General features: G+C 32.4%; 6 protein-coding genes and 3 non-coding genes across 11 annotated transcripts; 4 read left to right on the top strand and 5 right to left on the bottom strand.

The window, feature by feature from the left end:
* Nucleotides 1-2,370: 2,370 nt before the first annotated feature.
* Nucleotides 2,371-8,862, top strand: LOC107870262 (probable pectate lyase 4). 2 transcript variants are annotated; one of them, XM_016716728.2, is made up of 5 exons: nt 2,371-3,058; nt 6,245-6,596; nt 6,815-7,025; nt 7,110-7,178; nt 8,295-8,862. In XM_016716728.2, exons 1-5 carry the CDS (start codon nt 2,932-2,934, stop codon nt 8,529-8,531), a joined length of 996 nt encoding a protein of 331 aa, XP_016572214.1. In that variant the 5' UTR covers nt 2,371-2,931; the 3' UTR covers nt 8,532-8,862. The 2 variants fall into 2 exon arrangements, with proteins under 2 accessions (XP_016572214.1, XP_016572215.1); XM_016716729.2 differs by having other exon boundaries at nt 2,488-3,058; nt 7,110-7,225.
* A 129-nt stretch (nt 8,863-8,991) lies between these two features.
* On the bottom strand, nt 8,992-13,034 carry LOC107870263 (60S ribosomal protein L35-2). The gene is made up of 4 exons (XM_016716731.2): nt 12,890-13,034; nt 12,619-12,754; nt 9,347-9,503; nt 8,992-9,237 (listed from the first exon to the last, which is right to left on the bottom strand). Exons 1-4 carry the CDS (start codon nt 12,891-12,893, stop codon nt 9,163-9,165), a joined length of 372 nt encoding a protein of 123 aa, XP_016572217.1. The 5' UTR covers nt 12,894-13,034; the 3' UTR covers nt 8,992-9,162.
* Nucleotides 9,715-9,804, bottom strand: LOC124899143. Its single transcript, XR_007056280.1, has one exon. It is a non-coding gene; the product is annotated as a small nucleolar RNA snoR109 (small nucleolar RNA).
* LOC124899145 lies at nt 10,193-10,282 on the bottom strand. Its single transcript, XR_007056281.1, has one exon. It is a non-coding gene; the product is annotated as a small nucleolar RNA snoR109 (small nucleolar RNA).
* Nucleotides 10,740-10,829, bottom strand: LOC124899142. The gene has a single exon (XR_007056279.1). It is a non-coding gene; the product is annotated as a small nucleolar RNA snoR109 (small nucleolar RNA).
* A 19,049-nt stretch (nt 13,035-32,083) lies between the features above and the next one.
* On the top strand, nt 32,084-37,958 carry LOC107870261 (caffeoylshikimate esterase). The gene is made up of 7 exons (XM_016716727.2): nt 32,084-32,305; nt 32,394-32,426; nt 32,519-32,645; nt 33,436-33,582; nt 34,038-34,168; nt 36,404-36,541; nt 37,361-37,958. Exons 1-7 carry the CDS (start codon nt 32,303-32,305, stop codon nt 37,733-37,735), a joined length of 954 nt encoding a protein of 317 aa, XP_016572213.1. The 5' UTR covers nt 32,084-32,302; the 3' UTR covers nt 37,736-37,958.
* Nucleotides 37,959-38,877: 919 nt separating this feature from the next.
* Nucleotides 38,878-45,343, bottom strand: LOC107870259 (spliceosome-associated protein 130 A). Of its 2 annotated transcripts, none has more exons than XM_016716725.2 (4): nt 42,154-45,343; nt 40,921-41,412; nt 40,035-40,189; nt 38,878-39,252 (listed from the first exon to the last, which is right to left on the bottom strand). In XM_016716725.2, the coding sequence occupies exons 1-3, from the start codon at nt 45,157-45,159 to the stop codon at nt 40,052-40,054; spliced, it is 3,636 nt and encodes a 1,211-aa protein (XP_016572211.1). In that variant the 5' UTR covers nt 45,160-45,343; the 3' UTR covers nt 38,878-39,252; nt 40,035-40,051. The 2 variants fall into 2 exon arrangements, with proteins under 2 accessions (XP_016572211.1, XP_016572212.1); XM_016716726.2 differs by having other exon boundaries at nt 38,878-39,228.
* Nucleotides 45,344-54,451: 9,108 nt separating this feature from the next.
* Nucleotides 54,452-56,222, top strand: LOC107872312 (dirigent protein 24-like). The gene has a single exon (XM_016719069.2). The coding sequence runs from the start codon at nt 54,892-54,894 to the stop codon at nt 56,107-56,109; it is 1,218 nt and encodes a 405-aa protein (XP_016574555.2). The 5' UTR covers nt 54,452-54,891; the 3' UTR covers nt 56,110-56,222.
* A 7,298-nt stretch (nt 56,223-63,520) lies between these two features.
* LOC107870258 lies at nt 63,521-65,620 on the top strand. Its single transcript, XM_016716724.2, has 3 exons — nt 63,521-63,675; nt 64,163-64,268; nt 65,231-65,620. Exons 1-3 carry the CDS (start codon nt 63,637-63,639, stop codon nt 65,389-65,391), a joined length of 306 nt encoding a protein of 101 aa, XP_016572210.2. The 5' UTR covers nt 63,521-63,636; the 3' UTR covers nt 65,392-65,620.
* The last annotated feature ends 6,469 nt before the right edge of the window (nt 65,621-72,089 follow it).

Raw genomic sequence — 72,089 nt, 5'->3', positions numbered from 1 at the left:
GAAACACATCTGAAGTACCTCGGGTTTTTTGAATTTCATATCTGAACTATCGTGTGCGAGTGCGAGTTTTCGACCTGAAATATCACCGACTATTTATCAAACACATTTCAACTATCAGTTGTTACCTTTTCCTACATGAACTATGGTGATGTTTTAGGTAGGAAAAGAGAACAACGGATAGCTGCTGAGGTGTGTTTTGATAAATATAGTTTGTGATATTCAAAGTAGGATACTCGCACATTTGATAGTACGGATATGAAACTCAAAAAATCGAAATACTTTAAGTGTATTTTTTACCATTAACTTTTTTAAAAAAAAAAAATAGGGTTGTGGGGGGTGTTTGTGGGTGGAAGTTGAAGGAAATGTGAGCCGAGGGTCTGTTAGAAACAACTTCTCCAACTCATATAGTAGGAGTTATAAGGTCTGTATATATTCTATTCTCTCGAGACTTTACTTGTGAAAATATATTGAATATATTATTGTCGGTATATTTTTAGCCTGAGATGAATTCAAATAAAAATATTAGCGACGACTTATACAACTAACTTCAGCTTGTTTGGTATTGAGATGCATAAATAGAAATATGATTAGTGATGATTGATATAGCCGATTTGACTTATTTGAAATCGAGACATGGTTATTATTGTCTTATGATATGTTTATGGTTTAAAATGCACAAAAATTAAATGACATTTGATTATGCCCTTATTTTAGAATGTTGTTTTGATAAAATGTTTATGTTAGTAGTGGACAAATTAATTAAGATAAGCAAATCATAAATATTAAAGTATTATTTATAATAACAACATATAATTTATTCGGTGTAGACGTTCTGAGAACGATAGAGTATATACAAATGTTATTCCTATATTTGTGAAATAAGAAAATTATTTATCATAGACTCTCGATACGACAACACATTACTAAAACAGACTTAAGAAAAGAAAAATTGTACCAACTAAAACACAATACTATATGTTAATAGTAAAAAAAAAATTATGCTACTAGTTAGTTTGATTAGTTAAATGAAAGTTGTATAGAATAATATTTTAATGTAATAATATGAAATACTTTGAGATATCATAAATAATAATAAAAATTGAATTCAAAATTGTGATGAAGGAAATGTCACTCTTGAATTTCAACTCATTTACCAACCAAATTAAACTTTAAAACTAAGTACAGAAATGTCAGCAAATGTTCTTGACAATTATATAGCAAAAAGCACCATTGATTAAACTCAATAACTTTAATTCATATTTTATATTTCTACTAAAAAATCATTAAATCGATATAAATACTATATTTCAAATCCCATAAATTAAATAGATCGTGGTAAAATTTCAAACTCATAAGAAATTATTATTAAAGTATTTATTTTATTATAGTTATTTGAGAAAATATACTATTTTCATTGTAAATTATAAACGAAATTGTTGATACATACGTGGCACACTACGTGAATTAACGTACTGAAGGTCCACGTAGGCACATGTATGTGCCACGTAGACACTTAAGTTGCCAAAAATATGATTTTAATTAGTTCATGGGGTAATAGGACCCTCTTTAAGTTAGGGTGTGTCTCTATAATTTCGTTTATAGTTTAGGATGAAAATAGTACATTTACTCAACTTATTTTATTAAGTATGTTTTGAAAATTTACCATTTAACTACTAGTACTCTAATAGGTTTGAGAATGATAAGGGTAAATATTTTTTAAAAAAAAAATCTGTTAATTCGCTAAAATAAAAATTATATTTATAATATAGTGAACAAATAAAAACGAATGAAACAAGTATTTGCTAATTTGCTAAATGCATAAAGAGACCATTAAAGACAATAAAATGTTATATCTACTTTCAGAGACCATTTATGATAATAATAAATCAACAAGTAGCATATAATTAAGAGGAATTTAATGAATATCTGTTAGCTATTAGTAAAAATTAAAATAAATCATACTGCACGTTCCAAATTAATGCAAAATTTAATGAACCATGTGAATAAAGGACGCTCAACTAATCTTTTGCTGGAAAAATATAGTGCAAAAAAATAAAAGTAAAGATTTTTTTGGTGAACATATAGAGAGTGTTTTTGGTATGAAGCAATTTATTTTTCTTAGAAAATGTTTTTTTCTAAAAAATATTTTCTTAAAAAATATTTGCAAAATATTTAAATCAACCAAATAAGGTAAAAACAAACAGAAGGAAAAAAACAGATACAAATTAATATTTTATAAAATATACTTCTAACTAATATCTTTTTAATAAATATGTTAAGTCAAAAGAGCTCAAGTAAAATAGAACAAAAAGAATATACATTAAAAGGGCAATATAATAAAATCGTTTTATCATTTACTATCCCTTAATTGGTGTACTAAATTAATAATAAACAACTATTAGCATACGGAGGAAGTACTATTTTATTTCTTTTACTTTGATTATCGTTATTTATTTATGGGAAAATACTCTGTTTTCATTCTGAACTATACACAAAATTGCTGAGACACACTTAAACTTTAAGAGAGTCGTATTATCCTGAACTAATTAGAATCATACTTTTTATAATCTTAGTACCTACGTGGCACATCAGTGAAGCAACACATTAAAGGTTTACGTAAGCACATATATGTGTGATGTACATACTAAGATTATCAAAAATACAGTTTTAATTAATCCACCTCCTAAAGTTCAGGTGTCAGCAATTTCATATATAATTTAGGATGAAAATAATACATTTTCTCTTTATTTATTGTACTTTTTTATCTTCTACGTATAAATGTCTTAAAGAGTCCAATCCAAATATAGTGCTAAAATTAATTTCTCGATTTTGCGTGCATATCGAAAGGTTTAGTTATTGAGCTATCCTTTTTTATTTTTTTTTCATAAGTCAATAATATAAGTATATTTTTTCGATTCGATTTATCTAATTATGTCGGTTTTACCATATGCTGATGTTGATTCGAGCTTAAAAGGTTTAGCCGGTCGAGCCGAAGGGTATGGTAGGTTTGCAATTGGCGGTTTAAATGGTCCGGTTTATTCAGTTACATCATTAACCGGTTTGTCTCCTCCTCTTCCTTTATTGTATTTTGGATTTTAGAATTGTGATTATTATTTATTAGTATAGTTTTATTGGCATATAATATAGAGTAGCTCGAATTATGATCAAATTTGTTACGAAATACTTCAATTTCACTGGATTTTATTACTCCCAAATTAAATTTTAGCTATTTTTGTCAATTTGTTAGCTTACGTGGCACCATTGACGTGGACCTCATTTTATATAATAAAGATGTCAAATCAGAGTGACAAAAATATAATAAAGAACTTGATAAAAATTCATTAAAATTGAGTTCGGGTAATGGGACTTTGTGAAGTTGGAGTGTATCGTGGCAACTTTGGTCATAGTTTGGGGGTATCGGATGTTTATCTCTATAATATATTAACGTGTCATTTAACTTGGATTTAGCTGATATTTACGTGCTCCAACTTTAGGTGTGCACAAATAAGTAATTTAAACTATTTGAAAAAGTATACACACGTGTCCTAAATGTCAAATCGAGTGAGTTTGTCATGTAGGATGTGTGTATACTACTATGTGAAAAAGTAAACATGCACGTCCTACATGTCAAATTGGGTGAGATAAAGTATACACACGTGTCCTACATGTCAAATTGGGTGAGATAAATTAATACACACGCGTCCTACATGTCAAATTGGGTGAGATAAAGTATACACGCGCATCCTACATGTCAAATCGAGTGAGATTTTTGCCACGTAGTATGTGTGTATATTACAATTTGAAAAAGTATACACATGCGTCCTACATGTCAAAATGTGTGAGATAAAGTATACACACACCTCCTACATGTCAAATTGGGTGAGATAAAGTATACACACACGTCCTGCATGTCAAATTGGTTGAGATTTGCCACGTAGGATATGTGTATATTTGTTTAACTTTATAAAAGTTAAGTATCATGAGCCGGGAGTCTATCGCAAACAACATCTCCACTTCATCTGATGTAGTGGCATAGACTGCGTACATTTTACCTCTCAGACCTCACTTTGTCGGAATACACTGATTATGTTGTTGTCATATGATAGTTAAGTATCTAATTGTGCACGCCTAAAGTTTGAGAGTTATATGAGGTCAAGTTAAAGGGCACGTTTATGTATCATGTGAATTTTATTTATGCGAAAATAATTGGCAACTAACCATTCCAACTCGTCACCACTATGTCTCGTGGACCCTCGACACTGACGTAGGCTCATAATTTTTGGCAGTACCTAGATGATCATTTCATAAGTGTTCAACTGACATAGTAGAGAGATAAGTTGAGGTGTGTAGATGTACATACTCTAAGTTGGAGTGTTTACTTGTCAGTTGCCGTCAAGTTTGAGTTTATGTTAATGCATTATGCATTATGCCTATAAATTGTAGTGTCTAGGCTAGTTTGTGTGTTCCTTGGCTAATTTCATCGGGTACTTGCTACCTCCCCAGTCCCCACCAACACATGTATTGGAGTGTTCAGAAAGGCTTGGACGGATGAGAAGAAATCACCTAATATATTTTGCGTCAGTTAGAAACTATACATGCTATATACACATATATAAGAATTTTTTTTGAGATACAGCCTCAGGAGTTCTGGTATTTAATGTGCTTGAAGTTGAAATTACTTATCTGAATTAGAAGATATGATTAGCACCAAAGGAGTTATATGTAGCTCTGCCTCTCTTTTGTATTGTTATAGTTATAGTCTATGTTGATTGGACTCTTCAATAATGTCGACGGGTGCGTGTCGGACCTTCCAAAAATAGCGTATGTTTGAAGGATCTGACACAAATGCGGCAACATATTTGCAGAGTTCGAGCAACTTAGGTTATAGTTAAGGTGGTTAGATTTAATGAGATCTATTCTTTTTTATATAGATTGTCTAAACAATTTGTTCATGTGCTCCAAGAAAGTTAATGTTCAAGAAAAGGTTAAAGAAGTTTGATACAGATAAAACATTCACTTCAGATAATTTTTCGCATGAATTTGGATAGTAACTATTAATCGCTCATCGTTGTCTAGTCGAGGGGTCTTTCAGAAATAGCCTCTCTGCTTTTCCAAGGTAGCGGTAAGGTATGCATAGTCCTTCCTAGACCCCACTTGTAGGATTACACTGGTTTTTTTGTTGTTGTTAGTTAGTTGTAGATTAACTTGGCTAGAATGTAGATAATATCATGTGAATAATTACTATTTCTTTCTCATCGATTAACATTAATGGTGAGAACCAATTAACACAAGATGTGGAGGACGCGGATTAGGGTAGAGGATTAGTAGGTAGGACGTTCGTAATAGTAAGGAAGAGTGCTTTGTTTGTATATGTGCCTGTAGTTTTTTGTAGCTTCTTGTTCATGGTGTTTTGGTGATGTCTATGATTTCGAATAGCTATTTTACAGTATTACTTAGTGGGTGTCTTGTTTCCATTATTATCTAGTGGTGTGATATTCCTTTTTGTTGGTTATACTGTTATCTGTCCTGAGGAGAAAAGAATCATAGATATGCCGGTCATTAGAAGGAAGAACCGCCATAAAAAGATTCCTCGTGGCTAAAGTTCCATTAAAGAGCGTTTCCACGTGCGTCACCCATCTTATCTATCTGATGTCTACTCTAACCTTTTAGAGTGTGGATTTCATAGTTTCTATTGGGAGCAGGCTTTCGAATATATAAAACTCATTTATGGTTTTCAATAATTATCTATCAGAAACAGCCTCTCTACTTCATCTAAGGTAGCAATATGGACTGCGTACACCTTACTCCCCTCCCCTCCCTCCTCCAACCCCAGTTTGTGGGAATACATTGGGTATGTTGTGGTGGTGGTGGTGAGAACGGATTAGTTTGGGTTGTTTTACCCTCTGCATTCATCTCTCAAACTGAAGTAATTGCAATAAACAAAAAACCAAAGGTCTTATACAGTATCCGCTTTGGTTGTAACATCAGTGGTTCATTTCTGTATGTATTTGCATAACAAAGAAGCATCAATCATATTTTACGTCCTAACTAATGGAACGTTGTTTTTCTATTCACTTCTTGTTTCTCCGAAGAAAGAAAAGACATCAATTTAGAGGATTCATGACATTAGAATCATATGTTACTGATCTTAATGTTTTATGTAGCTTCGAGATCTTAGTGTAGTATGTAGGTTCGAAAAGTTTAACAGCGTGTTGCTAAATACCATACATTTTCTTGTTTGTAGATGATGGTCCAGGATCACTCCGTGATGGATGTCGTAAGAAAGAACCACTGTGGATTGTTTTTGAAGTTTCAGGAACCATTCATCTTGCATCTTACCTACGTGTGTCATCTTATAAAACTATCGATGGTCGTGGCCAAAGGATAAAACTCACTGGTAAAGGCTTGCAACTGAAAGATTGTGAGCACATAATAGTATGCAATTTGGAGTTTGAAGGTGGCAGAGGTCATGACATTGATGGCATTCAAATAAAACCAAATTCTAGGCATATTTGGATAGACCGCTGTTCTCTTCGAGATTATGATGATGGACTAATCGATATAACCAGACAAAGCACAGATATAACTATTTCTAGGTACTGGATAGTTCTCGTTTTGTTATTATCTGTTGATTCTTGTACTTCCATTATTTCTTTGTACTGTTTTTCGGCTAACAGCCTATCTCTGAGGTAGGGGTGAGGTAGGGGTAAGGTCTGCATACGCTCTACCTTCTCTAGACTTCACCTTGTGGGAGTACACTCGGTATTTTGTTGTTGTTCCATTGCGGACTAATGATTCTAATGAATTTCTGCAGATGTTATTTTGCTCAGCATGATAAGACAATGCTTATTGGAGCAGATCCGTCTCATGTTGGCGATAGATGTATCAGAGTAACAATCCACCATTGCTTTTTTGATGGGACGCGGCAGAGGCATCCTCGTGTTAGATTTGGAAAAGTTCATCTGTACAACAATTACACTAGAAATTGGGGTATATATGCTATTTGTGCCAGCGTAGAATCACACGTAAGTTTCTTTTTTTCCTAGATGTAGCTTGATGCATGTTAAAATTTTATGACCAAGTGTATTGTTTGTCCTTGTTTATTCCAGATATATTCTCAATGCAACATATATGAAGCTGCACAGAAGAAAAAAGCTTTTGAATACTACACAGAGAAGGTAAATGCGCTCGTCTTTGATTCGCACAGTATCTTTGGTTTGTCAAGGTGAGGACTTTTATCATTTAACGATGGTTTTCGAAATGATTTTCATACCAAGTTGATACTATAGTGTTACGTTGAAAGTGGAAGTGTCATTGATAGTTTGATATCTTGATTTTCTCAATAAACCAGAAGCTGAAAACTTGCTGAACTCCTGTTATTGCTGTCACTAGTGAGTACCTTAGTTCATTCTGTTATGTGGCGCGTTTGGGATCGTGTGTCGTAGCTGGAAAGCTGCCCGAGGGTCGTGACAGTAGTTGTGGGTAAAATCTGTTGACTGCTTATGCCATAAAATGAAGTTTGCTTAGGAATGAGAGTATTAGAGAGAAGGTTGGAGTGACTTTGGTGGAAGACAAGATACGAGTAGTGTGGTTGAAATGGTTCGGACGTGATGAGGAGGTGCACGGATGCCCCAGCGCGGTAGTGTGAAAAGCTGGCTATGGATGGCTTCAAGAAGGGTAGAGGTAGGCCGAAAAAATATTGAAAGGAGGTTATTAGACATGACGTGGAGCAGTTACAACTTACTAAGGATATGAGCGTAGATAGGAAGGTGTGGAGGACGCAAATTGGGACAGAGGGTTAGTGGGTAGGAGTGTGTCCTTGATAGTAGGAAAGAGTGCTTTGTTTGTATTTGTGCGTATAGTCGGAGTGTTACGTGTGTGCCTTGTAGTTCCTTGTTCATGGTGCTTTTGTAATGTTTGTGACTTTCTGATATAGCATTGCTTTATAGGTGTCTTGTTTCTTTTATTATCTATTGGTGTGTCATCTCATTTCGTTTGTTGTTTCTATCTTTTCTATTATTGTTATTTGTCCTAAGTCGGGAATCTATCAGAAACAGCCTCTCTACTTCGTCTGAGGTAGTGGTATGGACTACGTACACTTGACCTTCCCTAGACCCCAACTAAAAGCTTAAGTGTGAGAATACACTGGGTATGTCTAAAAGCTTAAGCTTAAGCTTTTAGATGAGATGGTCGTACAGTCGAACAAAATATTGACATCTCTTACTGTTACTCTGTTTATTGTAACTACCTATACCTCCTCCGTCCTGGCGTTTTAATCGTTTTTGGTTATTTAGGCAGCAGATAAGGAGGAAGCAAGGACTGGTTTAATCAGATCAGAAGGGGATTTGTTTCTGAATGGAGCTCAAGGGAGTTTGTTAACTGGTGCTAATGGAGAATGTGTTTATCATCCAAGTGAATTTTACCCTGTCTGGACATTGGAACCTGCCTCAGACTCCCTTAAAGCTGTTCTCCAAATTTGCACAGGTTGGCAACCTATTCCTCGGCCATCCGAAGTGTGTGCGGGTCAGTAGGCGGATGTAGAGCTCTGGTTACTAGGTTCATCCGGAATCTAGTGAGTTTGGCTTAGACCTTGTATATGTATCAAAAATTTCATTAATTAAGTACAGTTGAATGATTCTGATCTCAAACCCATAATGTTCGAATCTTGAATCTGCCTCTGGTTTCATCGACAGACCGACCCAAGGCTGGGTTAAATATAGTAAATAGTTGGTATAGTCTTCTTTATCTATATGTGTAATGTAATATATTTGCTCTTCTGGTGTCTCATGTTTGTCAAAACTCTGGTGAAACCTAATAATATCTTATATATTGCTATATAAGAATATCAAAGTATGAATTATATTTGCAGGAGTCTTGAATGTTTTGGACAAAGTTTAATTTTGTTTCCAAGTGTTAAAGACACATTGGATGACATTCTAACACCAGCAAGACAGAAAGATGATGAAATTTCAAACATGGACATAGACACGATGACAACAAACAGGAAATCAACATTAAAGTCACATTCCAAACATATTTGGTCATGTATCAAATGTCACAAGCACAAAATTAAAACGAAGCAAAACAAAATTTGTATTGCTGGTAAGTTCGACAAATATTTTTGATCTAAAAACAAAAAGCTCATCCAAAATGGATCCTATCCTACACTTTGATTGCATATTTCCTCAATGGGAAGTACATCTCCTTCTTCTTCTCTCTCTCGGTCTTCAACGATGCCTGCAATGATGCAAGGAAACAAGGTCGTCAAACTATTTGTTTATATTTCTTGCTGGCATGACAAACGTCATGTAGAGCACGAAAGTGTAATGCTATAGACGAAAGATACCTGGTGCTTAGTCAAACGTTTGCGGATTGCTCTGGTTTTCTTGGGGCGAAGGTCAAGAGGCAAGTACTTCTTGTTCTTGTAAGCTTCCCTAAGAGCTGACTTTTGCTTTTGTGAGATCACGGTCAAAACCTGTGCAATCGACAGCCTTACCACCTTACTGCATCCAAAAAAATCCCTCAACATAAATAAAAGGAAAAGCATAATAGATATCAACAGTAACCAATCACAAGACTACTCATAATAATTGTCATAATGATATTCTAATGCCCACCCAAAAAGGAAAACCCCGTACATTTAACTCTACGTGTGTCTAGGATATTACATCAATAGCAAGCCCGACTATAAAACAAGATCATGTTCAACTTGTAAAATGTAAGAAGCTCGGTAAGCAGATATGTCAACAGATTTATAACAACCGGCCAGTAAACTTCTCAATTATATTCATATAGCTACAGCCACCATGGCAGTCAAGATGACGGGTAACGACCTTAACCCTCCTCTTGGTACATGTAGCTTCTACAGACAAAGTTGCCTTCCCTCAAAGAAAGCGATCAGCAGCCTATGTTAAAACAATTAGATCTTTGAAACTTTATACAGTAAGGCTTTTGTAAAAATGGTAACGTGTTAAACAGTGACTACGATATTCATCTAATTGTAATCCTCACTTAAGATACTCTTCTTCTCATTCAAGGCCCCAAACCACAAAAACCCACCTCAAAAAGAACACCCGTTATGATGCAAATCTTATATTCACCCAAGATTATGATCCATAGAAAGCTTGATAAACATGACAACCTTTTCTGGAAAGGAATATTTTTATTAGGACAAATCTTCAGGGGGTATAGAAAATGTAAGAAGTTCGGTAAGCAGATATGTCAACAGATTTACAACAACCGGCCAGTAAACTTCTCAATTATGTTCCTATAGCTACAGCCTTCATGGCAGTCAAGATGACGGATACCAATCTTAACCCTCCTCTTGGTACATGTAGCTTCTACAATTTAGACAGCATTCCCTAAAAAACTCATCATCAGCTCAGTTAATGTGTTTTTATGGTTTCAATTGAGCATTAGAAGGTATGCAGGACAAAGACTTGAGAAACACAACCAGGCTACGGCAGAGAATACAATGGGGTGTGCATATCTTATATTATTGATATCATAAGATTCTTATAGGACTGTAACAGAGTAAAGAATCACTACTATGATCAATTGGATGCATGTCATCACTAACAATAATTCTCACGTAATATACCCTTTTTCATCTTACTACTTACTAGCAGCCCACCCTTGCACCACCAAAAAAATCATATAAAGGAATTCTTAGATGTCTCGATGAGAATCACCAACAGCAAGCATGACCATAAAACAAGACAATCTTCAACTTGTGTGCAAAATGTAAGAAGTTCGGTAAGCAGATATGTCAACAGATTTACAACAACCGGCCAGTAAACTTCTCAATTATATTCATATAGCTACAGCCTCCATGGCAGTCAAGATGACGGGTGGCAGACTTAACCCTACTCTTGGTACATGTAGCTTCAATAAGCAAAGACAGTCTTTAAAGAAACCTATCAACATCTTATGTTTCAGATCAGTAACTATTTTGTTGTTATGGCTTCAATTTGCATTAGATGATATTAGCACCTTCCAAAGAAAGACACGAGAAACAAACAGGGACTGTAGCAGGAATAGGAAAGAGGGTAGATAATTGAAACTTTTTTGTTAAATATTAACATTCTCAACTTAGCATGATTTTTAAACAAAAATGACACCTTACTGAGCAATACCATACACTAGTGATATTATGAAGGGAAATTTAGTAGCTTATAAAAAGGAACTAAAATGCTGAAAGAAGAAAGAAAACAGCATGTGCATGAGAACATAATATATATGAAAAGTTATTAGCAACATAAAGTTGCACAAGGACCATAATTAAACTACAATGCCCTATGCTAAGACAACACTTCTGACTCCATATATGCACATAGACTTAACCAAACCGTATTAACCAACAACAACAACGTATCCAGCATAATACCACATGCAGCGTCTGGTGACAAAAGAGTGTACGCAGACCTTACTACTATCTCGAGGAAGTATAGAGACTATTCCCTACTGACACTCAGCTCAATCAAAGCATTTCAACACATTTAAAATGGAAATACACTAGTACAAATCATCATCAACAACAACATACCTGGTGTATTCCCACAAAGTGGGGTCTAGGGAGGGTAAAGTATACGCACCACTAACTCAGATGAAGTAGTGAGGCTGTTTTCAGTAGACCCCAGCTCAGGACAAATATAAGTATAACAAACAAAACACATAAAAACAAGCAACAAAGTGGAGTAATAACAGAAACAAGACACCCACAAAGTAATAATACGAACACTATCTATCCGAAATCACAAACATCACACTGAAACACCATGAACATGAAACCACAAGACACATGCATAACACTATAACTACAGGTACATCGACAAACAAAGCACACCTCTCTACCAGTAAAGACACCACTCCTACCCACTAACCCTCTACATCAGTAAAAATCATATTAACCAATAAATACAATTAACTAGTACGCAGTCGACAAGTTCTCCTACGCAATGTTAACAATGTACCACATGTAATACCACGAGTGGTGTCTAGTGAAGAGAGAGTAGACATACATTACCCCTACCTCAACGAGTTCTAGAGACTACTTCCAATAGACACTCAGCTCAATTAAAACATTTCAAATCAATTCAAAAGCAAAATACAATACTAAATATCAAAAGCGACTACCGGTACATCGACAAACAAAGCACTTCTCCTTCCCCTACTAGTAAGGACGCACTCCTACCCACTAACCCTCTACACTAGTAAAAACCATATTAACCAATAAATACAATTAACTAGTACTCAATCGACAAGTTTTCCTACACAATGTTAACAATGTGACTGTTTCTGATAGACACTCAGCTCAATTAATACATTTCAAATCAATTCAAAAGCGAAATACAACACTAAACACCACATTACCCAAACGGAAACAGCTACTTAATACTCAATCAACAACTCTACGCAACACTAACAATACAGGCCAAAAAAATGACAATACATTTTCGATACCTTGTTTCCGATAGACACGCAGCTCAATTAAAACATTTCAAATCAATTCAAAAGCGAAATACAATACTAAACATCACATTATCCAAACGAACACAGCTAATACATAATCAACAACTCTACACAACGCTAACAATACAGGGCAAAAAAATGACATACATTTTGGATAGCTTGTTAGGAGCACCACCAGTAACTTTTGCAACACGAAGAAGTGCAAGCTCTGCCTTCAGATCCTTCAACTGACCTAACAGATCCGTCTTCGACTTGCTCCTCAGCTCATGTACCTTTATTCTAGCTGCATTTTCACCACAAAAAAAAAAAATTACATTAATATCAAACAAAAAATCACAAAATTACTTTCATAAATCATTTTGAAGAAGATGAAAATTGAATTAAAATTAAGAAAAAAAAAATGTTTGAATATACTCACCCATGGCTGCTCCTTAAGCTTACTGCTTAAACGGCGAAGGAGATTAGGGTTTTTTGGGATTAGGGTTTTTGGGAGAAACTGAGTGATCCATGGATATATATAGAGTAGTGAATCTTAATTGGGCTGGACTTCCATTAGTGCAGGCCCAATATGGTTAAGTTTCGGGTTAGGTTAAAAATGACTTTAAAGTTGGTTGGTTTTCATATTTTGTCTCTCATACTAAAGGAAAAATAACATGAACATACATCTAAGCTTATCAGATGCATTAGAAGGTAGTTATGTATCTCGACAGACCCAAAATTGAAAACAACGTATCAGGAACAAATTATGTATTTTTACAAAGGAAAAAAATATATCTTCGTTTGATGTATTGAAAGCTAATTATGTATCTCGACAGACCCAAAATTGAGATTTTTTCAATAGTTATATAAAATGTCGGTATTTTCTGTAATCAAACTTCAAACTGTCGGATATGTTGTTTGGCCTAAGTTTCAAGTTACGTTCAAAATGACTTTGAAATTGGTTGGTCTTGAGCTTTTGTCCCTCATACTAAAAAGAAAAAACGTCTTACAAAAATGATCTTCATAAGGGTTGGAGTGATCTTGATTTTCTAGCCCCGCTTAATAAATTTTGCTCGTAAAGCGGGCGTTCTAACTCTTGCACATAAAGCAGATAATTATGACATTTCAAGACACAATGAACCTGCACAATTGACCACAAATTCTGCCTTATAAGTAAATATTAGAATTATTTAGAGAGACAAATTCAAAACCACACAATTTGGGGTACAAAAGTTCAAGGCGAGATTTAATTTCCTCCTATGGCTACTTCCAAAACTTTACTCTCTTTGTTCTATAATAGTGTCACTTTATAAATAACTCAAAAAAAAAAAAAAAACTAATCTCAAAATAGTGTTACTTTAGAAAACAGATCTCTTTTAGAATTCGGCCCAAGCCCATAAATCACTCTTATTTTTAGGATGAAGCCCAATAAGCCCATTTGTTTAAGATTGACTTCTCACAACGAAAAACAACATAAATGCCGATAGTTTAGAGCTTAATTATAGAAAATTCCGACACTTTACATAATTACTGAAATTTCAAACATGGGTTTGTCAAGATACATAATTAGCTCCCGATATATCCAACAAAGATACATATTTGTAACGATACATAATTAGCTCCCGGTACATTTTTTCTTAATTTGGATCTGTAGGAACACGTAATACATCAAATGAAGAAATATTTTTTTTTTCCTTGTAAAGATATAGAATTAGCTATCAATAAGTTTTTTCGATTTTGGGTTTGTCGAACCACATAATTAGCTCTAAATACATCCAACGAAGATACATAATTGGTTAAGATTTTTATAATTACTTTGTAAGGGTGAAGACTTGTGTAAATATAGTAAGTAAAGGCGTATGTTTATGCTAATTCTCCAAATAATAAAGGAAATGTATCTTCAAAATAAGGAAAAATCTTTTTCTTCGAAATAAAAATTGATGTTATGTAATCGTGTTCATCTGACCTCAGTATTTTAAAGATTGAACTCGTACGGTACTTTAAATATTGAATTTGCATGTACACATACATTACATGAAACGACGTCGTAACAAATTTTCTTTTAATATGAAATAAATATCAAATCGCATGCCTTTGTAGTTTAGTCTACTTTTAGGTAAAAGTTTGACAATAATATTAGCAAGTAATTAATAAGTAAACACTATATATATTTAATTTGTGTACATCACTTTTCTGTATTTTTTTTATTCATAAAATCACTTGAATGCCTAGTTGTTTCGCCTTTACTAGTAGGTTAGGGAGTGTTGCCTTTATTAATAGTGGTAGCGTTATTTTTTGTAGTTTCTTATTTTTAGATTTCTGTTGATAAATATTGATTCTAATAGATCGCTTATAGTATTATTTTATGTAATATTATTCTGTATTATTTATTGTTGTGTTGTTCGTTCAGGGGTGGAGCTACGTGAATTTCATGGGGTTCATTTGAACTCCCTTCGTCGAAAAATTTTATATATGATTTTTTATTATATGTATATATATTAAATTGGACCCCTTGACATAAGCAAAAAACTTGATGAAGTGACAAAAGGGTGCAAACTTTCACGCAGAGGGCCTCATGTTCTTGGGTTCGAGACCTATTCATTACAGATTTTTAATTTTTTTTTTTTTGCTTCTTGCGTTTGTCCCCCCCCCCCCCCCCCCTTAATAGAAATCCTGTCTCCGCCACTGGTTCCCTGTTTTCTTTTGTATTGTTCTTTACTATAATAACTCTTTTTCTAGACTGTATTTTGTTTTGAACCGAGTGTTTATCAAAAATAATCTTTTGTACCTCACCTTTAAAGTAGCGATATGAACTGCGTATACTCTATTTTTCCTAAGTCTCACTTTGTGAAAATACACTAATTACGTTGTTATTATTATTGTTGAAATAACTTTGAATGCCTCTAGAAAAATCATCTAAGTTTTTATTATAAGTTCTACCTATACATGAGAGGGCAAAGAAAACGTCATATAGCCTTTAATTGGTTGAATATTTCTTTTAATTAGTGGAATTCATATACCTAATTATTTGACCCAAACAAATATTTAAATTCAAAAAATGTATTGTAATAAATGTCAAGTGGCATGCCTTTACTTATAACTATTTAATATCATTGGTTTCATCACTTAGATGGAAATTCTTCAATTATATACTCCATTCGTCTCAACTTATTTGTTCTATTTCTGATAAGCGAGAGTTGTTCGAATAGTAAAGATCTCTCATTTCCAATTCGAAAGTTATGAGTTTTAGTTATCAAGAAAAGTCAGAGCTCGTAGAGAGAGATTAAAAAAAAATCTATTATATTTCTCGTATACACGCCTCTGAAAATATTAGTTATCCCATCATGTATAGTCCTTCATTTTATCTCACGACTATTTATTCCTTATACCTCACATCAATCAAACAACCCCTGAAGGTGTTTGTAATTGTCGAAAACAACTAATACTAAAAATAAAATGAAGCGAATAATTATTTTTATCTTAAACTTCTGAAATAACAAATACTTTGAGATAATTATATAAGTAAACAAAATTGTGATAGAAAATTTGAGATGGAAGGAATATCATTAATTATATTATAATTAAATATTAATAAGTTAGTTATTTTTTCGAATATGTACGTGTTTTCCTGAATCCAACAGTGCAGAAAAAAGAAAAGGATGGAACATAAACATAGTAGTATTATATCCAACAATAGATTTAAGTGGAAAAAATTTAAATCCACTCATTATCTCATGGGATAATTATGAATTTATTAGAGTTTCAATTTATCCAAACATATTGTTGTCCTCGTTAATATCCCTCTATTAAATTAAGGTAAAATATCATAAATTCTGACATTTTGAAGTTTAATTATAAAAATCTCGATATCGTACATAATTATTGAAATCCTAATTTTGACTATGTCAAGGTATATAATTAGCTTTCAATACATTCAACGAAGTTATATTTTTTCTCTGTAAAGATACATAAGTAGCCCTGATACGTTTTTTCCTATTTTATGTCCGTCGGGATACGTAATTAGCTCTGGATACATCTAACAAAGATACAAAATTAGTTGCATTGCTTTGTAACGGTGGGAATTTGTATATAAATATGGTAAGTTAAAGTGTATGCTTATGATATTTTTCCTTAAATTAATTCCAGTTGGTGAATAAAAAAAATAAAAATGATCACAAAATATAAATTGAAACTTGGCATATGTGGATTGGGGCTGCACGTAGGACGATAAAGATAATTATGTCTTCATTTACTAGTAAATGATGTATATACAGAGGCATCGAGTTTGAACTTTAAAAATGAAAAAAAATAATCTAATATACATACCTAGGGAGTGCTCTCTTTAAATGAGCCTATACATAATGTGAATCTGAATTCGTAGGGGTTAGTATATGTATATATATATATTTTCCGTCTGAATTGCATGTGTTAAGCATGCCGCCAGCGTTCATCCTAAGTCAGGATCGAACTCTCCATGAGATTCATAGTTGCACTACTTAGAGCTTTCTTGTTCGTAGACAAAGCGAATTTGGAATTGTCTTTCATTCCAATGCATAACTTATATCCATGTGCTTCATATTCGCTCGGAATTCACTCCAAGAAATATAATCATCCTTGTCCCCCTCACGTAAATTTTACGAGTCTCTTATCCATAGTCATTGAGAGACATGGGGAGGGGAGGGGGGAGCAAATCCAACTAGAAAAACTCACATTGGACTTAGGAATAATCAGGCTCAAACTGATGACTTTCACCACATCAGGATGATATTCTAACGCTGAGTTATATCTCTTTCCCGCCCCATCAACAAATAGATCTGACTATATGTGTATGTATGCATGTATAATATGTCGATCATTTTGGACTTATTAATTAAATTAATTAGTTAGTTGGAGTTATGGTGAGTGTGATGCATGTTGCAATTAAACCAACCATATGCAACTAGTAAACTCAACTTGGTAAAGACTGCTTTCTTTGTTTGAAAACGTGGAAGATTAATAGGGCTGTACTTCAACATCTAAAAGGACGTACACTTTCTGCTTAGTGTTTGATATTCGTATTGAGATTTTATTAAGTTTGAACTTGCATATAACAAGGTTTTTTTTTAAAAAAAAAAAAAACAACTCTTTCAATAAAAAAAAAATTTCTATTATCATGAGCTCAAACCCGAGACATCTGATTAAGATGAAATAATCTCAACCAACTTGTTACAACTTGTATAGTTTGGTGTAAGAGGCTCAATATTATGACATACTATAGAATAGTCTATCTAGACGGCTTTGCCTATCTATTCCTCATTTGGCGTTCAGTGTTTTGTATTAGATTCGATTAAATTTTGATCCGCATATTGGAGGAGGGTCCATCTTTGAGACCGTGCTTCTGATAAGATTTTTTCCACTCATAGAAGCTAAATCTCAAATCATTTGATTAAGAGCAGATGAGTTCAACCATTTTATCACAACTTATACTGGCTAACGAGACATATTTTAATTAAAATATACAGAGAGAGACTAGTCTATCTAGACGGCTTGCCTATCTATTCCAAAGTAGCTTTCCTCACTATATTCTCCTTTGAAAATTGTTACAAAATAAATGAATCTAGGCCAATTTATTAAATAATATATGATTGGTCGAGATGATGCACCTTCGGGTGTGGTTGAGTTGGTTTGAGAGGTGACTTTCAAAGCGGAGGTCGCGGTATCGATCCCCCTAATGCCTTCTCAATCTAACTCGTCGCACAGAGTTTACCTATTACGTCACACAGGGTTTACCTAGTGCGATTTATATCTCCTATGTGGTTTACGAGCGATTATATAGTGAGGGGTTTACCCAGTGCTCACCCGAAGGGCAGAGACTGTGGCAAAGGTTGTAACGGATGCAGATTTTTCTGGAGTTCCCAAAATAAAAACTCCAACAATGACCGAATAATTCAAGAAAAAATGGACTATAAGAGGGATCATTTTATATAAGAAATATAATTGTATAATCATGATATTCATATTTAAGTGATTCAGGTTTATAAAATAACGTTCCATAGTTATTTTCTCATCATGTATTTTACAAATAACATTATTATAAAGTTTTGTAAGTGGGATTAGAAACTTCATGGCATAATGATTATTCTTTAGTATTACAAGAACTAAAAAACAGTTAATTATATTTGAATATTACCATTTTGACTCACCTCGAATTAAAATTCCTTACAGAGAAAAAGTCAATTATCATATATTATATTCAATAAATCTTCCAAATGACCAAATAATTCAAGGAAAAACGTACACCAAGAGGATTACTTTATAACAAAGTTTTTTTTTTATTTGAATGTCTATGTCACAAAAATTAAATTCGATAGACAAGAAAAATTATGAAGTTTTTAACAGATGTACCATTTTAAATAGCTAGGTGGTCAAATTAAATTCGTTGACGATGACATGTTGGTAAATTGAAAAGAAATTAAGACAAAGTCAGTGTATGCTTTTGGTCATTTTAGTCGAAAATATGTTATATTAAATAATAAAACAATTAATAATTCTGAATGTCTATGAATATTTATAGGTAAATGGATCGATCAAAATTGCATATTTCGAATAATTAAAAGTTAAATATACTTAGTGAAATATCACATGCGGACTAAAATCAAAATTTATCAATAACGAATGGATCCAAAGTACGGGAGGAGAAATAATGAAAAGCGTGAACTTTATTGATGAGATATTTAGATTACTTTTTCCTCTCATCCTCCCTTTGTTCTGATTCAGGAAGTAGTCAACATAAGAATTTTATTTCAAAATAATCTTTAGAGTTTTATATATATATAATAATCTTTAGAGTTTTATATATATATATATATATATATATATATATATATATATTAATTCTTATAGCATGATCAATAAAATACAGAATAATTCTGTCACTATACAACTGGACTTTAACCATGAGCACAATTTGGACAACTAATAAGTAGCTATATTTAATTTGATTGTGCCATTATATGACATCAACCTCAAGCCATATGAAAAAAAAAAAATGCATACGTTGTCTAGCATTCATATTGAAGTTCGACTAATTTAAATTCAATTTAAGAAATTTCACCATGGAAGCTAAAACGCTCCCTACCAAAGGCGACGTCATATTCAGAGCTCGGACCCGAGATCTCTGGTTAACGATGAATGAATACTTACCATTTCATAACAATTTTTGATGATAAAATATTATTTTTGTTTGATAACACCACAGATAGTGCATAACATTATACTAACTTATTAGTTCAAGAGTCAAATGGTATTATTTTAGGAAGTGAATTTTGGTTTATTAACTATTTGATTTAACAAATAAAATGAACAAAATGCCGTCCACTAATTTATCTTCATGGAAACTTTATTAAAAATCTCTTTAATCCACCTACATATTATTCTATCAGAGCAGTAGCCGAACTGCCATTGTTTTTAAAACATTTGGCTGAGTGACCATATATGGTAAGAAATAGTGACCAAAAGGATACTTTTGATTAAAGAACAAAAAATGGGTTAATTCTTTTTTTTTTTGTACAAATTTAATCTAATAGATATTTTGTGTATTTTCTCATAAAAAAGTTCCTCTCAGTTGGTTTGAGCTAGTGAATTACATTCAGCATCTCATGTGAATCTTCATCTTTATAATAAGTACAAGCAGTGGCGGAGCCAAAAATTTTATTGAGGGGGTTCAGAAATATATATACGAATAAGTTGAAGGGGGTTCAACATTTATTATATATGCATAAAAAATATTTTTAACCGTAATAGTATAAAAATAGTGTAATTTTTCGTCGAAAGGATTTTGGATGAAGCCCCTGGAGCATGTAAAAATATATCTACTTTTATTTTTTAATATATGTAGAAAGTAATTAAGAGTAAGCTTGTTGGAATTTATTTAAATTTTACTAAAAATAAAATCATAGTCAATCCATAAAAAGCCTTTTACCCCCCTCTTTACGTCACGACCTAGAAATAAGCCTATCACCTATTCGTAGCACCTAAATATGAAGCCAATTTGGAAAAAAAAAAAACTTTATTTGGATTGATTTCTATTCAAAAAATATTTAAGCCTAGAAATATTGCTCCTTTTTCAAAAAATGTGATGTGAACCAATGGATAAGTTTTCTCAGTAAATAACATGATGAAAAAAAAAAAATGGAATTAAGGAAAGGGTATATTTTTTTTTTGTGACTTTTCTGTGGCTCAAATCTGATCGGACGGGTTAAATTATGGTGTACTTATTTTTTTTAAAAAAAAGACATTTAACGTTGATTTATGTTTTTCTATGGTATATTTAGCTAATTTTTTAAAATAGAGGGGTAAATTTGACTCCACAGTGAGATAAATTTGACCCCAGAGTAAGATATATTTAGCCAAATTTTTAAAGTAGAAGGATAAATTTGATCATTTTCCCTTCAAAATAATTAAAAATAAATTAAAATTAGGATATTACCTTATTGATGATTAATAAATATAATTCCAAGTTGATCCATGCATTTGACTTTTGAATTACTGCAGTAGTTTTCAAATATTTGACTTTTAAAAGTCCAAATTTAGGAAAAGAAACTTGAGTTATATAAAAAAAGTTAATCAAAATGATAATGCAGTTTCATGTTATTTTTCAAGAAGAATTTAAATTATATATAGGGTCGTGAGTTAAAGCTTTAATGCTTTGAAGTATCAAATGGACAAATTGGATTAACTTTAAACTAAATAAACTAAATGAATAATTGGATTGGTTATTAATTCGAAAAAAATTACTCGTGTTGAAATGAGCTATGTGAAAATGAGCCAGTCGAAATTTGGCATAATGATATCATTTGCATAATGTACTGTTTCATTTTTTTTTATTTTTTGTTTTTATCTGGTGTTGGATATTTAAAATCTATTTGAGATTGCTATTAGAAAACTACTTATTTGGAAATCATTTTTAAAAAATAACTTTTAAGAAAAGTACTTTTTTAAAAAATAATTTGCGTTTGAGAAATTCGTTTGAAAAGTGCGTTTGATAAACAGATTGTATTTGGATAATCTTTTTCAAAAAGTAATTTTTGAGGCAAATGACCAAAAAGGACATGTTTCAATATACTTTTACTACTAAAATTTATTTATAGAGAAAATATATGTTAAATATCTATTATAATATTTTTAATTAAAATTTTATTTTTATTTAATTAAAACGTATGTGTTTTAAAATATTCAATCAATATTTATATACATAAATATATTAAAAAATATAAAACAATGATATATTGCTTAAATAATTTAAATATTAATTAAAAACATCAAACAAAAATAAATATAAAAAGTATTTCAAAAATCAAATCATTACATATGAAAAAGTAACGACAAAAAAAATAAGTCTTTCATACATCATAAAATTTTTGAACGATTTCATTCCTAATTCTATCATGCAATATCTTCATACTAGTAGAAGATCTGTCTTGTATTTATGAAGGTATACCAGAAGGCTCATCTCCATCTGAAGATCTGACATTTGTTATCATTATTATTAATAATAAAAAAATGTTATATATTCTTCTGTTATTATCATCAAGGGATAATTCTCACGAAAATACCTGAACTTTGACTGAATTTTCAATTGAGCATACTGAACTTTGTGGGGAGTCTTATTACCCCCTAAACTTTTTCAAAGTGGAATTAATTCCTCCCCCCCAAAACGCTATACCTAGTTTTGGAGTAGAAAGTATAATACACGCACCATTGACATATTGACATGTGTATTTTTTATTTAAAATTATTTTTTATTTAATTTCTTTTCCATTCTTATTCTTTTTATCATTTTTTCTTGATTCTTAATGTTTGAAATTTGATTGCCCCATTTTTCATTTTGCTCCATTTTCTTCTTCAACAACAACAATTTCCCATTTTGCTCCACACTTTTGTAAGTCAAATTTGAGCTTGGCATTTCATCAAACGTTTGGTGGGCAGTAACAAGACATTGATTTTCTTCTTTATTTCAACGTCAATGGCTCTTTCAGGTTCCATAGTGAATTACCATGAGAAGAAAATGAAAAATTGAAAATGAGTTGTGTTGAAGATGACTCATTCGAAAATTTTTCTTAAAAAGAATTGCAACCAGATCAAATTAACAAAAAATAAACCACACCCACAAGTCATTTCACTCTAAATATCACAACACAGAACCCAAAATTCAAAATCATTACACGATTCTTATTCTTATTCAATACCATAATCAATTTTAATCTCCATTCTTAATGTCCTACATTTTATCATAATTCGTCAAAAATTGCACTCACTATCACCTTTTTTTTTTTTTTTATTTCTGAGAATTATGGTTGGAATTGTTGAGAAAACGAAAAAAAATCTTACCTTCAATAATGAATTATTCGATACCATAATCAATTTTAATCTTCATTCTTAATGTCCTCCACTTTATCATAGTTCGTCAAAATTGTACTCACCATCGCCTTAATTTATTTTTTAATTTCTAAGAATTATGAATTGGAATTGTTGAGAAAATGAAAAAAAATCTTACCTTTAACAAGGGAGATGAAAATGGGAGAAGAGTAGAAGAAAGGAGGTAAAGAATTTAATGAAAAATATATAAAATAAATTGAAGGGATTTCTAACCAAAAAGAAAAGTTTATAACAATTTTTTATCACTATCACGCACCCAATGCGCGTGAATTACACGCACTTGTTCAAGTGTGCAGATATATGCCATTAAAATACGAAAAAAAAGTCTAAGGGGTAATAGCCTCCCCCCCCCTCCCGCAAAGTTCAATATACTCAACTGAAAATTCGGTCAAACTTCAGATATTTTTTTGAGTATTATTCCTATCATAAATGATATATTTAAATTTATTTAAAGAAAATAACTGAAAATAAAATAATAATAATAATAATAATAATATATAAATCATAAAATAAAGAATTATAATGTAAATATGAAGTGTAAAATTTTAAAATCAAAGTTATAAGATGTGTTAATTAATTAATAAGAGATATGTGTATGTTTGTGAGTGTGAGTGATTGAGATATTTTAGTCATGAAAAAAGTAATTTTTACTTCTGTTTTTTTTTTAAAAGTAGAAATTTTTTGTTTCTTCACAAAAATAGAAAAACTGTTTTTGCTTTAAAGCATTTTTACAAGTTTACCAAACATCCTTCTTTTAAAAAATATATATTTTTTCTCAAAAGAAGTATTTTCTTTGGGAAATAAGCAACCTCAAACAGATATTTATTTGACATATAATATATAAATATGTTCTTTAACTTAATCTTAACCGATATATATGTTCTTCAACTTTTGAAGTGTATAAATAGATATTAAATATATAATAATATAAAATTAAATAATTAGACACTTATAATCTATAATCTATATCTATAATATATTAAAAGTGTGAAGACCCTTAAAAAAGTGATTTAAATATTTTACCCTTTATTACAAGACTTTTCTTTAAACAAAACTGTTTTTTCACTATTTTTAATTTATAATTTAATTATTTTTTAGATATCTTAAAATATATGAGACTCCTAAAATATTTTGTTGCAATTTACAAATAGTAGATGAATGTCGATCGACTTTTAAAAATATTTTTGATGAAGATTAGATTTAATAAATAAATTCTCCATCTTTATTTACTCAAAAGTTATTAAATTTAATTATTATATTTATTTTTATTATTTAAATAAATATTCTATTTAATATAATATTTAAACTCATTAAAGTGAGGTACATACGCAAGACGCGTATACCTAAACTAGTTATATAATACACGTAGAATGCAAAGTACAAATCATTAAAGTAGTAATACATGCATGTATGGTGTATATTTGTATTTATTTGACTGGAAATATAGTTATCTTGAAATGGTGACGACCTTTGACTATTTTATTTCGTAATTGGTATACATTTGAAAACTGTTAATTTTGTCCAATAGCTATTACATGTTAGTCTTACATTTTTTTAATTTTTTTTTGGAGTACATCAAATAATACACTATTATTAGTATTATTATTATAATAATATATTACAAGAGACAATTAGCTAAAATATAATGTAAAATCTCTCTTTATAACAAATTATTGAGGCTTAATACATCAATAGCCTCTTAAATTTATTAGCAAAATTTATTCACACATTTAAATTACGATTTATTTTAATTGAGCACATGAACACTCAATAAAAGTATTACTATTAGAAACTAATTTCTATTTAAATCTCAAAGAAACTTTTGTGAAGTTCTCAAGCTTTTTTTTTAAAGTACTGAAGTAAACTACATAAAAATATGTCATTTTTTTAATTATACACATCAGCCTCAGTTATAACATCTTAAATTTTATGAATTATGACTAATGTATTTAAAGAAGGTGACGTACTTTAAGATTCACTGGTCTATAACAATGGATACTTAAGAACATGCATAATTATTTATTTATTTTTATTTATAAAATTAAGTAAAAAAATATCTAATAAAAATATTTGATTCTGTATTCAGATACTTAATTATATTAACCAAAAAAAAGATAATTAAAATAAATTATAGTAATATATATTTACATGTGATGTAAACATAAGAAAAAAGTCAAGAAAGTGATGAGGAACAAGTTGATTGACCATTAATTTCTTGACAAAAGTTTCTTTTCTCTTCTGGACTAGATAAAGTACACTAATATCTTATCTTAGTCTAGTCAACAAAAATATTTGAAAGTAAATTAAAATTTGGATATAACTTTCTTCATCTATTTTTATTTATTCAATATTCATTTAACACGACAATAAATAAAATAATATTTTTTATTATATTACTTTTAAAATATACTAATAAATTTAATATTTTTAAAAAATATATTAATAAATATTTTAATATAAATATCAAATATCAAATTAAAAAGAATATCATTAAACACAGACGCCAACATGAGAAAAGTTTCAAAGTGCTGGGTGTGTCTATTAATATGATGTTACATTTATCAAATTGTCTTTGTTTGACTTGTTGCAATTTGCAAACATGTAGGATTTTTTTTATTTTTTGGTATTTGTATTAGGTTTGATTAAATTTCAAATCGTCCGTTGTAGAGTTTATTTGGAGACGGAGCTTCTAAAAAGTTTGATTTTATTCTTTTTCATTTCTAGTAGATAATGTGTAATTGTACCTCTCGTTTAGTATATAATATGTAATTATACCTAAATTTATACTCAAATTGCTAGAGGTTTCAACTTCGAGTCCTTCGGAATGAAAAAAAATCTAGTTAGAAGTGTCAACTATAAATAAATTTTGTAATGCGCAAATCAAAGATAGTTGGACTGTGACGCGTAAATTTAAATTTAATTAGACCATAGTACAAATATCATATACCAAATTTAGTTAGATCCCGATGTGTGCTATCTAATGCAGGTAGTAATGGAGTCAAATTTTCACTAATAAGCTTTAAATATGAAGAAGCTGAGTAAATACATGTAGAAGCCAAAAAAGTTCAACATACATATGTTATATACATAAAAATAATTTTAATTATATATAAACAACATAATTTTTCCGCTAAAAAAAATTCAGTTGAATCCCTCGATCCTAGTTGACTCCATGACTCGAGTAAGAAACTAAAGAAAGTAGGGATACCGACTGCGTGTATGCCGTGTTTGCCGACCAATTAAAGTGGTTGCCATTTGCCAATGTGAAAAAAAAAATTAGTAACAAAAATGACAGGTAAAATAACATAAACATGCATCTTACTTGTCATACTTACATAAATTTTTATCCTTATAAAGTAATTATAAAAATTTTAACTAATTATATATTTTCATTAAACATATCGGAAGCTAATTATGTATCTCGAAAGATTCAAAATTGAAAAATAATTATGTATTTTTACGACGGAAAAAATATATCTTCGTTGAATGTATTATGTATCTCGACAGATCTGTAATCGGACAAAATATATTAGAAGCTAATTATATATCTCTACAAAAAAAATATATCTTCATCGAATATATCGGATGCTAATTATATATTTTGATAAATTCAAAATTAAAATTTTCATTATTTATGCAAATTACAATTTTTTTATAATTAAATTTCAAAATATGGAAATTTATGTTATTTGCCAAAAATAGTAACAGGGAGCTCATAAACTGATAAACATACACTTTTGAGGCAGGCCCAATAAAAAGTGGCCGTCTTTAATAAAGTAGACACAAAAAAAATGATTTTAATGTTTCTCTTCTTCTATTTGTACTTTCCTATTTGGAAACTTACATGGCATAATAAAAGTGTGTAACCGCAATGTGGTGCGGCGGATAGGTTGCTTCTTTCTTAATCAGAGATTTTAGGTTCGAGTTTTGAGTATGAAAAAATCTTTGCTAGGAAGCGCTTCCCCCCGAATGAAGTTTTATGCAGCGCGAATTTGAATTAGCTGGACTCCAATGAGGGTACCGGACACCGAATGATAACTCAAAAAAAAAGTGTGTAAATTAATATACATTAAAAATAGCTTTCGTTTAATTTTCATACATCATATAATTTTTCGACGAATAATGTATATTAGATTATCCTTCACCTAAGGCAGCTCCGTCCATCAGTATTAACTACTCCGTCCATCAGTATTAACTAACTCAAATATGGAGAGATACTCTATACGCGGTGTTGAAATTTTACCGCATATACGTGTAATTATTTGTACTGATACATCCGTAGTCATAAAAATGATCGAGTTGATTGAGCAAGTGATCTGTCAAATAAAGAGTTTCACGTTCGACACTCTTTGCATGCTTTCTCGGCCGAGTTTATCGCATGAAAATGTTCAGTGCGGTTTATTTCTCCTATGTAATTTGTAGACTATTACATCAGAGCAAGATTTATCTTGTGCGCATCCAAACAATAGCAATATTGAGTTCTCAAGTTCTGTCAAAAGCAGTAACGAAGCTAGAATTTTAACTAATGGGGTTCAAAATCGAAAGAAGTAAGCACACAAACCATCCGAAAGGCGTTCAACGTCAACTATATATACATAAAAAATATTTTTAATTATGTATAAATAGTATAATTTTTTGTCGAAAGGGGTTCATCTGAACATGAACCCCTTAGCCATAACGTGGCTCCGCCCCTGGTCGAAAGTCTAACACAAGTGTAACTGCAAGAGCGATCGAGTTGATTGAGCGAGTGATCTGTCAGATAAGGAGTTTCACGTTCGACACTCTTTACATGATTTCTCGAACAAATTTATCCACAAAACATGTCCAGTGCGATTTTATTTCTCCTATGTGATTTGCGAACTATTATATCATAGCGAAATTTATCTCGTACACATTCAAATAATTGCAATGGTGAGTTCTCAAGTCAACAATTAGAAAAAAAGGGTCTAATACTTTCATATTTTAACACAAGTTTGCACGTCACATATATATAGGTTTAGTATTAAATATATTTAAATTTTGAATAATTTGCAACTTTGCTATAGGCTTACGACATATGACATATACGTTCATTGACTAATTACCAAAAAATATAAAATAAGATAGATAAAATGTTAAATAAAATTATGGACACAATTTTTTATTGAAAAAAATCAAGAAGTATTGCACGAAAATTTGGGATCCATCTCCAAATTTATAGTTGACTTTGTAAAACGTAATTATTGGTTAATTAATCACATAGATTAATATAAGTCATATATCAATAATAACTAGTATGTTGTGCGAACTTTTTAAAAATTATGTCGTATTTGTAAAGAATTCTCCAAAAAATATATTATTTTTGAAAATTTGACATATATATGAAAATATATTTGAACAATTCAAGCAATCTAAATAAATCAGAAGTCAGTTATAAGATCACATCAAAAATATTTTGAACATTTTTATCACATAAAGATATGTGGTATGTGTGTGGTTCTAAGGATCTGAAAAGAGCTAATTAAGGCATAATGTGGTCTGGAAATTAATATGGAATTTAATGAATTATGATATTTTTAATTAAAATATTCATCTAATTCAAAGTGACCAACGAGATAATGAGATTTTTTTTTTAAAAATTTTTCGTTCAGTGTTCGATATTGATTTTGACTTTCAAAGACAATAAATCTGAATTCACGTAACATTACGTGAAGAATTAAGCTTATTCATCTTTGTTTCTTAAATACAATTATAATTATATTTTAACTTCAAATCGTTGTTGAAATTCATAAATTTCATGAATCGAACTTTTACAATTTAGTTATCGGAAAATAATTATGGTTGCTCAAATTAAAGCTTTAATATAAATTATCAACTTATATCCCTTATTAACATATATAAATTTTTATCATAATTTTTTCTTTATATTTTACCTTTAATTTCTGTATTGGTGAAATAATAATTATTGGAGCAAGATAAAGATCATTGGCTATTTTGGTGCCTTTTTCTTTTCAAGAAAATGTCCCATCACAAACAAAATTACTATATTTAATTTTACAAATAATTCTGCCATAAAAAATAAGAAAATCAAAAGTGGTTTTTAATTTAAAATCTCCCTTATCTAAATCATTGTGATTAATTAATAAAGTGGATATGAATAGTGAAGACTACTTTTTTTTTTTTAAAAAAAAAGGTATAAGTAATTTCTTTTTGTTTTTATAAGTTTTGATGAAAGATATAAATAATATATCTTTACTTTAAGACTGTCCTTCGATGTGGTATAAAAATGACTAATCGATTGTTTGCATGATACTTTTTGAAAAAATTCGGAATTTAAAGTTTATAGGTTCACTGAATTGATAACTCATTTAAGTTATTAGATTCACATTTAAATATTTATCTATATTTAATAAATTTCCCAATATATTTAAGATTATCTTAATTTTTTACATAAATACTACTCTTCAAGAAAGAAAAAAGTTTGACCCCTTTTTCGAAATTCTTGCAAAATTTTAGCAAAAAAGTTTGACCGTTTTTTCGAATTTCTTGCAAAATTTTAGCAAAAAAAATAAAAAAGTTATGAGCCTTTTTTCGAAATTTATTGCAAAATTTTAGTACATCATTTTGTACCAAGTCAATCAAATGCAAGAAGAACCACCTAAGGTTTCTACACACATTCGTCCGTCTTAATTTAAGTATCTTAGCTTGTTCGAATATAGAGTTTAAAAGGTAAAAAAAAGATATTTGTAATTCTCGTGACTTAAATTAAAAATGTGTACAGTTATTAAATCTTGTGATTTCAAATATGTCATAATTTTGAAACTGAAAAAACTTATGAAATATAGAAATAAACGTTTTTTTTTTTTAGACAGACTTAAAAAAAAAAAGTATGATATTAAATTGAACGGAGAAAGTATCACATTTAACGAATTTCTTTTACTAAACATAGAATTAGATATTTAAAACTAAAATTAAAATAATTTGAAAATAAGACAAAGTTTATTTAAGCTATATTAAAAAGAAATTACACCATCGTTATAATACGTACTTTTAAAATCCGTCAATTTTTTTTTAATCAAATTAATTAAAAATGTACAACCCAATTGGTGCAGACTAATTGCTCCATTCTTAATCAGATATCTCAATTTTGAGTCCGTAGGAACCAAACCAAATCCTATTTCGACCGCCACCTTAAGAAATGGACCCTACAATACAAATTCGAATTTTGTTAGATGGTGAAAAGTAAAAAATTTCATTAAGGTTATTGAAGATTTAATATATAAACATGAATGTTCGACTAATCATCCTTCAACGCACTAACATATGACCCAAGTTGTTTGGACTCTTCAAGATTGTTATCGCATTTGTGTCGAATTCTCCAAAAATGCACTATTTTGGAAGGATCCAATACGCATTCAACGTCGCTTTTGAACAGTCCGAGGAACAAAACATATGATTACATCATTATTATCGGGCTTGAAACAGATACCAGATATCAAGTAGGAAATCAAAAAAGAAAAGACAAAGTATACCCTACCACTCAAATTGCTACTTTTGAAGGATCTGCTATGTAATCGATGACGTTTTTGAAGAGTCTGAACAACATAGTATATGATTGCACCTTTATTAACGGGCCTCAAAACAAATACTAGATATCGAGTAGGAAACCAAAAAGAAAAAAACAGTCTACCTTATCTTCCAAGTCAGTCTACCTTATCTTCCAAGTTACTACTTTTGAAGAATTTGATACGCACTTTATAACGTTTTGAACAGTCTGAGCAACATAACATATGATTACTCCATTGCTATCAGGCCTCGAAATGAACACCAGATATCAAGTAGGAAATCAAAAAGAAAAAGACAAGGTATACCCTACCACCCAAATTGCTACTTTTTTGAAGGATTTGATGCACACCTGATGACGTTTTTGAAGAGTCCGATCAACACAACATATGATTGTGCCATTATTATCAGGCCTCGAAATTGATACCAGATATCGAGTAAGAAACCAAAAAGGAAAAGAAAAATATACCCTACCATCCAAATTGCTATTTTGAAGGATTCAATACGCATTCAATGATGTTTTTGAAAAGTCCGAACAGCATAGCATATGATTATATTGTTATTGTCATATGTCGAAACGGATACCAAATATCGAGTAGGAAACCAAAAAGAAAAAGACAAAGTATACCCTACCACCCAAATTGCTACTTTTGAAGGATTCGATACATATCGGATAACATTTTTAAAGAGTCCGAGCAACATAACATATGATTACGCTGTTATTCTCGGGCCTCGAAACGAATACCAAATATCCAGACCCTACCACTGAAGTTGCTACTTTTGAAGGATCTAATACGCAATCAATGACATTTTTAAAGATTTCGAGCGACATAACATATGACTGTATTGTTATTATCAAGTCTCGAAATAGATATCAGATAATATCGAATAAAAAAAAAGAAGACAAAGTATACCCTACCACTTTGAAGAATCTGATACGCACCCTATAACAATTTTGAAGAGTCCGAACAATATAACATACGATTACGCTGTTATTATCAGATCTCGAAACAAATACCAGATATCGAGTCGGAAACCAAAAAGGAAAAGACAAAGTATACCCTACCGGCCACCAAAATTGCTACTTTTGAAGGATCTGACACGCACTCGATGACCTTTTTTAAGAGTCCAAAAAATATAACTCACGATTATGCCGTTATTATCTGGTCTCGAAATGAATACCAGATATCGAGTAGGAAACAAAAAAAGGAAAAGACAAAGTATACCCTACCTCCCAAAATACTACTTTTTGTAGGATCTTATACACACCCGATGACGTTTTTTAAGAGTCCAAAAAATATAACTTACGATTATGTCGTTATTATCAGGCCTCAAAACGGATACCAAATATCGAATAGAAAATCAAAAATGAAAAAAAAAGTATATCCTACCTCCCAAAATATAGTTTTTTGAAGGATCTTATACGCACTCGATGATGTTTTTGAAGGGTCCAAAAAATATAACTTACGATTATATCATTATTATCAGATCTCGAAATGAATACCAGATATCGAGTAGGAAACAAAAAAAAAAAAAAAGGAAAAGACAAAGTATACCCTAACACCCAAATTGCCGTCGTAGATAATATGTGCTGATTGCTGACAATGCATTTCCATAAAAACCACATATAATTATTTTACTATAAATACCCCTCCAAATCTCTTCACAATTTTTCTCATACTGCTTCTTCTTCTTCTTCTGCTTTTTATTACTACTACTAAATAATAAAACTCCAATTTCCTTTATCCTTTTTCCATTTAACATTCTTCATATTCCTTATATATATATATATATACTCTTATTAGAGGAGTATATATATATAAATAATAATTATAATTCTTCCTTTTGCTTCTTTCTAGCTCCTTTTTTGATTTTTTCTGATATACTCTTCTCCATGGTGAGTTTTTTTTTCTTTAAATATTTTTTAGTTAAATTTTGTTATTGATTTTTGATTTTTATGTTTTGTTTGTTTTATTTTATAACAGGCTAATGAATATGGAACTGTTAGATATGAAGAGGTAAGCCAAGATTTTTTTTTTTTTTGAAAAAAAGAATTATTGTTATTCAGTAGGATTTTTCTGATTTAAGTTATATATTTTTGAATTTACAGGAATATATATTGAATTCAAGAGGAATGAAATTGTTCACATGTAATTGGTTACCAAAAGATTGTGAACCAAAAGCTTTGATTTTCCTCTGTCATGGATATGCCTTGGAGTGTAGTATATCAATGAAAGGTAAAGCATTTTTTTCAAATATAAAATAAAATAAAATCCTCTTTATAATTGATTTTATATATATGGATAACTGGTTGAGGGTCTATCAGAAACAACAACAACCTCTTTATCATACAAAGATAATAATAGTCGTGTATATACTGAATATGTTGTTATTGTTGTTTTTATATGGATAACTGGTTGAGGGTCTATAAGAAATAACAACCTCTTTACCTTGTAAAAATAGGAGTCGTGTATACACTAGATATGTTGTTATTGTTATTGTATATTTGAATCGCTTGTCGAGGGTCTATCAGAAACAATGAACTCTTTACCTTACGAAGATAGGAATCGTGTATACACTGAATATGTTGTTATTGTTCCTGTATATATGGTTTATTGCTCGAGGGTCTATCAGAAACAACAACCTCTTTACCTTACAAAGATAGGAGTCGTGTATATACTAGATATGTTGTTATTGTTCTTGTATATATGGATTATTGCTCGAGGGTCTGTTAGAAAGAGCAGTCTCTTTAATTTACAAAGATAAAAGTCATATACACTAAATAAGTTGTTATTGTTCGTTGTTTATATGGACTGCGCCGAGGATCTATAGAAAACAACAAGTCTCTCTTTCTTAAGGATACACACCACTAATGGGATTTTACTAAATATGTTATTGTCATTGTCCATGGGTTGAGCGTCTATTAGAAACAACATGCTCTCTCAGACCTCCTGACCCTACTTATGAGATTATATTGAATATGTTGTTATATTTCTGAATTACTGATTTTTTTTTTTAAATAAATAGATGCTGGAATTAGATTAGCAAAAGCAGGATTTGGAGTATATGGAGTGGATTATGAAGGACATGGAAAGTCAGAAGGACTTCAAGGATATGTACCTAGCATAAATGCTGTTGTTGATGATTGTTTTCAGCATTATTCCAAAATTTCTGGTAAATTTATTTTTCATTTTTTAAAACTTTTTTAATTTGTTTATTTTTCAAAAAAAATAAAAAAAGATTTTCCACTCGATATTCGGTACCTGTTAAAGACATTGTCATTTATAAGTTGTGAATTTGATACCTGTAATTAAGGATAAAGTACTTTATTCTGCTTTATTGTAATATTTTATGATCTGATTATACGGTCGTTTGAAAAAAAAAATGAATAATTTATTATAACATGTTAAATTACACCTAATGTAAAGAATCTTATGATTAAATGTTTTACTAAAACCCCATATGATTCAATGAATCAAGTTGACTTTTTCTAAAGGCCATGTGTTTATTTATTTTCATTCCTATTTTCTTGGGATTTATTTAATTTTTTTTATTTTGAATAATTTGTGAATTTTGACTTATTCTTATTTTTTTGGTTGTTTTTTTTTTTTTGTAATAAATAAATGCAGAAAAAAAGGAGAATAAAAAGAAAATGAGAATATTGATGGGTGAATCCATGGGAGGAGCTGTAGCTCTTCTTTTACACAGAAAACAACCTGAATTTTGGGATGGCGCTGTTTTAATTGCTCCAATGTGTAAGGTATGTTTGTTTTAAGGGTTCGACAGAATTCAGAAATTTTAGTTTGAACTTTTTTTTACGTTAAAAGTTTATTTAATATGATAAATAATTTATTCGTAATTTAATAAGTTATTTCCTTCGTTTAGCTTTATTTGTTCACATTTCTACTGACACATGTGAATTAAGAAACAATAAATGATAAGGATAATTTTTTCATATTATCCTAGCAATATAATAAATTTAATGCTTTGAGAAAAACATTCGACAATGAATCGTATTTAATTCTAAGGAAAAAATTAGTAGAATTAGTTAAGTTATGCATTGATTTTATAAATTGGACAAGTATTATAGATATTTCAAAATTAAAAAATGGATAATTAAAGATGGATGTGAGAGAATTTTTTTTTTGATAACTATAGTGTTCGAGCCAATTTTCACATAACTTGATTAATTTCACAAAATATCTGTCACCCTTTCGGTATTTAAAAATTCGAAATTGTAAACCAACCACCTCCTCTTTGGAAAGAAGATTCCTATATTTTATTTTTTATTTCCACTTGTGTTTTATTTAATAAATAAAAAATATTTTTTTCTTTTAGAGGGGGTGGAGTGGGGTACTGGGTGTAGGGAGTGGTTAGTGTTTTGACCATATTAATTAGAACGTGTAAGCAGGCTTGGTTCATGGAAAAGCAAATTGTTTTTACTTGGTTTTGGTCAAATCTAATTAATTGTTAATATAATAATTAAATAAAATTAACAGTCCTTTTCAGTGAATAAATAAATAAAGTTGCTGAACTTTTTAGTTTTTTTTTTTTCCCTATTTGGTCCCTTGCATGGGGCATAAGGGTGGGTGGTATTTTGCATGTTTTAAATTTTATTTTATATAATATTATAATTAAATTAAATGGACAAATCTATATAGTAAAAATTCATATAGTCGAACTCAATTTTTTTGAAATCAGATTTCTTTTTGCTATTGTTTTTAAAATTTATTTTGGGGTTAGGTTGAAGAAATGTTGCAACCATTTGACACTTTACTTACCCTATGAAAGCAACTTAATTACCTAATTTGTCTAAGTTATTGCTGGTTTGGTACGTGAGATAAGGAGTAATTAATTTTATAATGAATTTACTTCATACTTGATCTAAATAAAATTTGTGGAATAATTTATCTCGAGATTAGTTATTACGGGATTGTAGCATTATTTTATTCCATTTTAAGTGTGTAATAACAATCTCGAAATAACTTATTTTCCAACCAAACGAGCACTTAGGTGCACCTTGACAATAACATTACTATTTTGTTTTTGTTTTTATTTTTCTAAAAATTTATAATTGTGATATTCGAGTCAACTATGTGTACCTTGACTAATTTTAGATGACGCATGTCACCGCTTTTTTTTTTTGGTTTCCAACGCGTGTCACCTCTTACTACCAACAATTGCTAAATAACTCTCCATCAACATTCGGCAAAATGAAAAGAAATCACCTAATATTAGCGATTGTCATTTTGATTAGACGCTCAACTAACTCCACGAAAACGAAATCAATTTGCATAATAATTGAATTATTAGTACCAAACCTTCAATTTGTTTTTTTTTTCTAAACTATTAATTTTGTGTTTAAATTGACATTTACTAACTTTATGGAAACAAGCTTTGATAATATCCACAATTATATTGATTAGTTTAAAGTTTGTTTGGTTTGGTTGTAGAGTGTCTCTTTTGCGTCACTAATAATAGCCTCTAAAAATCAAAGAGATATTTTATGAAAATTATCATCATGCAATTTAAATGATCTTTTTTTTCTCTCATTATACATCGAGTTTCAAACCGTGTCCCACTAATCCTCACGAAAAATTTTAGTTATAAAAGAAGGTAAAAAGGAAACACATGTTATTTTGTGAATTAGACGCACGTCATTGATTTAAACTCTGTTATAGATAAAAGTATAGTATTTACGTAGAAAAGAATAGAGCTAGGAACATGCATGTCCCTTGATTAATTTTAAACCATGCACCACTAACCCTCGAAAGATTTCTTGATTATATAAAAAGGGTTGATCAAAGTGTTAATTTTGTAATTGACTTCTCCATTTTTTCATATTTTTGTCTTGAGTTTTGTGTGTTGTATCTGGTACCTCTATTATATTTTCTAATTGATTATTTTTTATCTTGAACCGATGGTCTATCAGAACCTCTCTATAATTTTGTGTGTTATGTTTTTATTGATTTTTTCATTTTTTTCTTTCAAACAGATTGCAGAAGATATGAGGCCACATCCAATGGTGATAAGTGTTTTGACCAAACTTTGCAATTTTATTCCAACATGGAGAATAGTTCCAACTCAAGATGTTGTTGATTTAGCTTTTAGAGACCCTCAAGTTAGAAAAGAGGTAACAACTTTATTTTCTTATTGATATTTTCTTTTTTAGAGGGTGATAAAATTAGTTCATACACTGGGTATATTATTGTTGTTGTAGTCCATCCATATTGTTCGATACGAGTCATTGACTTGTCCAAATTCAGTTAATCTAAAAGCTGAGTTGATCTAGGCTAAATTTGTAAAACTGCATGACTATTTTTCAAAGATGGGGCTGAAAAGTGGGTAGTGGGCCCTATTTCATTTAGACAAGCTTAAATTTTGTTCAAACTGTCCATTTATCACCCTCTAATATAAGTAAAACTTACATAAATCTCATTAAGTTTATCCAAAATCACTTTTTATCCCTATTCTTTGCTAAATTTCAAATAATCCCTTATTTCGTAATTTTTGGATACATAATTAACATCTGAATACATAATTTTGAAGTTGAGATACATAATTTTGAATTAAAAAATGTAACAATTAATTACTTCATTTTTGCTCGGATACATAATTAACATTTGGATACATAATTTTAATCACTGAGATGCATCAATTTCTAAAACCATTTAACATTAACTAGACCAATGAGAGATACATAATTTGAATTATGTATCTGAAAATTGATGTGTTTTTGAATTATGTATCTGAAAATTGATGTGTTTGTGAATGTATCTGGCTCTTTTTTTTTTAAAAAAAAGAGATTTAGGTAATTAATAAAAGTGATAGGGATTATGTAGTTTAGTAAAGAAAAGTTGTAATGTCATGTAATTTTTCCCTAATATATTATATGAAGCAGCATATCTAGTAAGGATTCATATAGCCGACCTGAACTTGTTTGTGACTGCAGATTAGAAACAACCCATATTGCTACAAGGGAAAGCCCAGGCTACAAACAGCACACCAACTAATGACAGTCAGTATGGATTTAGAACAAAGACTTGAAGAAGTGACATTGCCATTTCTCATAGTTCATGGTGAAGATGACACTGTCACTGATCCCTCTGTAAGCAAACTCCTATACGAAAAGGCATCGAGCGTCGATAAGAGCTTCAAGTTGTACCCCGGGATGTGGCATTCGCTCTCCTACGGTGAATTTCCACAGAATAGAGACATCGTCTTCGCGGACATTGTCAAGTGGTTAGAGGAGAAAATAAGGATGGGTAACTCAAGGCTAGAGAGGCAACAAAAGCAAGCAAATGATCAAAAAATCAGCAGCAGTTAGGAAATGTGGATTTGATTTTCTTGTAAATTAAAAAAAAAAAAAAAAAAAAAAAAAAACAAAAAAAAAAGGGGACAATACAAAATTTTTTTTTTTTTTTTTTTGCCACTAGTTCTACTTTATAATGTTCAGTTAAAGAGTTCATAAGGTGTTATATGTTAGAAGCTATGTTGCTCGGACTCTTCAAATGTTGAGAATACAAATTTCACAAGATGTTATTTGTCAAGCTATATTTCCTCAAACCCTCTTAGTGCAGAGTTACAAATTTCACAAGATGTGTCAAGGTATGTAATCCAAAGAGTCCGGAGCTAAAAGAAAGAGTCCGGAGCTAAAAGAAATAGTTTTTCAAGTGTAGGAGTCAAAATGGACAGTTCGTTTTTTTTTTTATGTAACAAGACGGATAGTTCGCCTAAAAATGGGCAAACAAAAACCAACACCATTAACACCGTTTGGCAAATAGTTTGGTGCAGGAAAAAAGACATATTAATAGGGTTTGCCCAAAGAGGGGCAAAACCACAACTTTATATATATTTTTTAGTAGTTCAGTCCATTTGTGAGCAAAACTACTTTCACAAATTTCACAAATGTTGAGCTAAAACACTTCAAAGATGCTTTCTTGTAATCGTAGCACACTGTTTTCCCCAAAAGATATCACATTAATAACACTATTTTTATATGTGGTTCCTTTCCTTTCCTTTTATTGTTTGCACATCCAACAACAAAAATGTTGCCGAACCCATGTCTACAGACTCAGAGGCGGAGAAACCGACACACGCACCCCACGACGTTATAGAGGAAATCAGTGGAGTATGCCTTCTTCATTGCTCCATAATATGCTAACAGAATAGCATATCAAAATTTTAACAAAAGTTTCTCAAACATACTCTCATAGAGGATGAAATAAATGCAAGATCTTGATACAGTGTGGAAGAAGTCAAATGAACTGAATGGATTACTTCTTTAAGTGACCAAGAAATACCCTCATTTACGACCACGAGGGTGCCGGAATGTATCTGGCAAACCTTAGCTCAAGGGTTAGTTTTCTTTGAGTCCTAGAGAACACAATGTCAACATAGAAGTCCAAACTCTTATCCAGAATGTAAAGATATAACGAAAAAGGGAGATGACTCTAGGCTAAGAGACTATGAAAATCAAACCCTCAGAAGACAAGTCCTTCACAAATTTAGAGCAAGTTACTCAATCTCTGCATTGTGACTACATTTCTCGGAGACAAACTGGAAATACACTAAATTCAGTTTAACTGGTAATTTGCTACAAAAATCAGTAAACAAACTAGGCTACAGCATAATTACAACAGAGAAGAGCTTGGCGATAATTTACTCTGGATCTTTTCTTCAAGTATTTCTTCAGTGAAGACAGCTCGGAGTGCCTGCTGAAATTGACTAAAACCATCACCTAGTCAAATCAATCAAATGAAACATCCATAGCTTTCTGCAGCATGCTCCCTCCTATCATGCCACATGAGCGTCCCCTGGCTGGAAATTGACTAAAATCATCACCTAGTCGTAAAAAAAATCAACTTTGAGTGGTTAATACCAAAAAGAACAAACATGACAGTTTGCATATAGAAATCTTTCGGCTCCTGGGCAAATGGCAGTTGATGTAACAAAGAGAAAGAGAGGACATTATTTGACCTCACAAAGAAGTGCTTGAGCATTCCCTGAACAGATGGCATATTGATGTACTACTACAGCGCAACAAGAATTGATTGACAGGACAATTCAACTAATTAATCACAGGCAAAACTTGATCGAGTTTCCAAGCCATATATAAATTAGAAAGCGTATAAAAACTTAAGCTCTCCTTTTTTTTCCTTTTCGATATATGTGGTGTTCAAACCAGCTTGTGTGTACACCTCGACCGATCTAACAACAGCTTGTTTAGCTCATGAAAATAGCTTGCCAAGACAATCGTGCCCACCAAGGTTGAAGCAGATGAACTCGCACCAAGTGTTGTAATTGAGATTCGAAAACTAATTCACTTGAAACTTGCTTTTCTTTTAGAAGACAATTAACAATATTAACTGTGTCTAACAACCCGTGAAAGTTGAAGAGTTGGAATAACAACATGGGGAACAAGGTCCAAATTCTATTACACTAGGTGAATTCTTCTCATCATTCCAAATCTTGGTGGAAAAAGCTACTAAAAATAAATGCTATAATATAAGGTACAAGTACTTGGTGGATTAGTCGAAGCACGTGCAAACTTACTGGGACTCAATGGTTATCTAAAAAAATATCAAATATGAAAAGCTATTATATGTAAAGAAAAGGAAATCTACCTCATCTAAACATGTTCTTATATAATTTTGTTTCTTATTTCTTCAAGCTTTTTCAGAATCTCGCCTGGTGTCCTATCCAACTCATCCGCAATTTTGCGCTGCATATCCATGGGCAAGGTTGGGAACTGTTCGCACAAGTCTCCATCTATCACATCCTGCAAAATAGTTTCAACATCTCTTTATCAACAACATGAAATTAATATTGGGTAATCAAGCTGATGTAGATGAAATGAAAAGAGCATCGACTCTCTGCAGTACAATGCAATCTAGTTAATTTGTCAAAACTGAAACTTGTAGCAGGTTCACTAAAACTGCATAATCCAACAGTCAAAAATGCAACTAGCGACAAAAAGTCATCTTGGTAAACATAGAGACAGCATGTGGCGACTAAGAATTCACTTTTGTCCAAAACATACAACATTTCACAATACTGAAAGCAAGGAAAAAAAGGAACAATCACAAGGCCATTAAATTGCTCATTGTCAAAAATATAAGGCATGACAAAGTTGCACTTATCAGGATATAGGCTGGAGGACGCAGCCATGTATGTTCCATGTAGCACAAGAAGGTTTGTTGTTCCAACACTGCCCAAGTTTTTGGTGATCCAGCTTTTAATTTTCTCAAATGAGTAGCGATTAATGTGTTAAACATTTTAATGGTGATCTAGGGCACATCAAGTTAACTTCCTACCAACCAAGTTTTGTGAAGTAGCCAATTATACTTCAGCATCAACGTCAGATTCCCAAGGAAATTCACCTACATTCATTTACCACACTAGCATACGTTTGCTGCCAACCAGGACATCAAACGAAGTAGGTAAATCGCATTTTCCACATTTGAATTTGGAACATTAAGGAAATAGCTGATTGAGCAAGTACAAGCCTACCTTAACTGGGAAGTAGGCAGATCTGTAGGCCATGTGATCCCTGCCACATAAAGGTGGGAACTCCTGCCTTAAATGCATCTCCAAATGAGAGAAGAAGTCAACATCATCCCTCGAGGTAAATGGAAGCATTGCCCCGACGCTCCCCATCACAGTCCCGTAGATTATACATTCGCCCCCTCCTGGAATAAGTGATGCCCTTTGCAAGCAAGACACCACATCACCAACATGAAATTGCACTATTTCTTCAACCTTGTTTGGGGCTCCATTAAGCTTCCCCTGCTCCCATTTTATTTTTCCACCAGTAGGATCTTCTTCAATCTCATCTGAGACATCCTGAGGTAATCTCACAAAGTAGATATTCCCAAACTTATCAGCTCCTGCGACAGTGTCAAAATCTACATGCTGTGCTGCAGTTAGCCATCTAGGAACTGTGTCATCAGCAAATATGTACAGTTGATTTTCATCACGTCTATACTTGCAGTAGTGGAATGACTGTAAGAAGTGAACAATTGTAGCAGATCAGTAGAAATCAACACTTCATAAAATAACATCAATGAATATTTTTAAAGAATCCAAAGACATGTTATTGTTAGAAGATGTGTACCCTAACCATCAGTCTACCTTTACGGACTTAAACGGCCAATTCAGTCACTCTGTCATAAATATACATTTAGTAGAAGAAAAATTATACGTAAGATGTAAATAATATGGATTTAATTAGTCAGCTGGCTAACATATAATCATGCAACTAAGACATAATTATGAATATAATTAGTCAGTTGGCTAAGAGATAATCATGCAACTAACATTCATTGTGCTACTCCGGGACAGGAGAAATAAAACTTCCGTTACGTTATTCTATGTGGCAATTTTAATTTATGATTTAAAAAAAAAGATAGATGACTTGGCAAACGGATATTAGTTTCAGGCTATTTAAAACAATGAACTTAACTAGTTTTATGATTTTATAACAACTTAATGCAGAATGTTCTAAAAGCTATATATCATTTCATACAAAAAGCTCACAGGCAACAAATCACGATAGCTCAATTGTCATGCCCAGTCATTAGATTACTTTTCTAGCCCCGACATTAGTTTCAAACTATGTCATTAGAATAGAATGCAAAAAACAACTTCCCTCTCAAAATTAAATCAAATAAATAGTATTCAGAGAGTACAAACTACTGCAATAATTCCTCTTACGTATGAGCAGAATATTTACAACGAACATACCTCTTGCATGTCACCAACATAAATCCGATCACGATAGGTATGGATAGTTGTGATTGAGTTGGGGAATAGCTTGTTCTCACATTTTCGGAGCAGTCTTTTCTTCCCCAAGTCATACAACCTAAGAACGGACCCAATACCAGCCAGTAGTCTTCCTTGGAACTGACATAGTGCAAGAGGCACACCATCTACCTGTGTCTTGTGCAAAAGCTCTAGGACCTTCCCATCCTCTTTAAACTTGTATATATGAATGTATGCTGATTCAAACGACTTTTTGGGCCAAAACTGGAGGCCCTTGGCAGTACCAACAGCTAACAGAGCTCCATGCTCCTTGTCATGGAAATTAACAGTGCATATGCTAAAGGCAGCCTCATTATCCTGAAGCTCTAGCAGACAAGTGGTTTGTGTTGTCCTTGGATCAAGGACTCTGATGCAGGAAACCCATCTTCCTGACTCTGACTTAGGATAACCATATTGTTCATCAGATAGTGGATCATTACCATCCTCATCTTCACCATTCTCCATTTGTTCTGCATTTCCATTTTCAACATTCCCAGCTGCATCGAAGCACTCTTTTTTGGCAGCTTCACGCTCTTCTGCAGTGTAAGCTCCCTGATCACTCTCAATCATTATCACCATCTTCCGTTTGGGTTGAAGAACAAACCTTCTTGGTGTATACCTTACAGGTATAGCTGTTTCATTGAAAGTCTCACCCAATCTCTCTATTGTGAAGACCCTCAATGCATCCCCAGCAACCGCTACCACACCTTCTGCACATTGATCAGATGAAAACGAGGCTGCAAATTCAAGTGTCTCATATGATAAAGGCGTCAAAAGAAAATGCCCTTGGTGTATATAACCAAGCCATGGTCTACTTGACAAGCATAGCATAGCACGCCGTCCTCTCACAACAATGGAAAAGAGCTTAGGGGCTCTAAGACCCAAGAAACGTGAACGTGCATCTGAAAGCTGCCCAGTTATCATATCCACCACAGTCCTGAATAAAACTCCATTTTGTAAACCAGCATTAAGAAAAAGGCTGGCAGGGTGATCTGCACCATCCTCTCCACCAACAGAGGCCTGGACTTCAAGAAAAAGTAGAGACTCAGGCGGTGAAGACACACTTTGCAGGCTCAGAACCTGCATACAGTCATCAGGGTCCAATGACAAGATGCGAATAGTGTTATCATATGATCCAACTGCAAGGAAACGAGACCTTTGTCTTCCCTCAGGAACAGGAGCAATATCTAGACAAGCAACATCACCTGACATCTCATGCTTCTCGACTTCCATCAACTGTCCAGTCATATCCACTTCAAAATATATGAGCTCCCCTCCACTTAATGCAATTACCACTTGAAGTCTATTGGATCCAACCTTGACAATAGTTCTCTTTCCAGGAGTTCTCCATTCATTAATACGACCATCTTCCCTAATATGCCTTATTCCACTGGGATGAACTTGCATTAATGAATCATCACCAATTAATGAAACAGAAAGAGATGGAGTAGTATCCAGAAACCCACTGTCACTAACTTCTTCAACTGTCTCACCAATAGAAAGCACAAGAGTTGCATTCGCAAAAGAGACAACAATATAGGCATCAAACTCATCATTGACATTCTTTTTCACAGTCCAGACAGCACTCGGAACACCAGGAAGCTGTGACACAGCCATTTCACTAACAGCTAAACCAGGCCTAAGTATGCGCAATGAAGACCGAGGACCCCTCCCACAAAGTGAAAATATTTGTGGAGTTTCTTCCTCAAAAAGATTTACGATTTTCATGTCCATGATTGGCATCAAACTCTCAACCTGATCGATCCTAACAAGATTCTTTAGCTTTCTTGGCTGGAAAAATACAGGCTGAAACCCTTCTTCAGTTTCCATTAACGTCGATGATGAAGCTTCAACATCTGGGTCTTCTCCTATCGCCTGAAACTGATACAACGCATGATTACCAAACTCTGACGAAGCAAATAGGAACCCCGACTTCAACACACACAACGAAGAAGTAACCGGAATCGTATCAAAATACTTGATCTTTAACTCATTAACCCTGTCATTATCGTGTTCCAACGTCACCTTAAAGATATCTCCATATTCCGTTTGCAAAAGAAAGAAAAACATTGATTTCTGCTTATGCATAGCAGCCGAAACAATCAAAACTCCCCTTTCTGCAGGCAAATCAACCCTCCTAGGAATAACCGCCCTAACATCAGGATGTCCCTGATTCTTATAAATCACAAAATTCTCCGCACAAACAAGCACACCACTCGGTCCATCACCACCTCCCGGAACAGTAACAAGCAAATTCGCCCCATTATCAACTTGCTCTGACCACTTCCTCGAAACATGATTAAGTCCCAAATCCAACTCATAAAACGTCAAATGCTTCTGCGCTTCATTCGCAGCTTGCCCAGTCGGATCCTGATCAGCCTCCGCGTAATCCAACTCAATCGCAGCGAATATCGGGTTATCAAATCCACAATCAACACCACATATTGAAAACGTAATGGTATGACTCTTATGCGCTTCTAACGGCGACGAAATCGTTAACCTAGCCGACGTATCCCTATTCAAAACATACACTAATTTCTGCTTCTCACAAGCACCAATCATAACCGCTCTCCCTTTCGGGTCAATTGCTAAATACTGACCAGGTACTATCCGTCTACAACCCGATTTACCAAATGTCTCTTGATGTATTTTATCGAAACAATTTTTCTCCTTATTATATTCCAGTATTACGATCCGACCCGAATCCGACCCGATTACAATGTAATCCTTTTGTGCACCGGTTAATCGAAATTGAGCTAGTGAACGTATAGTACCGAATATTTCAACGGATAAAAGTGTTTGAAGCTTACCATTATCATCGGGTCGAAGGAGATCTAGGGTTTTGCCACGTGCGATAATGAGTTCTTGTACTTTGCCGCCGGAGAAATTTCCGTTGATTGCAGAGAGTATTCCGGTGGGTTGTTGAAGAGTGAGACTGTAGAGATACATAGTGGTAAAACCCTAGTTGAGATTTGGGGATTTAGGGTTTTGGGAAAGAAGAAATGAGAAGTAAGATTTTGAAATGTTTTTTTTTTGGGGTATAAATCGTAGGGGGTGTAAAGAAATGGAGCTCCGATTTGTTTTGGACCGGGTGGCCCCAAGGGGGTCGGTCCATGAGGGACAACAATTTACGGGAAATGATTCTAAAATGAGTTGTTTTATCTTTATTACAAAAAAAAAAATAAAAGAAAATGGATAATTTTTATAAATATCAATTGTTTAGTACCTTTTTTTTTTTTTTTGGTTGAAAAGGAGATTTTATTTAAATACTAAAAAGCATCATACAGAGCTGTAGCTGAGGCCTGCAACGTAGCGAGTTCATCACCACTACTATTAGTACATACGGTAGATACTAAGGGTTCGCCAGACCCTGCAAAAGAAGTTCCTTCCTTGTTTATTTCTATGAGGAATTGTCCATTCCTCAAAAAGCTGGTTTGTTTCCATCCTTCTACCCACCCTAGCAAGTCTATCCGCAGCTCTATTTGCCTGCCGTCCCTCATGGCACACCTGCGGTCTCCCCAACTGCTGAAGAAGAACCCTACACGATGTAATGAGATTAATGTCAGTCACAATATAATTAGTACATAGTGTAGCTAAGATCATAGAATCAGTGGCAATGCTCAGTTTGCTGCATTTTAAACGCACTGCTATAGATAAACCAAAGTAGAGTGCAGTGATTTCAACCTCAAGTGTTGAAGTTACACTAACCCTTGAGTGGAAGCCTTTTATACAGTTATCCTTGTTATCGCGAAATAAACCTCCTACTCCACATTTCCTACTGCTATAGTCAAAAGAACTGTCAATGTTGAATTTCCATCCATTCGAAGGGGAACCCAAGACTTGAAGCAATTATTTTTTGGAGAGCTTTGGTTAATAACTAGCATATGATATTCTAGAGCGTGATTATAGGAAAGGGTAGCAGGAATAGGATTTTTCTTATTGTTAAAGGAGTTGTCATTTCTTGTTAGCCAAGTATTTCATAGATAAAAAGGAAAGACATCACTCCAATTCAAGTAGGTTCCTATGCGTTTGTTGCTCATTCTCCTAATTCTGTTGAACCATTCTTTAAGATTGAGGTCGTTAAGAGGCTCTATAATCTCGGTAAGGTTGTTAATATGCCAGAACTGTAGTGCCAAAGGACATTCCCTCAAGATATAGGCAGTGGTTTCCGGCTTACTACAAATGCTACATCTAGGATCAATGTCAATTCCTATTTGGTTTAGGAATTGCTTTGCCAGAAGTCTGTTATGTACGCAAAGCCAAAGAAAAAACTTAATTTTATTATGGCACTTGAATTTCTAAATCCATTTATAGTTGTAGTTAGCTTCAGTATAACGGAAAGTCTTTTGAAATAGATAATGGTAAGCCATAGTTGTGGAGAAACGATTCCCTGGCGCGAGAAAACATTACATCTTATCGTTAAGGTTGTGTTACTGGATGGTGGTAGCGATGATTACTTCGACTATGTTCCTGGGAAGGTTGTAGCTTAAAGTATTAAGATTCCATTTCCCATGATTAATCAAAAAGTCCACAGTGTGTTCTTCATCTTTTTTGTTCAAAGTTGTATGAATTAAGTTCCTTAGAGGAATATTAAAAGAGGACCACAAATCCTTCCAAACTCAAATTTTTTCCCCATTCCCAAGTTCCCAATTTGAACAATTCAAACAGACCTCCCAACCACGGATAATGTTCTTTCAGGTACTGCTGCTATTTTTAGGCCGGACTGTTTTGAAAGTTATCCGGTCTTCCCAGGATGGAGTACTTTGCTAATAGTACGGAAGCCCAAAGGAGTTTGGTTTATTGAAGATTCTCCATGCCAACTTTGCATGGAAAGCTTGATTTCTGATCTTAGCTTTATGAATACCTAGCCCTCTTATATCTTAGCTTGGTGATTGTATTCCAGCCCATAAGATGCATTTTTTTCTTGTTATGTTTTGATCCCCATACAAAATCCCTTTGAATTTTGTCTATTTGTTTGGAGATTGTTTGGGGAAGCTTAGTATATTGCATAATGTGGGTAGGGATACTATTAAGGCAAGCTTTCGCTAACGTAGTTTCCCTAGCCATATTTAAGAAATTTACCTTCCAATCCGATAGTTTCTTTCTGAGGTTGTCAATGATAAATTGAAAGTCCTCGGCACAAGGTCTAGTGGAAAGAATAGGAAACCCTAAATATTTTTCGAAGTTTGTACATGTGGAGATATTGAGGATGCCAGAGATATCTTTGTTACCACAATTTTTGGAATTTTTTTTTTGATTTGTCATAGTTGATTCTTTGACCTGACCAAACGCAAAAAATTTGCAAAGTATTTTTAACATTAATACAACTATCCTTATCAGTTATAAACATTAGGACTAGGTCGTCAATAAAGAATAAGTGGGACAGGTTTGGGCCAGACCTGCTAATTTTTATGGGGTCCACATGTTATTGTTGATCTCTTGGCTGATGTTATGTGCCAGAACTTCCATGCAAAGAATAAAGATATACGGGGACATAGGATCTCCCTGACGAATTCCTCTAGAAAGACTGAAAAAGTCTGTCCTCGTACCATTGACTAAAATAGCAACAGAGCTAGTACATATGTAGGACATGATAAGGTTTATAATATTCAAAGGAAAATTAAAATGGTGGAGAGTATGTCTAATAAAAGACCATTCTATTTTATCGAAGGCCTTTTCTAGGTCAATCTTCATAATAAAATTGCCCTTATCCCCTTTCATTTTATTAAAGCTTCTAATTATTTTCTGGATGATGATAGCATTGTAAGATGCTTGTCTATTTTTAAGGAAGCTCGTCTGACACGGGCCTATGATTTTATCCATAATAGACCTTAACCTTTTCGAAATATTTTTTGTCATGGGCCTATGATTTTATCCATAATAGGCCTCAACCTTTTTGAAATATTTTTTGTGATGATCTTATAAGACATATTACAGAGGTTAATGGGGCGGTAGTTTTTTTAGGCTTTGAGTATCGGGGTTCTTTGGAATGAGACATATATAGGTTGAATTGATACTGGGATCAATGGTTGCGTCCTCAAACACTCTACGACAGAAAGAAACAACAGAATTGCGTAAAATGTCCCAATATTTCTGATAAAAAAAGGGGTGTAACCCATTGGAACCCGGAGCTTTAAAAGCATGGAAAGAGAAGACGGCTTCAGTGACTTCTCTCTCGAAAGGCATTCTCCCTAGATCTAACTTATCTGCTTCGGATAGATAAATTTTTGATACCGTGACTGCTACGCGGAAGGATTTTGATGATTGGATTTGAATAGTTCCTGGAAGAATGAAAAATTATGGATTAGTAAGTCGGCTTGGTCGTGGTGCACGAATTGTTGTCCAGCTTTAGCGAAACTATCTTATTCCTTCTTCTTCCGATGAGGGTTGAGGTATGAAAAAATTTTATGTTTGCGTCTCCCTCATTCAACCAAGTTATCCTAGACTTGAGTTTCCAGTAATCTTCTTCCATCCTAAGTAGGACATTAAAATCATTAATAAACTCCTTTTCTAGGTTTTGGAGGAACATGCTATGGTAATATTTCTTATGTTAGTGCAAGCCCATGCAGATACTTCTTTTTCAAATCTAGCTACTGCTTCAACTAATGGAGGGTCATTTTCCATAATGTGGGAAACTATGTTGATAAACTCTGGACGGGTCATCCACATTTTTTCAAATTTGAACATACACTTTCGAAGATTATGGTCATCCCTAAATAAAATTAGAAGTAGGGGGTAGTGGTCAGAGTGAGTGCAAGGAGGGTGGATTATGTGGGTGTTAGGTACTGAACAAGCCAATCATTAGTTACAAGGATCCGATCCAGTCTCTCAAGTATTAACGCATTATGATTATTAAACCTCTTATTAAGCTAAGTATACTTGCTACCTTTGTACCCCATATCAATAAATTCATAATAGTTTATCACTTGATAAAATTTAACGGATCGAGATTTATTTATTAACTTACCACCTTTCATTTCTGAGTTCGATAGGAGCTCGTCGAAATCACCTTCTATTAGCCACTTACCTAAAAAACTGTCCTTGATATGCTTGAGGTTTTGCCATAAGGTCTGCGTTTATGAGTATATGTACTGGCATATATACAGCTAAAAAACCAAGTAACATTATTATGTTTTACCTTAACAATAACATGAATTTCCTGGTCTGTGGTAGCAATCTCGTCCAGTTCCAGGATAGAGTCATCCCGCATAACTGTCAGGCCCCCTGCATAACCAACTGCTAGGACCCCAATGATCCTATTAAAAGGAAAATCATTGAGCAGTAGTTGGTTGTCTTGCATCTTTGTTTCCAGCAAAGCAAATAGAGGCAGCTTGTGCCAATCCACTAAAGACCTAAAGTTCCTTCTAAAATCCTGGCCATTTGCCCCCCTACAGTTCCATATTATGAGGTTCATGGATCTGTTCCTTTGTGGTAAGTTTATCAGTGTAGTTTCCCTTGAGGTATTTCTCAAGGAGGAAGTTTGGTTCGTCACCATTGGTTTCATGACCAGGACATAGTTCCTCACTTGTGGGTTGAAAGGTCGTCGGATGTCTAGAGAGGTCTTTATTAGATTTTGGGGGCAGATAAGGATGAACTTCATAGCAAACTTGTCGTTGAACACCATTTCTTTTATATCCTTTAGTACAGTTTCGGTTCTTGTTTCTCGCATTATCTCTAGAGCTTCCTCTATCTCTCAGGTAGAGGTATTCATTAGACTTGGATGAGCTAAGATGGTATTGAGAGGTACCTGGGAGGATGATGCTACATTGTTTGTCTGGGTTACTGCCTGATTCTGCAGTGGATCAATAGAACTCGATGGGTTCTGCATTTGTGCTTACTCAATCATCGTTCCTTGCATCTGTTAGTGGAAGTACAGTGGGTCGATGTCCATAAAGTTGTGATAGGTTGGGAATCGCGGTGGAGATACCGAGATCATTTGTGGCTGTGGTATCGTTGCAACTGGTATTGTTGGGGTTTCTCAAAATGGGAGATAGTAGAAAAGAATGGTCGGGACTGGGAAATTTATCTAGGCTTGAAGGACTGTTGACGGCCATATGTGGCTGTTGTACAGTTCCATTGACCTCCTTATCCCTTCCGAGGCTAAATGAGCTAAGAGCTCCGGAGTATTAATGACACACAAGACCTACATGTCTCCCAAGTGCACATGCATCACAAGGGCTTGGCCTTGCAAGTCCATCTCCACCCATGACGCAGGGTTGGGGTTCAGAGAAACTGCCGGCGTGGAAGATATTGGCATTGAGCCTTCCGAAAACTCTGAGACTGGATAAAGATGGATCGGAGGGAGGTATATTGGAGACGCGTGTGGGTTCAGTGGTTTCATCGTGTTTAAAGTTAGGGTGGTTCTTTGGATGGCTCGATGGTGTAGGGATTATCTTGGGCGTCTGGGCATTGTTGTTGTTTATAAAAGGAATATTGGTTTGGTATGTGATCTTTGGAAAAAGAACAGTATTTATTTTATTAAGTGAAGGTCCGGGGATATTGGAAGTGTAAGATTGAGGATAATTTGTGGGGCCATTTCCTAACTCGGGAGTAATAGATTTTAGGATTTTATTACTGTTAGTAGTATCATTTACTTGGGGTGTTCCGCTAAAATTGATATTTTAGCCTATAGCATTTGTGGTGGAGAGTTTTTCCACGTTTTGAGTTAATATGACATGGCATCCGTGTGTTGGAGCCTTGAGCGGTAGCTGGAGGACATGATATGTCCTTGCCCCCACGAAGTCACTAGGGGTCAAGGTAGGCCCCTTTGTTGGGATGGGGTCATTTACTTTGGCCCTTTTTGAGGATAAATTGGTAAAAGTGGTGCCTTTACTTTCCAGGTTGGCAAGGGTGACATCACGCCCATTTTTCATGTTCTGGGAAAAGATTTGGGTAGACTTGGATTTTGAATTGCTGGGTATATTATTGTGACTATTAGTATTTTTAATCTTAAATTGAGGGTTAGAACCTTCTTCGGACGTTGAAGGGATATGCAAATCCTTATTTTTAGCAATGTACTTAGTCGTCTAAAAGTCAATGGACTTACACGTGTTTGTGTTATTGACTCTGACAGCGTAGTCTTCAGATGGATGGTGATGATAAGTCACCCCCTTTCCCCTTGGCATATGATGGCTCTTGGAGATGGTATCTTCATCCACAGAATGTGACACCACCTTAGATGGTATCTTCATCCACAGTTTTTTTGGAGAGAAAGCATGAAAAAAGGATTTTTGTAATTATTTTAAGGTTGGTCTTGATATTTTGTTCCTCGCAAGATAAAGTTATAAGAATGACCTTTATAAAGGGTGGTCTTGATTTTTTGACCCATCTTAATAAACTTTGTCCATAAAGGCAAACATTAGAAGCTTGATATGTTGCTTACAAGACATGTGTTCTAACTCGTGCCCATAAGACACACGTTTAGGACATTTTAAGATCAGAGGCGGAGCCAAAAATTTCACGAAGGGGGTTCAAAATTTGAAGAAAAATTTAATCGAAAGGGATTCGACATCTATTATATATACATAAAATATAATTTTAATAATGTATAAATAGTATGATTTTTCGCCAAAGCGGATTCGGTGAACCCCCATTATACATGCTGGCTCCTCCCCTGTTTAAGAGAGTAAATCTGCTCAACTGACCACGAGTTTTGTCTTATAAACAAGCATTAAAAGTTATTTAGGAGGGACGGAAATTCAAGAACACACAATTTGGAGACAAAAATTCAAAAATTGATATTTGGGGAACAAAAATTTAATACTACACTTTGAGGGGCACTTTCCAAGCAATTTGCGAGTTACTCCGGTGTGTATCTTTATTTATCTATTTTATTTCAGATAGATGTTCAACAGTAAGTCCTTATTCAGGTTAGAATATCAATGAACAATTTACCATTTTATGCCCATAATTTTATTTTTTTTCATCTAAAAGAAAAAAAATAACTTTGCATCTCAAAATTAACTTTTTAAGAGATATATAAATAATTTTACTCACTAAAAGAGCTAGATGAATAGACTTTATTTACAACAACAACATACCAAGTGTATTCCCACCAAGTGGAGTCTGGGAGGGTAGAGTGTACGCAGTTCACACTACAACCTCAAATGAAGTAGAGAGGTTGTTTTTGATAGACCCCCAACTTAGACTTTATTTAAATTGAAAAATATAAAACCTTCGATTCATTTTTGACTTTAGGTCACCAAAATCCAAAGCCGCTCCTGCCTCTATTATTTATTGTTTCTTAAGGTGTGTGTCAAGTAATAATAGAAACAGAGAATAATTCCTTATATAGTCATTCGAGCACTTTTGAGTTTTTCTTCGTTATTTGATCATCTAAATATTAAGAAGATTCTACTAAAGTCAATGTAAATTACAAATTTAATAGAACAATTATACTACCAACAATCCGGATTTGGTGTCCGGTACCCATATTGGAGTTCAACTAATTCGGATTCGCGTCGCGTAGGGCCCCATTCGGGGGGAAGCACCCCCAACAGAGTTTTCTCTGTGCCCGGGGTCGAACCCTCGACCTCTGGTTAAGGGTGGAGCAGCCCTATCCGCTGCATCACAGCCCATATTGGTTAGTAAGTGTATTCTCGCGTATGCAGTATCTTTGCATAACTTCATCAACGACATTTATAAGTGTATCTATGCATATATATTATAAAACCTCAAATCTTATATAGTTTTTTAAAAGAAAAAAGGATATGGCATGGTCATTTTAAAAAAAAATGGCCCACGTGTGAAAAGGTAGACATGCTGTAGCTAGTTGGCTAAATTAATTCCCCTTTTTAGCGATTTGGCCCAATTGGGTACATATAGTCTCTATACTCAATTGATACACTTTTATACCACATTGATACACTTTTATACTATATTGATACACTTTTTAAAAAAGAGAAAGAAAATTCTATGCAAGCACATGCAGTCTCTATATCCAATTGATACTCTTTTATATCATATTAATATACTTTTATACTACATTGATACACTTGCAGTGTCCATATACTTAATTGATACTCTCTTATACTAGATTGATACATTTTTAGAATGCATGTAAAAACTATATAGAGTCGTATAAAATATGTATCTAAATAATAATTGTAGTTAAAAATTGTATAGAATGTGTATAAAAATATAATAATTATTATATAGAATATGTATATATACAGAAACTGTATCATTATTATATATAAATATATATCTTTAACAATTGTATTATATTAAAAGTATATGGTATTGTATTTTATTGTATAAATAAGTAAAACAAAACAAAATAAATAGTATGTTATTTTAATAATGTTGGTGAATGAAAAATAATCTAAAAAAAAGAAGCAATTACCCAATTGTTTAAAAGGAATAAAAAATAGTAGAATCTTTAAAAAAGAAAAGGAGTCATACCAAACTTATTACAATTCTTTTGAGTGTTGGTTGATAAATCCATGCACTAATGAAGTTCGTGTAGCCGTCTAAGTATATAGTCGTGATAGTGGAGATTTTGGGGTAAGCAGTCATCATGATCGAGTGCTATTTTTAGGGTTTTTAAATTTAGGTGCTAGTTTTGTAGAATTATTTTAGTTTTAGGTGTTCTTTTCGTCCTTTCCCCTTTTGAAATTACCTTTATAAAAAATTGAGAGATTAATGTTTTCGTGAATAAATTAATTAACTTTAAAAGTCAGATAAATCATGATTCTTTGAAGTATGAAAAATCCAAATTCATATACTCAAATTAAATCAATTGAGATGAGATTAATGGTGGTCTAATTTTCTATATTTAATTTTTTTTGTTACTCAATATAAGGCCAAACTTTTAGATAGACATTAATGTTCACTAAATATAAGTTTAATTATTGTGGTTTGTGTATTTGTTAAATAAGTTCACAAGTAAAACACTTCATTAAGCCATTAATATCACAAACTCCAAAGTCTCCAACTCATACTAACCAGTAATTGTACCTTTTATAGTTTTAAAACTTTTCGATATTTACATTAAATTAGTGAGCTCATCACTTAATCATAATTAACAATCGTAGAGTCCGATTTTTTACTAAGAGAGATTAAAATATAAAGAAGTAAACATACGAACTAGCCGAAAGGAATTCGATGTCTATTACATATGCATTTTTTTTAAAAAATTCAAACATGTATTAATAGTATAATTTTTTGCAGAGGGGGTTCGGATTCCTCGACTCCAAGCAAGCTCCGCCCCTAATAATTAACTTTTATAAAGTATGATTTGATATAAATAATCGGCATAAGTTGATTTTTTTTCAGATTTCAGTCCCTTCTATCCTAGCAATTGAAACCTTTTTTCAACACATACATCTTTTTTTTTTGGATAATCGTAGTGTTTGGGCCAATTTGCGCACGCCTCGACTAATTCCACGAGATACCTGACACATACATCTATTTGTTTACCTGTTGCATTGCCAAAATGATCAACTAAAAAGATTAAGAGAGTAGGTTCAACAAAACTAATGTCTTAACTTTTTTTTTTTAAAAATTATTTTGTATTTTGCAACTAAACACTTCACCAAAACCATTTCATCAGCTCCACTTAATGGGAAATAAACCAAACTATTTATACCCAATTTGCCTAAACTCTTTTCTCATCAACAAAGCATCTGCTTAGTTATTAATTTGCTTATTTTCTTCAATCATCGTAGCAACAAGCAAAAAATGGTCAAATTTTCCCAACTCTGCTCTAAAACATTCAAAGCCACCTTTTGCATTTTGCTACTAGTCCTCTCATTTGGGTATGCTAGTTCAGCAAGAATCCTTAACGAAGTGAGTCCAGATGAACCCGTGGCTCCTGTGGTGGCCCCGGTATCCACATTGCCAAGTGGCCACTTCCCGGCCACAGGAGCCACTCCTGATTCGGACGTGGCACCTATAGATGATGATTCTTCTGGTCCTACAACCACTGTGACTCCTTCGGCTGATACTCCAGCCGAACTTGAGCCTGCCCCTGTTGTTCCAGTGGCTCCTTCAGCTGATTTGCCAGCCGAACCTGAGCCTGATGCAACCCCTGCTGCTCCAGTGTCTATTGACACTGAAGCAGCAACACCTGCTGCCAATGTGGCACCAGGAGCTACTGCGCCAGGTGCCACAGTGGCAACAAACACTGGAGCAACAACACCTGTTACCAATGTGGCACCAGGAGTTGCTCCTAGTGGCACATTTGCAAACCCTATTCAAGACCACTCCAAATTCTCATTCTTCATGCACGACATCCTAGGTGGCACACACCCTTCCGGTAGAGTAGTCACCGGCATTGTAGCCACCACTGACGTCAACAACTTACCTTTCACCAAGGCCAACAACCGCGTCTTCCCTATAGACGGTGGTGTCCCCCTCAACAACATCAACAACATCGTCAACAACAACAACTACCCTTTCCTAGCAGGCCTAAATGGACAACAACAAACCAACACCATCCTCCAAAACACAGGCAACAACAACATTGTCAGCAACCAGGACAACCAACCTTTCGTCACAGCAGGACAACTTCCTAATGGCCTTACCCTTCAACAACTCATGTTCGGTTCCATTACTGTCGTGGACAATGAAATAACACAAGGACATGAACTAGGTTCATCAATTCTTGGTAGAGCACAAGGATTTTACCTGACAAGCTCGTCCGATGGGACGAGCCATACATTAGCTTTAACAACTTTGTTTCATGGAGCACATGAACATGAGGTTGATGACACAATAAGTTTCTTTGGAATTCATAGAACCGCGACGCCAATATCACACATTGCCATCATTGGAGGTACTGGAAAATATGAAAATGCTAAGGGGTACGCTACAATTGAAACTATGCCTCATGTTGATCAACATACAACTGATGGTGTTGAAACAATTACACACTTCACTGTATACATTACCCCTTAAAAAACTGTCTTTCCTATAAAAGGGACTTAATTTTTCACCAAGTTTGGTTTTATATTTTTGTGATTCTTCATATTATGACTTCAGTTGATGTACTTTTTCTTGTAATGGCATAGTTAAATATTCTGATTATATGATATTTGTTTTACTTGGATTAAAAACCTGTTTTCAATTGTATCAATTTTCATTTATTCATATATTTTTTGGCGGTAGCTGATGTTAGGAGAAGTAGATGTAGATCGAAAAAATACTTAGCAAGGTGACTAAACAAGATATCATCCTCTAACTAAACAAGATATCATCCTAGAAATTAAATACGTAAATTTTCGTAGGAAATCTGATATGACAAGATGACAGAAATTATAATATTAATTAATTATATTCTCAACAACATGCTTACTAGAGGTAGGGAGGGACTAGTGAAAGCAACTATAGCTAGGTGAAGCAATACAACAAAATAAATAATTGAGTATGAGTTGAAAGATGTTTTTGCAGTTTGAAGAAAATATCACACTGTTATTCCATAATATAATATTTCATCGAGAAAAATCACTAGTACTTTTGTGTGCACTCGCATATATAAATAATTACTAGCACGGCCCAATATATGTTATTTTTGTTATAAAACAAGAAAGAATAAAGAATAAGAGTAGAGAGAATAGAGTGAGTAATTGTTATTTCTTCTCTTGAGGGATGAGAGATCATAAGATTGTAAATAAGGAAATTTACTCCTAGTCTGAGTAAAAGACGGATGCTTCAAATCCTAATAGATATCAAAGTAGATCTTGATAGATATTGATAGACATTCACTATAATGTAAATACATTTATAACACTCCTCCTTGAAATGTGCCTCGTTAAAACCTTACTAGAAAAAACCTAGTAAGAAAAAAAATTTAGTGAAGGAAAAAGAGTATTCATCTCTAATAATACACATTTCGGCTGCCTCATTAAAAATCTTACAAGGGAGACCCAATGGGACAAAACCTCGTAAGGAAAAAAGAGTACAACGTGTATTAACTCCCCCTAATGAGAACATCCTTGACCTTTGCATCTCGATCTTGTGTAGCATCTTCTTGAAAGTTGCAATTGGAGAAAAATTTGGTGAATAAATCAGTCACATTGTCAGTTGAACGAATCTGTTGCACATTAATATTATCATTCTTTTGTAGCTCATGTATGTAGAAAAGCTTTGGCAAAATGTGTTTCGTTCTATCTCCATTTATGAATCCTCCCTTAAAATGTGTATGTATGCTGAATTATCTCTGTATAAAATTATAGGTAGATTGTCATATTTCACACCATATTTTTCTCGAATGAGATGTATCATGGACCTCAACCATACACATTCTCGGCTTGCTTCATGAATAGCTATTATCTCACATGATTCAATGAAGTGGCTACGATAGACTGCTTTGTATATCTCCAAGATATAGCAGTACCACCACATATGAACACATAGCCTATTTGAGACCGAGCTTTATGCGGGTCAGATAAGTACCCATCATCAGCATGATCAATAAGATCGGGACTGCAATCTTTAAAATAAAACAAGGTCATGTGTTTTATCCCATTTTGATGTCTCATAGTATGAGCAAAAATATACCTTGCTAACAAATTGACTGAAAAGGCTATAGGCCTTGTAGTATTTGCAAGGTACATGAGTGCATCAATTGCACTAAGATATGATACTTCATAACCAATCCAATTCGATATATTTCGAATTTGAGCAAATAATCTATTGCTTTGAAAACTCTCCAAGAGTTCCAATGATGTTCAAGCAATAAGCTTATACAATATAAGAATTATAAATAAGTTTCCCAGAAACTTTTATATGCTTCAAGCAGTTTGAATTCTTAAAAGTTTTCACATAAGTTTTGTCAAGTGACAATATTCAACATTTCATGAGTGACATCTTCAAGTGCCTGGACTGCAAATCAAATAAGTTTTACGCTTACCAAAATGCATCATTTCATGTCACTTGATAAATGTTTCTACGTTAGCATGCTTAAATAAACGTATAATTTAGATCCTCGTAATCTTTCACAATATTGCGCCAATATTGTGTCAAAGAAATTGATGATATATCATTTTGTATCGGTTCACAATGCGACATAATATTTTGAGATCTCATCACTTTATTATTTTCAAGCACATGAACCTTACATAAGGTTTCATGAAGTGTTATGTCGTAGGCTCTTCAAGAGTTCATTGCCTTCTTATTATGATTATTTGCTCCTTATTTTTCAAGGACTATTTCATTTGAAATCGATTAGTCTACCACGCTTCACGCATGCATAGACTCTGTCCTTTAGGAACACAAAATAAGAGAACTTGTGCTTAATATGAGATGCTTTCGACATTTGACTTGAATTATCTTTTGGATGAGGATCTGGTGATAATTCCTAACATATTTCATAGCACTTATAATCTCCCCCTTATGTTAGGAAAACTAACATACATCCTCTACTTCTTTGAGGAATCCATCGTTGTGCATTATGGTATATTCATTAATCGTATACCGCACATCAAAATTATTAGATGGAATAATTGGTTTTCGACCTTGAACCAATTGAGAGGGAAGAAATAATCATAATTTATTGGTCTAATGCATACAAATGCTATTGCAATATATCATATTTCAGACCAATACATTAAGTTTTGTTCTCATTAACAATGGTTTAGATATTTATCGAAGACATTCAATGCTAAATCATCACCATCAAGATAACTTTCTTGATTGCACAATCTGAAAATTATTTTCTTAACTCAATTTTATTGAGCAAGCAACTTTATGAATGTCAAATTGCAGGTTGACAATGAATGTACATGTGATCGATCATCTTATTGATGCATCTTTTCAACATATCACATGATAGATGAACGAGCCCTTATTCACCTTTTATAATTTTCAAATTTGAAGGGATCCAATCCCAATATTAGTTGGTCCAACCAACTTATCATGAGAACAAACGACATAAACAATTCTTGAAGAATCTTTTAGTTCTTCAATACATGCACATCTTTGAGATGTCACAATCGTTCATATCAATTTATGAACTTTTATTCTAGTAAACTCCAAATTTACCATGACATGTACTTTTTCTTTAGTAAATTTCAGATTTACTATTACATGAATAAATTTCAGATTTACTACTTCAGAAGTAGATTTTAAAATTATTCAACCTCTTTCGGAGGTGAGTTGTGATACAATCACAATCAAATGTCCGTTTACATTAATAAGTTTCCATTCCCCAGGAATGAAATAAAGCAAATCGAGGCATACATATGATGTAGAGAATTTTTTCTTTCTCTAGCATATCTTATAATCATATAAGCGTGTCAAAATATCATCACTTTTGATGATCATTATCATATTGTCCCTCCACGCGTATATTCATGCATTCAATCACTTATCTTCTTTCAGACATATAATGCACTGCTACCACATACACCTCAAGAATGAAGTAGGTTGTCATATTTCAGACTTATAATATATTGCTACCACATTCACTTCATGGAATGGAGCATATTCAATGGGTCGAATTGCATGACGTTTCATCAAACACCCATTATTTTGCCTTAGCCATCACAATATCATCAATACATGCATTGAGATCCAATCTCAACGTATTATCCATATAAAGACGTCTTAGGCATAAATTGATGGGACTTGAACCCAACATATTATCATCCTTTTTGATAATATTGTTCTTGAGGAATAAATCTAAAATATAAATGGTTCCAAACCAATTCTTTTTCCTCAAATCTAATAATAATTATATTAGTAGTAGAAAAAGAAAGATAATATAAAGAATTACTAACCTTGAAATTCTTCAGATTTATAATCTCACCTTGTTTGACAGAGTCTCGTGCTGATAATGTGTTATAAAACGAGAAAGAATAAAGAAGAGTAGAGAGAGTAATTGTTATTTCTTCTTTTGAGAAATGAGAGATCATAAGATTGTAAATACAATGAACAAAACCCCTCTATTTATAGGGAAAATTTACTCCTAGTCTGAGTACAAGACGGATGTTTCAAATCCTAATAGATATCAAAGTAGATCTTGATAGATCTTGATGGACATTCACTATAATGTAAATACATTTATAACAATTTTTAAATTTTAATTTTAATTATTAAAATAATTTATATTTTTAATTATTGTGATTTATAATATTTTTGTGTGTTTCAATTTAAATAATGTTGATATAATTTTGAGAGTCAATCAAATATTTTATATTTTTTAAAATTTCTTAATTTGTTAATTATGTGATTTACAATGTCTTTTACATTATTTTTTGAATAATTTTGAATATTCTTTCTGTCTCAATTTATGTGACACAGATAAAATTTTGACAATCAATCAATTTTTTTTACATGTATATACTTTTATAGTAAGTTCTTAATTATTGTAATTTATAATACTTTTTATTTCATTTTCAAATAATATATATTATTTTATGTCTTGCTCTATCCCATCTCAACTTATGTGCACTAATATAATTTCTATAGTCAATCAAATTTTTTATATTGACATATCGTTTTATGTCTTTTTTACCTTTTTTTATGAAACATTATCGATTTTTCAATGTTTAGACGATCATAATAATTAATTAGGGGTAATATAGTAAAATCACGATGAAAGCAATGAAACAAACGTCTTAAGTGACTTGTAATAACTAATAAGAAGCGACATAATAAAATTACTATAAAAAATATATGTATAATAATTAATTAATGGTGGTACAGTAAAATTACGATTGAAACAGTCATAAATGTCTATTTTACTTTTTGTCTAAATAAAAATATTAATTTTTTAATATGTAAGTGACTTATAATATTTAATGATAGATACAATAATTAATTAGAAATGCTATAGTAAAATTACGATTGAAGCAGCTGAGGTAGATATGTCATAAATATCTATTTTATTTTTTTAATTAAATAATATTAATTTTTTAATACATAAATAACTTATAATAATTAATTAAAGGTGATATAGTAAAACTATAGTTGAAACAATTGAAACAGCCATGTTGACATGCTGCAGAATATCAAATACTATTCAAAACTATAATATAATATAAATATCAATTTGAGTAGGAATGGACATAGTTTGAGGCAACTCAAAATTCAAACTTTTTGGATATTTGATTTGAATTTTTGAATTATTGATTGGACTTTTGGATTTCGAATTGATTATCGGATTTAATGTATCCAAAAGTTCAATTATCCATGCCTTTGATTCAGTCTTATCCTTACCATATTTGTACAATGCTAACAAATCCTATGTCCAAAAGGTTCAAATATAGATTACTACCCTACGGCCCTACCCATTAGGGATCGTTGGGTTAGAAAATAAGGCATTTTAAAATTATTAATTTCGGAATTAGGATAAATAAGGAAAATAGTACAATCCCCGGATAATTAATCTCAAGATAAGTTATCTCATGCATTTTGCCCCAACCAAACATGAGATAAGTTCCTCTTCTAAATTAATTCGGAATTAATTATCCTTATCCTTCTTACCAAATGACCCCTTATAATATTAAGTTTAAGGATTATATAGTTGTTAATTTTCATGAGCTAAGGTCAAGAGTCAGGTTAAGATCGCGATCGAGATGGGGGTCGAAGGACGAAATTCAAATTAAGGTTAGGTTGAGGTCAATATATATCGGGTTCCAAATTAAGGTTAGAATTGGAAGTCGGGTTGGGATCGAAGGCTCAAACCTCGATGGAGGTTAGTAGAGGGGTTAGCTTGAGTAGAGAGGGATGGGTGAGGTGAAAACAGAGTCTAAAACACTAGAAAGGAGGAGCGAGAGGTGGGTTAGTGGAGAGGGTATGGGTTGGAACAAAAGGTGGGAGTGGGGCGGGTGGTAGGTCGAGACACTGGGTCTTAGGGGGCCGATGACTCATGGTGTTTGAGTGAACTTGGTGGTGGTGAGGTTGAAAGAGATTGTTCCAGAAGATGTTTTCCTCACTTTAGAAAATGTTGGGAAACTATTTTTTAAAACTTGAAGAAAAATAAGTCTGTTTAAAAAGTATTATCAAAATATTTAAGTCAATCAAACATGAAAAATTGAAATGGCTTAAGTCATTCATAGCCCCCTAAATTTGTTCACAAAATTTACTTAGACACCTTAACTCAGCCTTGTACCTATTAAACAACTCAACTACTGTGAATTTGAACCGCTTGAACACTTTTTGTTGACATGGCTTAATGAGTATGGTACACCACAAAGTGGTGCGTGAGAGGTATTTTTTTTTGCTAAATTTTCTTTTTTTGATCGTCTTCCTCATTTTACGCTTTTTCAAGATGCAGAACCACCGTCTGCCACCATGTTTGCTAGAAAAGATGGAGACTACCACCCAAATCTTATATTCCCACCTCCACCCACTTCATTGTTCTAAAAGATCTTCTTTCCCAACCAAACAAAAACTGAAACAGAAAGAAAAAGAAAGAAAAACAAATCAAAAATAAAATGAAAAAAGGAACAGTTTCTTTAAAAAACCACAAATTTAAAGCGGGAACAAAGAAAAAAACAGAAAAGGAAAGAAAGATGGAGGATTCACACATTAATATTATTAAAAGCTTTATTTTTCAACTCAATTTATTTTCTTGATTATTAGATGAAAACACCAATTCTTTGATTTTAATAAATTGTTAATTTTTTGTGTTAAAAATTGATACTTTTGTGAGCTTGTTCAATGAATTTTTCTTTGATTTTTTAAAAAAAAAAATTATCTGCCACATGTTCTTCTTTAATTGGTCTTTTTTACCATATCACACGAGTGTGATATACGCATTTTATATTTGCGATTGATTATTAAAAAAGTGTTTAATTAATACTCATCTTGTATGATTTGAATGTTCAATAGGAATTGAGGCGTCTAAGTAAATTCTGTGAACAACTTTAGGGGCATCGATTAGTTAAGCAAATTGAAAACAAACTAACTACATCATGCACGAAGTTTAGAAACAAGTATGCCCCATATGGTGAACCATGTTAATTGATAATGATGATGATCTAATGGGTAATAAACTGCACGGGCGGAGCTAACTTTTGAAATGAAAATTCATCAAATTTCTTTTATCGAGAAATTATATTATTTATAAATTACTAATATTATATTTTATGTATATATAATAGATATCAAATCTCCATTAATTAATTTTTTATTAAATTTTGACCCCTCCATCAAAATTCTGATTTCGTCACTCACTAAAGGACCCACTTTATCACATGGAGGGGGCAAATTAAAAAAGACAGAGAAATAGTCACATACAAAATCTACTCTAATCCCCTCTCCACCAGTTATCATTTATCCCTCACGTGGGTCTTCTTACCCCACTCTACAGTTGCTTCTTCTAATTTTCTACACTATTATAAAGTCTGTTTTTATTCACTCATAATGTATATTATGATAAAAGAAATAAGGGAAGAATCGACGAGACGAGTGTTCTCTTATATTGAGCTAGCTAGCTTGCGTTGGTGATCAAGATCAGATATAGTAAATCTATATATCATGAGCGCTGATCATTCATCTGCTTCATACATCCACTTGGTAAATTAAATGTTATCTATGCTCTACTCATTATTTATTTAGTGATCGTGTATAATTCAAAAAACTTATGTTAGTTATACTATTGTCGATCAACTCTCTTCTTCTTCTTCTTCTTTTGGATTTTCACTTATTCAGTGTCCAATATCTGTTTTGGGATTCCAACTATCAAAGCAGACTTCAAGATTTTAACTCTACTGAACTCATACCTTGTTCGAGTTTTGAGTTCAGAGTTCAATATTTTTCAGTGATTTCAATGTTCAAAAGTTCAAATGTGGATGTGCGTTGTGTAAGGCCTACTAGCGCTCCCTACTAGGGTTTTTTTCCCTCTCATTCTTAGTCTTGAACTCGAGATATCTGATTTAGGGTGAATAGATCAGATAATCTTATTCATCCTGCTATAATCCTTGATGAAAACTACAAATTAAAATAAATGGTTGTTTATTCTCTATATTTAATTGCTTGTTTTTGTTTCTTAACCCTAATATAGGTACAACATCTGATAGAAAAGTGCTTGATTTTCCAAATGACTAAAGAAGAATGCATGGAAGCACTATCAAAGCATGCAAACATCAAACCCATAATCACCTCTACTGGTTAGTCCTACATATTTTTAATTACTACTATTACTACTATTAATTAGAGTTTAAGTTTTGTACACGATCAAGTTAATTAGTCATCGATATTGTAGATCTTACCATAACACTTGTTTATGTAACAAACATGATATTACCAACATGGATTGTGGTATAGTGACAGGACTACCCCACCCTTAATTAGAGGTCTCGGTTTTGAGCCCTGAGTATGGAGAAAATCCTATTGAGAGCGCTACCCCCAGAATGGGTTCTGCAATGCGCGATCTAGATTAATTGGGGCTCTAATACGGATATTGAACACCAGATGAGAAACAAAAAAAAAAATACATGGATTACTATAATAAATTACATTAGTAGTTATATATTAGGTTATGCATGCATGCAAAATTTAGATCACATTGAATATTGAGAGAAACGACGATGATGCTCATACTAGCAAACCCATGCAAAGAAATTTTAAAATTCTATGCCACTGAATATATATAGAAATAAATAAACATACGAAGAAGTCAAGGATTCACACTACTAAAAACCACGAAAATCAACGGATCCTATCGATTTTATTTGTCAATAATTTACATAAGAAGATAGCATAAACCTTTCATATATCGTGTAATTTTCCAATATTGAAATTCATATGAACTCCTTGCGCCCCTAGATATACTGTTTATAATCAGAGGCGGAGTAATAAGGGGTTCGTCCGTACCCCCTTCGACGAAAAATTATATTATTAATACATGATTAAAATATTTTTTATGTATATATCGTAGATATTGAACCCTCCCCCTCACCCCCCACCCCCACCCCCCTTCGGTGAGTTTTTCTTCACATGTTGAACCCCCCTCAGCAGAAATCCTGGCGCCGCCTCTGTTTATAACTTCGCTTGACTTAAACTTTACATCATACTGTTGAATCCTCGTAAACTACAAATTCTGAATCCGACTCTGATCGTGATTTTGCAGTGTGGAAAGAGTTAGAGAAAGAGAACAAAGAGTTTTTTGAATCATACAAAGAATCACAAAACAAAGATCGTATGACAGAGGAAGAAACTAGTGCTATGGTACAGAAAATGATATTATCATCATCAGACGAACCAGGTTCATCCAAGGAATCAGACAAATAATAATGACATATATATATATATATAAAACCTTAATTTGAGTTCTTGGTTGGCATCTACCTCTTGTTGCTATTACAACCTTAATATTCCATCTTCAGAAGATGCCAAACACAGAGGTAGTAGTAATAATTATAGTATGCATTATGTAATTTTGAAAAATATATATATATATATATATATATATATATATATTATACTATGGGTATGACTTAAATTCATGGTTATCGCAAAATCGAGTACATATATATATATACACACACTCTTGCCGAATTTAGAAATGGATCTAGAGGTCTGATTAGGAATTCACATATTCACGTGAACCCACTGACTTATAATAATCAGTATTAGTACAAGTTTTTTTGTCTTTATTTTTGTCACAAGGGCTAGTGTTGACAAGAACCAAAACCTGAAAAAGATAATGCTATATGATATTGGAAGTTAGTGTTGTGGATATTTATTGTTGGAGAACAACAAGTTATTATAATGTGTAGCCACCCACGTACACTTGGAATAATGTTCATATATGTATACGTCTTGTGTTGTCTGTTAGCAATCAAGCTAGCTAACAATAAAGTAGGGCTCATTTTTAACTTTCCAATTGGGTATTAAAAAAAAAAGAGTCTAAGGTTTCATACATGAGGGATCGAGCTTGTTCAAACTAATAAATAGGCGCGAATTCGAATTTAGTTGAGTTTCAATGTGGGTGTTGGCCAGAGGCGGAGCCAGCCCTCTTTAGGGGTTCGTCTGAACTCCTTTCGACAGAAAAATATACTATTTATACATGATTGAAATTATTTTTTATGTGGTTATAGTAGGTGTTGAACCCCATTCGATTTAGTTTTCTTTGAATATTGAACTCCCTTACTTGAAATCCTGGCTCCGCCTCTAGTTGGCGAATCCAAATTTAGTCGAATTTTAATGTGGGTACTGGACACTGGGTGGAAATAAAAAAGAAACTAATAAATAGCTCAATAAAATAAAAATATTTTTTCTAACATTACTTAAACGGTTAAATAAAATGATCCTAACACTTCAATATAAATTGTATGCCTTTTTTTTGTTGAGTTTTAATTGTATGCACTCTCATTGTGTCAGTTTTTTACACCATTAGGTAATATTAGTGATATTTAATCACAACAATCTATTTTTAAAAATTATAAAAAAAAGAATATCGATAATATAAATAAATAAAAAAAGGATATTCATGGCAAGTAGAATCCTTCTTGAATTCCAACCAAAATTATTTCTATATCCAAATTATTTTCTTTTTCAAATTTAATACGATTATGAATGTTTTTGTATGCTCCATCAATTCAAGTAAGCATCAAAGATTGAGATCTTTTAAAAAAATAATCGTTTAAGTAAGTTTCAAAGATTATGACAAGTTTCTTCCTCCTAGCGGTATGTCATTAGATATTTCAAATAAATTTTAGATTCTTTTCTTGTTTATTAGCATAACAGATCTAACCATTAATAGTGTGAGCTTATTAGAAGCTTCATTAAATTGTAGTTGGTTCAGATATCAATTGTTTAAATATCACAGGAAAGATGCAGAACAAAAAATCTCAGAAAAAGATTATACGATCAAATTCTATACCTTTTGACGAATGATGAAATAGTTAATACAATTCTTTGTTTAAGAGATGTGAAGCCTAGATAGTCAAAAACTCTTCTGAATATATTTTCATTAGCATGTAAAATTAATCACTTTTGAAAATCCTATAACCAATCAGTAGAATAGGGTTATGGTGGAAGAAGAAACATTATTGAGAGATACAAAATCATGATTTTAGATGGAAACAGAGGATTTTAAGGAAAGAGAGAGGGAAAAAGTAAAATCAGTTCTTTAATTTTATTTTAAAAAGGAAAAAAAAACTAGAAAAAAATAGGTGACCTGCTATAGCAGGTTAAGGTTATTCAATGGTGTAAAAAACGAATACACTGACGATGCATAAAATTTAAACTCTTTTTTATTTGGGCGTATATGCTAGCTATTTGTTGCTTGCTGATGTTCAAAATTGTCTTACTACTCGGACTCTACAAAAATGCTACACACGTCACACGATATTTGATGTGCTATGAACCCTTGAAAATTCGTAGGACCGAATGCCATCCAAATCCAATCACACTTTGAGAAAATTCAACATAAGCTAGCTCCGCCCCTACTCATAACCATATAATATCTAATCGATAAAACAATGTAAGTAAGGACCCCACAATCACTCGAATCCTCAGAAAGAAAATGGTGTCACATTTATATTACAAAAAATTCCATAAAGTAAAAGCCACCCTTCGATTGTGACGTAAAAATGAACAAGTTAACTAGCCCCCACTTTATTAGACTTCATTTATTGCTATAAAAACACTGCATATAATATTCATAAAGCACACTTCAAGACAGCTACACAGCCAAGATTTATTACCATCGTGTCCAAGCTACGAGTTCGATAAAATTCAAAAATTTTAATTTAAACTTTACATTTTATTCACAAAAACTTATTTAATAAATATAAATGGAGCATTTCATATCAAGAACGTAACCTAATAATTAAAAAATTATTATGATTTAGATTCATAAACTAAAAATCTCCACTCCATATTTGATAGCGGACAATAGAAGACATATATATTCTCCATTCATCTTATTTTATGTGTCATTTTTTAGTTTTTAGTAGGCGTTTGACCATAAAAATTAAAAAAAAATTGAAGTTAGGAGTTGAAATTGAAGTTCGAGTTGGAATAAAACTTGTTTCCACTTTTCTAAAAATAATTTAGAATTGAATTTGGAATTCTCATGGTCAAATATCCCAATTTTCACTAAAGTACATTTTCCGAAAAAAAGTAAAAAAATTTTGTGGGCAAACGGTCCTTAGTCCGTAGAAACAAATTAAGTTTTAAATTTCCCTTTTATCCTTAATGAAATGATTTATAACAACATGTACAAATATGTAAGGATTATTTCAGACCACACGTTTCAAAAGTATTCATTTTTTTTGAAAACATCGCATCAAATTAAACTGTGTCATATAAAATGAAATGAAGAGAGTACTATATATACTAAAGAATCCAAGGTGGACACGTGTTGAATGTATACATTACACATCCTTTATATATGTAGTCGTTCTCCAAAAATTTACAACTCTTATTTTCAATCCTATATATGACAATACATGCACCAACCATTTCTTTTGAGGTTTTGGTCTTGTCAACACCAAGCTTGTGACACATTCCCAAAAAAAAAAAAAAAAAAAACCTTAAATTAATAAATTTATTCACGTGAGATGTTTAATTTGGTAGCATGATATAGTACTATGCCCACATTTTTCAATGAGGTAGAGGGACATTGGTGAATTTTTTTTATCACTACTAAAAAAAAATGAAAAATCGACAGCAGAATGTGGTCGGAAAAACCGCCCACACATGGTTGATTTTTTTTTTTTTTAAAGTGACCACATGTGGTCGCTTTTATATTTTAAAAAATCAAAATAATTATTTCAATAATTTTTATATTAATTATAATTTATTTTAAAAATAAAAATTAAAAAAAATAACAAAACCGACCACTAGTGGACGACTGTTTGAAAAAAATTAAAAAATATTTTTTAAAAACCGACCACTTGTGTTCTGTTTATAAAAAATATTTTTTAATTTATTTTACAAAAATCAATCACTAGTGGTTGGTTTTTAATTTATTTTTAAAAAAGAAAATACTTTTCAATAAATCGACCACTTGTGGTCGGTTTTTAATTTAAAAAAAAAAGAAAATACTTTTAAACATAATCTTTATATGTAATAAATAATTATCTATATGTAATCAAATAGATATATTAGTTTCATAAAAAATAATTATACATATAATGTAATATATATATAACTTTTTGAAATTATATTGATCACACGTAGTCAATAATCAGTATAATAATAATAAAAATCAATCATTCTTAATTTTTTTGAAAAAATTGCACTTAAAAATATATCAAATAAAATAAACAAATTATGTTAAACATAATCTTTATCTTTTACTTATGTTTCAATATATAAATTACGTTAAACATGCATAATTTGTATTATATATATATATATATATATATATATCTTACCGTTGAGATAATGATATTATGTTACTATTTCAGTCATAATAATGTAATATATAACCGATAATTCATCAGAATATAATGAACGTGTTCTATTATAAAGTAATATACTTGCGGATGTAATATATATATATATATATACGCATTCAAGAGTTCATATATATATATATATGTATCATGTAGTGATCGATTGATGAACGATTTAGTCAAACTCTAGTATATTAAGATAATCAATTATATAATTAATTGATCACTCTTATTACAGGATCTCACATGGCTGGGATAAGCCGCTCAGCCTGTCAGACCTTTATAACAATACCGGATTAAGCCATAGTCGAAAAACCGAACCAAAGCACCGATCAAAATATAAAAGAATTTTCAAATAGCTTAACAACTGCATGAAACCTTTTACCCAAACAAGGGGTCTGTCAAAGATTCAATAGACTTATGTTTAACCCATGTGTCTAGAAGTTCTAATTGTGCAAAAAGTCACCCTTTCTTCATCATTATAACGGGCTAAAGAGGCACAACTTACTAGACGTAGTCACTGAGACAAAGTCAACATAAGTTTATTAAACTTGACTGTACCACCATTTTGAAACCAAGTCGAAAAACTATAGAAAAATTTATTCACATTTTGATAGAGTCTGGATCTTTCATAGTTACCACGTAAATGAGGTTAGATCTTCAACATGGATATAAAAGGCTTTTTTAGTCGGACATAGTCACGGCTGGAAGAGGGAAGAAGTTGTATTAAAAGCACAATAGAAGAAGAAAGATTAAATATCTTAAAATAGTTGTAGTACAAGGCCTGAATAGTATCCAAACTGCGGCTAGAACCTTTTTATTTATTTGCTAAATATATTACAAAGGAGAGCTAGAGAGAGAAAAACGAAAGAAAGAAATAAAAACTTATGCCTTTCCTAACAGAGATGAAACATCTATTTATAATAGAAAAAGAGAATCTTTGCACAGTACTTTGTGGGACCCTGTGCACAGTTTTTTTTAATAATTTAGGTAGGTCGTCATATTTTGTCCTTGTCTTTTCTTTTTGACTGATAGAGGAATGCCTCGACCTTTTTCATTTCTTCAGCATTAAGAATATTTTTTGGAGGAAGTGGTTGAGATTCTTGAATTTCTTTTGATTCAACAGCTTCTTTACTGGTGAGGCTTTTCATGAACGTGTCTGAATATTGTTCGACTGTTTTTATAAGATTTTTCCTGACTTCCTCTAAATATTTGTCAATCATCTCCATTTTATTGCCCTCATGGGCAGGGATTCTCCTGAAAATATAATTTAAATTTTTATCTTCCACAATATTCTTTCGTGGAGTAGTCTCATAATCAACCAGAGTTTTTTTGAATGGATTCTAGCAATTCTTTCCCATAAGAAATCTTTGTGAGCGGGTCTTTTTTTATCAGTTTGTCCCAAAAATTGGTATAGAATACCTATACAGTCCGAGTATTTGTTCTTTGGTGTAGCCAAATTCGACACTCCATTTGTGTATCCATGGAATGGAGAATTCAATAAAAAAAATACATTTGATCTATTTTGTCTAAATTATAGAGATGATCAGAATGATATAATTCATTTAAAAATGGGGATACTTTAACCCATTCTTTATATAAATGAAGATATTCTGCCGGCAAAAATTTTACCGTAGGGCCATGAAATGTCCACCATTGAATGAACCAGTTAGGAATTTGATTTTTAAAAACTTTAGCATAGATCTTCAAAAATCATGTGTGCTTGTGTTTTATATTATTGTAAGAAAAAGTTTGAGTGATTGCCTTGATATAGTCCCAATAGGTAAAAGAAACCTTTGAATCTCTTATAGACATGATTTTTTCAGCCATAGAGGTCGTGCCCCAATCTTCAATGGAAATGAGTTTTTTAATCAACCTTTTGGAATATCCGTGAACATATTCAGTCATTTCACTTAATTGGTGATGTTCTATTTCGGTAGATCCAATATAGATTAAAATGGATTCATAATAAGCTCCTCTTTTAGAAGACTCACCTGCAAAGTAAAGGTTAGTTAATAAATATTTTTGGAGCAATCTCCATGGATCATTCTGTTTGCATATTTGTGAGTTTTCTATGAGGAATATCAGTTCTCTTTCGTCAAGCTTTTCATAATTTGGCATATCGACAGTGTTTTCTGTAGCAATTGCTGCAAATGAGTCAGCTTTCTTGGCAGATATATAAGATTGTATTTGCTCATATAGAGGATGATCTTCTGGAATATCGTCCAGATGAATTGAAGGGCTTATATACGGAGTTTTAGAAGATGATGATTCTGCAATATGCTGAATTTTCGTATTAATCAAACTCATATTTCCTCTTTATAATATTGGAAAATTAGATGATCTTGAAGCATATGAGGATGATGATGAGGGAGAATTTCTTCCTCTTCCTTTAGAGTTTTGATTTTGGCTTTTGCCACCTTTTCCTCTTCCACTTGCCATTTGCCAAGGTAGATCAGTGCCCATATTGCATAAAATAGTTTAATATGCGTCAAATGATGTATCAAAATCATCCCAATCAATTTCATCTCGAATATCTTCAAGATTAGGAAGATTTAAGTCTTCTTCAGTTATATTACG

Source organism: Capsicum annuum, chromosome 5, assembly GCF_002878395.1.
Source record: "Capsicum annuum cultivar UCD-10X-F1 chromosome 5, UCD10Xv1.1, whole genome shotgun sequence".
NCBI lineage: Eukaryota > Viridiplantae > Streptophyta > Magnoliopsida > Solanales > Solanaceae > Capsicum > Capsicum annuum.
Note: the sequence above shows the minus strand (reverse complement) of the source record. Positions and strands in the feature narration are given on the sequence as shown.

What these genes read in the sequence shown, in the direction of transcription:
- LOC107870261 (XM_016716727.2), top strand. An exon ending in GAACTGTTAGATATGAAGAG is followed by an intron (nt 32,427 to 32,518) that starts GTAAGCCAAGAT and finishes TTGAATTTACAG; the next exon opens with GAATATATATTGAATTCAAG. An exon ending in GTGTAGTATATCAATGAAAG is followed by an intron (nt 32,646 to 33,435) that starts GTAAAGCATTTT and finishes TTAAATAAATAG; the next exon opens with ATGCTGGAATTAGATTAGCA.
- LOC107870259 (XM_016716725.2), bottom strand. Translation starts at nt 45,159, where the DNA reads ATGTATCTCTACAGTCTCACTCTTCAACAACCCACCGGAATACTCTCT. An exon ending in ATGTTGGTGACATGCAAGAG is followed by an intron (nt 41,413 to 42,153) that starts GTATGTTCGTTG and finishes CACTTCTTACAG; the next exon opens with TCATTCCACTACTGCAAGTA. An exon ending in CTGCCTACTTCCCAGTTAAG is followed by an intron (nt 40,190 to 40,920) that starts GTAGGCTTGTAC and finishes ACTATTTTGCAG; the next exon opens with GATGTGATAGATGGAGACTT.
- LOC107870262 (XM_016716728.2), top strand. Translation starts at nt 2,932, where the DNA reads ATGTCGGTTTTACCATATGCTGATGTTGATTCGAGCTTAAAAGGTTTA. An exon ending in ACAGATATAACTATTTCTAG is followed by an intron (nt 6,597 to 6,814) that starts GTACTGGATAGT and finishes GAATTTCTGCAG; the next exon opens with ATGTTATTTTGCTCAGCATG. An exon ending in GTGCCAGCGTAGAATCACAC is followed by an intron (nt 7,026 to 7,109) that starts GTAAGTTTCTTT and finishes TGTTTATTCCAG; the next exon opens with ATATATTCTCAATGCAACAT.
- LOC107872312 (XM_016719069.2), top strand. Translation starts at nt 54,892, where the DNA reads ATGGTCAAATTTTCCCAACTCTGCTCTAAAACATTCAAAGCCACCTTT.
- LOC107870258 (XM_016716724.2), top strand. Translation starts at nt 63,637, where the DNA reads ATGAGCGCTGATCATTCATCTGCTTCATACATCCACTTG. An exon ending in CTGCTTCATACATCCACTTG is followed by an intron (nt 63,676 to 64,162) that starts GTAAATTAAATG and finishes ACCCTAATATAG; the next exon opens with GTACAACATCTGATAGAAAA. An exon ending in ACCCATAATCACCTCTACTG is followed by an intron (nt 64,269 to 65,230) that starts GTTAGTCCTACA and finishes GTGATTTTGCAG; the next exon opens with TGTGGAAAGAGTTAGAGAAA.
- LOC107870263 (XM_016716731.2), bottom strand. An exon ending in CCTAACAAGCTATCCAAAAT is followed by an intron (nt 9,504 to 12,618) that starts GTATGTCATTTT and finishes TTTTGGATGCAG; the next exon opens with TAAGGTGGTAAGGCTGTCGA. An exon ending in AACGTTTGACTAAGCACCAG is followed by an intron (nt 9,238 to 9,346) that starts GTATCTTTCGTC and finishes GCATCATTGCAG; the next exon opens with GCATCGTTGAAGACCGAGAG.